General features: G+C 39.1%; 3 protein-coding genes across 4 annotated transcripts; 2 read left to right on the forward strand and 1 right to left on the reverse strand.

Annotated features, from left to right (window-relative positions):
- Positions 1–18,553: 18,553 nt before the first annotated feature.
- LOC131218937 (pyrophosphate--fructose 6-phosphate 1-phosphotransferase subunit alpha-like) lies at positions 18,554–44,738 on the forward strand. Its single transcript, XM_058213829.1, has 19 exons — positions 18,554–18,683; positions 23,047–23,219; positions 28,206–28,318; positions 33,091–33,165; positions 33,564–33,677; positions 33,763–33,830; positions 34,143–34,226; positions 39,422–39,475; positions 40,073–40,153; positions 40,271–40,364; positions 40,441–40,514; positions 40,690–40,800; positions 40,930–40,974; positions 41,370–41,426; positions 41,502–41,606; positions 41,687–41,803; positions 42,272–42,372; positions 43,713–43,878; positions 44,079–44,738. Exons 1-19 carry the CDS (start codon positions 18,594–18,596, stop codon positions 44,208–44,210), a joined length of 1,854 nt encoding a protein of 617 aa, XP_058069812.1. The 5' UTR covers positions 18,554–18,593; the 3' UTR covers positions 44,211–44,738.
- Positions 44,739–47,130: 2,392 nt separating this feature from the next.
- LOC131218946 (uncharacterized protein At2g39795, mitochondrial-like) lies at positions 47,131–50,678 on the forward strand. The gene is made up of 3 exons (XM_058213843.1): positions 47,131–47,495; positions 49,131–49,477; positions 50,238–50,678. The coding sequence occupies exons 1-3, from the start codon at positions 47,208–47,210 to the stop codon at positions 50,395–50,397; spliced, it is 795 nt and encodes a 264-aa protein (XP_058069826.1). The 5' UTR covers positions 47,131–47,207; the 3' UTR covers positions 50,398–50,678.
- Positions 50,679–53,257: 2,579 nt separating this feature from the next.
- Positions 53,258–58,611, reverse strand: LOC131218947 (mediator of RNA polymerase II transcription subunit 18). 2 transcript variants are annotated; one of them, XM_058213868.1, is made up of 7 exons: positions 58,445–58,611; positions 57,405–57,474; positions 57,052–57,120; positions 54,631–54,730; positions 54,494–54,551; positions 54,037–54,393; positions 53,258–53,562 (listed from the first exon to the last, which is right to left on the reverse strand). In XM_058213868.1, exons 3-7 carry the CDS (start codon positions 57,085–57,087, stop codon positions 53,460–53,462), a joined length of 654 nt encoding a protein of 217 aa, XP_058069851.1. In that variant the 5' UTR covers positions 57,088–57,120; positions 57,405–57,474; positions 58,445–58,611; the 3' UTR covers positions 53,258–53,459. The 2 variants fall into 2 exon arrangements, with proteins under 2 accessions (XP_058069851.1, XP_058069842.1); XM_058213859.1 differs by lacking the exon at positions 57,405–57,474 and having other exon boundaries at positions 58,445–58,610.
- Positions 58,612–72,089: the final 13,478 nt, after the last annotated feature.

Genomic DNA, 72,089 nt, shown 5'->3' on the forward strand with positions numbered 1-72,089 from the left:
AGCCCGCTCCACTTGACTCGCTTTGGCTCAAAATTCGATTCAGACAGGTGAAGATGGTTTTTGGAGCTCGAAAAAATCTTGAGCAAGGTTTGAGATTGCTCAAGCTCAACTCAGCTCGGATTAAACCTCAGCTCGAATTAAATCGACCCAGTGAGTCAATTATTTTGATATTAATGATGCTCACCGACTGCATATATTCTCCGTGGGATTGGATAGTGGCAAGGAAAGAACAGATATCATGAAAAAAATCATTTTTAAAAAAAATTACATTATAAGATTGCTTCGCATCTTAATTTTGATGTTGCTTGCTGAATATTTAATGAAATGCCTGTTAAATTTTATTAATGTTTTACATTTCATGAGAAGTTAAATATGCATTTTATATGTTTGAAAAAATATTATATAGGTTTGATCTTGACTTGTGCCAACCTGAGGTGTTAACCAAAACATGCTGAGTTGGCTAGCTAGGCTGAGGACTGAGCCAAGCTAAGTACGCGTTGGAATTAGCTATTGGCCCAGCCAAGCCGATCTTGCCTCGGTTGTACTCGTGTGCAGCTCCGGGAAACGGATTGGCTACTCGCCCTGCCACCAGCCGGCGGCTAGTGGTCGGTGCTCTGTGGGCCCCACCATAATGTATGTGTTTCATCCATTTCATTCATCCATTTTTACGTATCATTTCAGGGGTTGATCTGAAAATGAGAGGGATATAAATTTAAGATGGACAACACCAAAGGAAAACAATAGTGATTGGATGTCCACCATTTAAATCCTCCTAATGCCTACTGTACTGTTTATTTGACATCTAATCTGTTGATTAGGTCATACAGACCTAGATGAAGGGAAAAAACAAAGATCAGATTGATCCAAAACTTTATGGCCCCCAAAAAGTTTTTAATGTTCAACATTCATTCAACACTATTTCTTATAACGTGGTACAGTTAAGATTGGTATATACCTCACTTTTTGTCTTATACCATAAAACGATCTAAAAAAATAGATGGATGACATGGATGAAACACATACATCATGGTGAGGCCCACAGAGCACCGACCACCAGCCATGGGCTGGTGGCAGGGGAGAGTAAGAGCCGTAATCCGTTCTCCTTACGGAGCGCTGCCAGCACCCGAGTCCATCCTGGCAACGGCGGGAAGCAATCCGCATCCCAAAGGGCCTGCCAGCATACAAATGAGATGTGGTCCATTTTTCAGGTGAGGTGAAAGCATGCATGCCATAGCTCGAAATTCAGGCAGGTACCACTCGTCAGGTGGGCCATGCTTGTAGAAGAAAAATGGATGGCTACCAATCTTCTATATTCAACTTACACGTGTGGCGTTATCCCTTGATTAAACCAGCTGCCTTTCTATCCACGGCATGCTCATGGTGGTCCCAACCTGATAAATACAGCGGATCTTGCACATAATACCATGTTGACACGTGTTCTATAGCTACATGGGTGGATGGTATGATTAGGCCGCATGTGCGGAACCTGACATGTGCGTCTTAGGCGGATGATTCCTTGCTCGCATCAGTTACAATTCTAACGGGTGGGCCATGCTTCGTTACTCTAGACCGCTGACCTCTTGTGTCCTGATGGAACATGCCCGAGAAAGTCTCCTCCACAGAGATCATATCATGAGGTTCAATAATCCCATAAGCTTGTGGTAGCCACCCCATCCAAACGTGCGAATATGAAACACATGTGAAAGATCTGAACTTTCCATCAGACAAGATAAGCGCCACTGCCAGTTAGAGACCAATTAAACGGCTAGAAAAAATATTTTAACCGTCCACTTAATGTGTATATCATGGCTCACCTAGGCAACTGAAACTGCCCCATTTGTCTGCCACACACCACCGACCTTGCATGGTGTACTGATCTCACTAAGTTCCGTGGGGACACCATTAATTATATATATATATATATATATATATATATTATATATATATATATATATATATATATATATATATGACAATGATCCAAAATTAAGAAAAACCTAAAGCTCAAGTATCATATTTATTTACCATCCAAAGTATTCATAATGTCACGTCGATATAAACGAAAGGAAAACACAAATATTAGTATGATTTGAAACTTCCGTAGCTTTTATTATTTTTTGTGTTGTGGTCCACTTAAGCTTTCTAGTGGCCTATTTTTGGTCCATGGCCTAAAATGACATATAAACGGTGTGACCCAACACATACATCATGTTGGGCCCACAGAATTTGGTGACGTCAACACACCACGCAAGCTGCTTCCATTTTTTAGGCAAAGATCCACGCATTATTTCCAACCTGATGGAAAGCTCAGATCTCACAGGCAGGTTTCATAAGTGTACGTGCGCCCACGCGTGGATCTGTACAGCTCCACACGCGAGTGGAATTAGCAGCCCTCTAAGATTGTACTGATGACTTGGTCCTCATGACCATTGATGTAATGGACCCAATGGATGAGAGGATCCGCAAAAGTCCCTTGATAGACCGATCCTAACCCTTGGATCGGTAATGTAAATAGACGGCTGTAAAAGTCCCTCTGCGCACGAAGATATGTACCTTGGGCCACCACGTGGACACGTGAATCGTGATTCTGAGCCGTTTATTTTAGGGGCACCTCAGTGCATGTGCAAGATGGCTGAAACTACACCGTTAACTGAACCATGATATTTCTAACCGTCCATGGATCCAACCCGTTCCCTATCTTGTGTGGGGCCACCATACAGACAACACAAATGGCCTCCAGTTTGCTGCGTTGGAGGTGTAAGCGGTACGCATCACCATCGAATAATTCTCAACCATGGATGGGAGATGTTTACCTTTGATGCTCTCGCCACATCAGCTACAGAGATAAGAAGAATCCATACGGTAGGGCTCGGTAGAACCAGAAATGGTAGATCTTTCTCTTGGCAGTACATGTGACAGGGACTTATTAGCTGGAAGTGGTGCAAACTATCATGGATGGCCCTTAATTCGCAAATCATACGCAATAGGATCATTTGATTGATACATTATCCAGGACATTTTCCATCAATGACAGAGCCCACTAGATGGATGTTCCCGATTGATAAATCACATACATCACATATACTAGAGAAAGCACTAACATATTCCATGTTCCAGTTCTAGTAGGGCCATTCTGATCATAGGTGGACCACCTGATCAATGGTTGGAGTAATTTGTACACGTGTGGTTAGATACAATGCATGTTCTGTGCATCGCGCACAACAATCAAGATCCCTACGCCCACCGTGTTTTCTTTCTGAAATCGAGGTTCGCTCCTCAATGCAATGCACCGGGCAAGAATCATCTTAATACACAACTCAAGTGGGCCACACCAACTGTACAGCAGCACTATTGTGTGGAGAGAATTTGTCAAACTAAAAATTTCAAAAGCTAGAAGATTGCATTTTAGGGTTGTTTGTTTAAAGCAAAGAAAAGAAAATGTATAATAATTACAAATTACTTATTTATTAACAACATTTGCATTTGACGGCCGGTTCTTATCTTTGATTTATCGACATAAAATCCTAATGATGATAATTTTATATTAATGTTAAGTCATTACAAAAAATATACTTATATTATTGTTTTAAATGCAAGATTTTTATGGTGATTACATGAAAAATACACTAATTATAAATTTCTTCACTTGTGAATATATACACACTAAGGCCAACACCCACATACCATAATAGGTACTTGAACCTATGACCTCATTGTTGAAATGCTTGTGAGTCTCCCACTCAGCCATGAATAGGAACCCAAACAAGCATGCCGTTGAATACAATCCCATACCAAAATTCACAAATCAATAGCTAAAAGCTTACTTTAGATTCGTGCCATATGATCATACATAGATGTAGGATGTTGATCCTCTAATGCATAAGGTCTCTCCCTAAGTTTTCTTAACAAACTGGGAGCAATTAGACTAACATCCATCTCGAGGTAGGGCTGGATTGTGCAAAACTGAGAGCTGTCCACGCACAAGTGAATATGTGATGGATGAGAAAGATGAGAGAGATTCCTTTCTTCTCCTTTTCTTCTCTCTCTCCATCGATCAGACATCTCTAAGGGAGAGGGCATTCCAGGTTCTCTCTTAACTCTCGTCACCTTGAGATAAGATCAGGATTTCAAAGTGATTTACCAGTTGTAGTGCTTCTCACCATCACAAACTCCATTATTCCCCACTACATAGATGGCATTCTAATTTATATAAAACAAACAGCATGTGACACTATGTACAAAAGCTTACACCAATAAGATATGTCACTATCAAACATGGTATATTTTTGTTATCATCACAGCTGCATTGAGATAACAATATCCAAGCAACACCATCCACATTAAGCTGGGCCACACCAAACAAGTTTGTCAAAGCATCTTTGAGCACTAATTACAATAAAACACAGCATAAATGGACACAAGACCTTCTAAAAGGTGCACTCTTATCCAAACGGTAATTTCTCCAAAACAGAGGAGATGCACTTATATCAACCGACGTCCTAAATAAACTACACCATGGGATTATATAACAAATTTTTATGTGGATTTTCACCATGCACCATGTAGGCAACTATCCATCTTCAAGGGCCCCACATGTATCAAATGTGCTGGTGTGCACATGCACCATCATCAACTTTTTTAAGTACGGCCTAGCATGGTAAATGTTCAAGTACCTTACATGTGCCACATTTGAAAAAATCAATCTAGACCACCTTACACGCTAGCATATGTCAATGCACTAAAAATGGGCCGGGAATACATGAATCGGAACCATATGATCATGGATGTATGGATATGAGAATATGAATATATAGAATACTAGAAAGCGAGGCCAGACAGTAGGAGACCATCTTTTAATTGAATGTGGACCTTTGTTGCATTTCTCCTTTATCATGTGGGTGTCTATTGACAGGCAGAAATTGAAAGATTAGGACCGTTCTATTCAAAAGCTTCTTGTAGCAAGATCCATCCACCACGGTGCCCAATAGATGGTCCATTTTGGATGGGTTTCCATTTCTTCAAACTAGAAGTTCTGAGAACACATGCACCAATCCATAATCAAGTGGTAGACTGAGTGAGAATAACCTCGTTCAACACTAAGGTCTTGGTATATATTGATTTGCAAGTAGGGTGGGGCTAACAGTGAGGTGTATAGTAACATGCTAACCAAAAAAAAAAAACTATTAAGTTCTGAGATTGCAATATTGTTAGATTGCAATATTGTTATATCCTTAGGAGAAAGATCATATAGTTCTTCATGGAAATACTTATTTAATGAAGTTTCTCCATCATATAAATTGACCTGTAGGATTAATGGGCCAAGGAGCACTAACCAAGGGGATGGCACCATGAACGTCCCGGATCAGGTGCGCATGCTATGTTGGCACATATGGACACATGAAGACGTGGTTCTTATTTCACCGTTTTTTTTTTTCCCTTTAATTGCTTATATTGTAGAGGCATCTATCAATTTGAGCTGTCCAACCATTAATTGGGCCCCATTATGGACCAAAAGATATTTTGTAAATTATATTTATCATAAGACCATATCCATCACTTTACTTTCCAACACTTAATGTTGATAATTAACTCTTTTTCTCTTCCTACCATTAATTTGAAGGCCACTCTTTAGACGGCTTGGATCATCCAACCTACTCATATCCATAGTGGGTCGCACTAGATGGGGATTCCCAATTGAAAAGATAAGCTTATTACATGTGATGTGGTAATATTACTCAATATTTCATTTCTTCTACCTATAAGGTGCCATCCAAGTGCAAAAAGGTAAGCCGACAGGGTCTAGTCTAGACTAAGAGGATTTAGATGATATGAGCCTTCAATTAATTTATTGCTCTTTAATTTTCCATTCAATATAGGCTTCCTATTGGGTACCTAGTACATGCTCTCTATGAACTTAACATTTTTAGATGATTATCTCAACTGAAGGATGCTGATATAAACAAAAATCTCTACAGTTCCATTCAAATATAGGCTTCCTATTGAGCACCTTGAACATTCTCTCCTTCTTAAAGGTGCAGTGGGTCATGCCTTCCATGGTTAGGGATCTCCTTTGAGCATGGCATAGAGTCTATAGCGAAAAGGTTGGGAGGGAAAAATGGCTTATGATAATGCCGGCAGTGTGGTGGATCTTATGGGGCAAAAGGAACAGAGATTCTTCCAGGATACTTCTAAGTCTCTCTAGACGATTGTTGATTCCATTTCGTTGTTTGTTTCCAAATAGGCTATTCTTGCTCTAAGTGCTATGTTGGGTGCCTTTTTAGGCAGAGTGTTCTCTCTCTCTCTCTCTCTCTCTCTCTCTCTCTCTCTCTCTCTCTCTCTCTCTCTCTCTCTCTCTCTCTCTCTCTCTCTCTCTCTCTCTCTCTCTCTCTCTCTCTCTCTCTCTCTCTCTGCTTCAGCTGTACGCCTTTGATCATATTCTCCATCAACCTTGAAAAAAAATAAATTTCTAGACTAGCAGCCACTACATTCCTGTAAAGACTCTAAGAGAAAAGGCTAATCAACTCATTACTCTACATGGGGCAAACTAGTTGGAATTAAAAAGCAGTAGAATTGGCTATTACAAAAAGTTGACCTATGATGGATATACCACAAGATTAAAAATAATAAAATCAAGAATGAGGTAATGGGAAACAGCTCGATAAACATCAACTTAAAAGAGAAAAAAGGGGCGGTGATGATTAAGTAGCAAGGGACTGAAAGTGGAGAACACTAACACGGGGAGGAGTGGATTAGGTGAGAACCTGACCTCACCCAAGATGGTGCAGCCCTCATCATGGGGCCCACCTTGATCTATCTACTCTGTATCCACGCCGTCCATCCATTTTTCCATATCACTTTAGGGCATGATTCCAAAAATGACAAAGATCCAAATCTCGAGTGGAGCATTCTCTAGGAATCAATGATGATTGAACACCCCACCATTAAAAGCTTCACCTTAATGTTTCTGATAGTTTATTTTCCATCCAATTGATAAAGTCAGGTAAGCCTAGATTGAGAGGAAAAATTAAAAAAAAACAAATATCCGCTTGATCCAAAAAATTTGTGTCAATCACCACTGTTTTTTATGGTATGGTCCACATGATAATTGGATCTGCTTCATTTTTTGGATCATGCACTGAAATGAACCCGGAAAAAAGAAGAAGAAGAAGAAGAAGAAGAATTGACAGCTTGGATATAGAATAGATACATCAAGGTGGGCGTTAAATGGAGTTGGCGAGAAAGGAAAGGCAAATTCACTTGCGGAGAATAAGGACTTGGATAGAATCCATGGTTAAGATGGGTTTTTAAAGCTAGCCCCCAAATAAATGGACGATTTCAGGAGTTTCCAGACTTGATCCATCTGATAATTGAGGCCGTGTATTTACCAAACATGACCCACAATCCGTATTCAGATATAGACAAGCTTATTGCCAGGTCAGGTCCAACTACCTGTCCAATCAACCCAACCCAATTGCAACCGTACATATGAACTGCACACATCTGTTACGACAGACCATTCATCTATTTGGTCCGTACTACGGATGGACCATAATCCCAAAATCAAGACAGTCGCATTATGCCTTTACTCGGAGAATTATTGGCAACTAAATATGGCTGTTTGTCTGACTTCTCTCCGAATCAATTTATAGTCATTGAATGTCCTCAAATCAGTGGCTAGGATTAGGGCCGACAATGACCATTCACTTACTCAATTACCCAACATATCTGACCCCAAAAGATCGGATACAGATACGAGCTCAGGACTTCTACCAGATTAGCCAAGTATAAGATGACCAGACTCCTAAGCGGGTTGGAGACAGATATTATTATTGCCACGACCATTTGCATGATTAACCAAGGGGCATTTAAATAAAATTACCCCAAAGCAATACATCTAAATAAAATATTAAATACTATAATGTTATCCAACATTGACATGGACATTGATACAATGATCATTGGTGGTCTTTTGTCAAAGTCCGTAAGGTTTTGCTTAATTACTTTTGGGATGTCCAAGTTCGATATCAGATAGAATATTTCAATATCTAACATTTATCTTCATTTAACGGCACTAGCTAGGATTTGTTAGGGTTGAGCCAAAAAGATGGAAAATTAATTTCTTAAAGATAAGCTTAAGGTGTATTACGATATCATTATTGGCATCCTACTAGTGATTAAACCAATTTGCAAGAAGGTTACAACAAATCCGCCTCTAAGATTAAAGAAATGGGAATTTTGGTCTGTAAAATTGAAAAACCGTACTCCTAACACACTTTTACAACATACACTCCAATTTCTGTGACATCACTATTCACAAATGAATGATCACCAACAATCACTAAAAGCTAAAATTCTTTTTCTAAATTTTTTTTTATAAATTAAAAATTCATTTCCTTCTTATTTTGAAAAAACCCAACGGGATCAGTAATGAGCCCATCCAATGACCCAGTAGATGAAAGGTCCAAATCTGCACATACACCCCATATACAAAATAAAGGCTTGCTAGCTAACTAAGAATCCTCCCATTTTGAATTTGTAACGAGCGCTGTCCATGGCTCAGTAATCCCAACAGTTGACCTGATGCACGTCAACAGACACTAAACCATCAACCTCCCCCGTGGAACAAAATCCTAATTCTTGATGGATGGTTAAGAAATACAGTAACCGTTTGGATCACTAGACCATGGGGTATCTTCCACCGCAGGAGATTCCGAAAGCATGATCCATTGTCAGTCTGTCAGGACACTAAAATACACAACCGGCATCACTAGACCATGGGCCTACTTCTACAAAATGAAAATTTGTGGACCTTTGAGTCAAGGATCATATAATTCCTCCCAACCCAATGGCACTAAGAAGATTCTGTCGTCAATTAGAAAGATTGTAGAACCTTCAACCAATTCCCACGTCCCCACTCACCCACCCGCACACGATGCTCCACACACACATGCCGTTTCAAGTCCAACCGGTTGTACTACAATTAATTATCCACAAGTGGGGTAGATGTTTGACACGCATCACGGTGGGCCTTACACAACTCGACCTCATGGGAAGTTCGCATTACCTCGACTGGATGACCATTTCCCATACATGTATATAGAGTCATGCTCACCTGCACACCTATCCACATGTGCACCTTTGCACACGTGTCATGGGTGTCTAATCCGAATGGTCCATGTGATGCGGAATCCCATGAAACTTAGTGAACAAATTTTTATCATAATCTAAAATTCTGGTGGGACATAGTAAAGAGAAATGCAAATCAAGGGAGGACACTGGTTTCATTTTTCATGGCCCATAAGAGATTTGGATCAAAGTACAAATTAGGCTTGGGGGGTTTGATGAGGTGCTTTTTCACGTGGACCGTTCAGATTTTGGAGTCACATCATGTATGATGAGTTCTCAAAAAAGTTTGCATGAGTTCTCACACACGCGCGCACACACACGTAGGAAATCGCGCGCACACACCTAGGAAATGGTAATATGTGGTCGACTTCATGGGAACTTTCCCCGAGGTCGGGTTGTGTGGGCCCCACCGTGATGTGTCTTGAACATCTACCCCATCACTTAGATGTCCCATTCCATGTTAGGCCACGGTCTTAAAATCAAATCAATCTATAAATTGGGTGGGCCACACCACATGCAACAATTGAGAGGGGTTACCCTCCCATTAAAACATTTATCGGATGGGTGTCGGATGGGTGTGTCCCACTTGGATGAGGGGTCGAACCAAGTTTCAGCCTCATCCAAAACTCAGGTGGCCCCATCAAGTGCTTTTATATGTTTTGGGCATGTATTCACACAGGTTTAGATGGTATGGCTCACTTGAGTTTCATATACATGCTGATTTTTGGGATATCCCATGGCCTAGAGGAGACTTGTCAAACGACCTGTGTTGATGTTCTACACACGTCACGGTGGGCCATGCAGCTTGACCTCGTATTAACATTTTTGGGGGAAATGGTTCTATGCCGATCATGCTCATGGGAACTTCCCATGAGGTCGAGCTGTGTGGGCCCCACTGTGATGCGTGTCAAACATCAATACCGTGCATTTGATGGGTTCCCTTTAAATTATGAGACATCCCAAAAATCAGCCAGAACTCAGGTGGGCAATACCATCTAAAAGCATGTAAAGACATGCCTAAAACATATAAAATTATTTTGTAGGGCCCACCTGAAATTTGGATGCATCTGAAACTTGGTCTGACACCTCATCCAAGTAGGACACACATAATGGATGGGTTAGATTTGTAAACCACACCTTAGTGGGTCAAAAAAATGATTATGAATGTTTTAATGGGGAGGGTTACCCCTCTCAACTTTTGTAGGTGGTGTGGCACACGAAAGTCACCGATTGACTTGATTTTTAATCCCAAGGCCCACCATGGAATGATGCATCTGACTGATGGGGGGTAGATGTTCACACGCATCACAGTGGGGCCCACCCAACTCAAACTCATGGGAAGTTTCCATGAGCTCAAGTTGTGTGGGCCCCATCATGATGCGTGTCAAACATCAACACCATGCATTTGATGGTTCCCCTTTAAATCATGGGATATCCCAAAAACATCAACACCTCATGAAACCCTTGGGCCGACTTTTATCCTTATTCAAAATTTTGGTGAGCCACGGTAAAAGAGAGAGACAAATCAAGGGAGGAAACTATTTCCTTTTTCCATGGCCCACTAAAGTTTTGGATCAGATTGAAAATTGGGCCTTGGGGTTTCATGGGGTGTTGCATCACATGAACGGTTCAGATTTTGGGCCCACATCACGTGGGATGAGTTCTAAAAAAGTTCTCACAAGTTCTCATGAGTGTGTTGAACATCTACCCCATCACGCATGGTGGGCCATGGGCTTAAAATTCAAGTCAATCCATGACTTGGGTGAGCCACACCACGTATAACAATTGAGAAGGGTTACTATCCCATTAAAACATTCATAATAATTTATTGGGCCCACTGAGATGTAGTTCACAAATCCAACCCATCCATTGTGTGTGTACCACTTGGATGAGGGGTCAGACCAAGTTTCAGCTGTATTCAAAACTCAGGTGGGCCCCACCAAGTTCTTTTATATGTTTTAGACAAGTCTTCACATGGTTTTAGATGGTATGGCCCACCTAAGTTCTGTATACGATTGTTTTTTTTTTTTTGTGATATCCCATAAACTAAAAGGCACCCATCAAATGCACGGTGTTGATATTCGACACACATCATAGTGGTGAACACACACACACACACACACACATATATATATATATGTATATATATAATGCGAAAAGGTACAATGCGCTCAACCTCACGATAAGCTCTCGTGAGGTCGAGCTGTGTGGGCCCCACTGTGATGCGTGTCAACCACCAACACCGTGCATCTAATGGGTGCCCTCTAAATTATGAGATATCCTAAAAATCAGCCATATAAGGAACTCAGGTGGGCCATACCATCTAAAATCATGTGAAGACACTGTTAAAACATATAAAAGCACTTGGTGGGGCCCACCTGAGTTTTGAATGCTGCTGAAACTTGGTCTGAACCCTAATCCAAGTGGGACACACATAATGGATGGGCTGGATTTGCAAACCACGTCTCGGTGGGCCCAAAAAATGATTATGAATGTTTTAATGGTGTACGGCCCCTCCCCACTTTTGTATGTGGTATGGCCCACACAAGTCATGGATTGACTTGATTTTTGAGACCTAGGCCACGATGGAATGGTGCATCTGACTGATGGGGTAGATGTTCGAAACGCATCACGGTGGGGCCCACACAGCTTGACCTGATGGGACGGACTCGTGCGCATAGTACCTTTTCCCATATATAATGAATTGCTCATGTATGTTTTTTTAAACTCAACCATCTATTTTATCGCCCTCCTATTGAAGGGTTGGGATTTTTTTCACCTTTGAGATTTTTGCTGCATGGACCATCCACAGCATGGCCTATAATAGCGATAGTTTGGATCACTGAACACAACCCCACTTGTAAAAACTGAAAATGCAAACACCGTGTATAAACATTCAGCCCTGGCGTTGTGGAATATCTCAAGTTATGTTGGGAATATCAATGGCGTATTTGATTAGTGGAATAATGTCATAAGTTGTCCATCTCTTTTTTCATCTTTGTAACTTCCCAAGCAATGAACAATTCGTATTACCCAAACCTCTGATACTCGCCATAAAAAGTTCCACCTTAAACACTCCGACTTACCAAGTCCTAAGTTCAAACATCTGAATAGGGACATTATAAATAGAGCAGCATATTTGAGAAGGCTGCCTTAAAAGTCTCCTCTCCAAGCAAAGAAGGCTCTTCTCATTAGCAAGTTTCCTCTCAATTCTTTCAATTACTCGATGATGCAAAGAGGAAGACCTACATAGGAAGAAGGGAAACAACCCGCATCACACCCAAACACATCCACCAACTTCTTAACCCCTTCCTTCCACAAGTGGGCTCCCACCATCTTGCATGTTGTGAGAAATAATTACCTGCAGCCAGCTGCATGCCAACCAATCTTTCCCACCAATGTGTCACTTCTATAAGATATCTGAGCCATGCAAATGGAAGGCCACACCAAGAAGACCACCTCAAATAAAAATCAGGCTGATCCGCTCATCAGGGCAGGTCTGTCACACCATCACCAAGAAAATAAGCTGGCACAAAATCAAGCCGGTCCACTAATTAGGCAGGCCACTGTCACCCTGAAGATCACCTGAAACAAAAATTGGGCCAGTCAACTAATCAAGTAGGTTACGTCATCATCCATTCAGGGAGGCTAATGGAGTGGCTGACTCCTCCTCAAAACTGGGAAGGCGCTCGTCACATTCAACACCTTACCTCACACATTCAACACCTTACCTCAAGTCCCACCCTAAATCCAGAGGGAAATCTTCCTTGATAAGGCGGGACTAGGGAATATCAGGAAATCCTGACTTAAGGGGTTCCTTTTCTCGTTTTGTGTCTCCGCTTTGTCTTCCAGGGGACTTGCTGTGTAGTAGGGGTATATGATAGGCATGGGTAGTTTTTCTTTTTTCCTTCCCCGCCTGAAAATTTCTCATATAAAGCGTTGATCCCATGTTAATAAAATTTAAATGTTCAAAAAAAAAAAGAAAAAAAAGAGGCCACGTCATCAAAATAATGGACTGCGACTCAACACATTGAGTGAATGTGCCTAGTTTTCGACATAGATCATCCTCATGGTTGGGCCCAACTGTTGCAAGGGCCAAATGCCCTACACATATGACACAATGGTTGGAAAAAAAGAGAGAAAAGAGATGCATGCTAAGCTGTAGTAGCCAGCTCTCTATTATAGCACCACAAAGTAGGATCAAACCCACAAGTCAAGACCATGGCATCACATCAAAAACCACTTTAAAAAAAAAAAAAAAAAATTTTAATTTTTTTTTAATTTTTTTCTATTTTTTGCTAGCACAAAGAGAAGCATTACAAATGAAATCAAGAAACTGAAAAGGGTTATGTCTAGCTTCCTACCAATGGAGAAAGCAACAGCATCCATTCTCTGGAAACAGAGATCCATAGGCCGATAGTGCATCTAAATATAAGAAGCAGAAAGCAAGAGCAGGGAAAAAACAACTGCAAATGCATCTTCTCTAGGAAAAGAAGCAGATATTCAAATGTGCGCTTTTCTTTCAGTTCTTACCACATTGGCTTAAAATTTGGCAGACATCAGCTCTGCAGAGCAACAACATGAATGGAGACCATAAATCCAGAGCAAAAAAGCGCATGAAAAACACTGAAGTAAGGCTCACATCGTACATGCAACAAAAGTTTGAAGAACATACCAAGATTGAGGAGATAACCGATCAGTTGATATCAGTTCTTAAGCAAGGTAGCTTAACTTCATCTCTTCCTTCAAATGCTGCAAAAAGAGTGTCTTTTAAAAAAAAATAAAATGAAATGAAACTAGAAAGTATAGAACAAAGATAAAATAGTGTGTCCAAACAAATACATATTAGTAATTGCCAGTCATCATTTCCATGTAACATAAAACTATTAACCAGTGCTTTAAATAGCTTACGCTACATTGCATAGCTTAGCGTTCACACTAAGTAGCTGACGAAAATAGCTTTAAGTCACATATAGCCGATGCTACATACCCTACTTTACACTCCACATAACTTACAATACAATTTGTTTTCATAAACATAAAAAATAATTTGTTTTGAATGATTTGTTACATTTTTCTATTTTCAATAAAAATTAGTTAATGTTTCAATGATTTTGGTAAAATAACATAAATGATGGCATTAAATCAGTTCCATTGCTATTTCTCTCTCTACTTGATCTTTGCCCAAATTTTCTTATTATTATGTAATTGGTTGATCAAATTTCATGATATTTGGTGCAACTAAGTGCAGCCTTAATGAAAAATCTAGCAGCAGTATAGCATAGGTGAAGCCATACACTTCGAAGGAAAGAACGCTACGCTACACACTATTCGCTATTTAAAACACTGGTATTATGCAAACTAAGTTCTCCATATGGACTAAGTTACACAGATGATCACATATAGAAGATCTGCCCAACAACTTCACTCTTCCACTATTATTTAGATGAACTTGAACTTGGGATGGTGAAAGGTCAAGTCAACTAGTAATAGGATTTGATGGAAATAAGCTGATGGGCTCATTTTCCCGGAGTGGAGGAAATGATCGTAGGTGGAAATGATTGACTTCAAAGTTCTAATTCCTTCTTAGTTTATTTTCTAAATCTCCAATCAAAGATAACTAATCAAAGACTGATATCCTGACCTCAATGTTATAACTTGGACCATCATGGCAACACCACTAGGTCAAAGGCTCACCTACTATTCATAGCCTTTCTTCAATCCACTTGTACCTTTCAAATAACCAGTTCTAAAAAGACAAATAAACTCTTAAAATATACATTTGAATATCGTGATGGGGATTCAAATTACATAAAACAATATAATATAAAAGGAGAAAGCATTGCCCCTGAAACCACTGCACTTTTTCTCTAATACTCATGTAGAACATGCAACAAAGGCGAGAAAAGAAGAGTCGCGACGGTACGTCTGTCTTGCACAAACAGGATGAGAAGATTAACATAAACATGACACCAAAAATATAAACCAAATTGCAAATGAACAAAAACAACTTACAAAAAAACTGTAGAATGGATATCCATTCCTTCTAAAGTGTATGGAGACGCTCCGCGAGCTAAACTCAAAGCACGATCAGCCTCAAAATAATCTACCAGTTCAAAATATGCCTTTCCAACCTGTCATTGAACATGTGCAAATGTTTTGATACCAAAAGATAACAAGCATACATAAAATCATTGCTTGTAGAATCAGAAGCACAATATAATGAGATCAAAAGCATGGTGGGAGAAGTTGAAAAAAAAAGAAAGGCCCAAGGTGAGGTATCAAATCAATAAGAACGATTCTACAATTTTAGAGTAAGAACGAGAAGATTCTAAGCTGGAGATTTAATCTTCCGTCGAACTTTCCAAAACACCAAGGAGCTTAGATCAGGGACTCTGGAGCCGAACTGGAAATAACCCTACAAGATAATGGACACTACCCGACCAGGAACCTACCGACTTGAAGAGCAGATACTCAAAGGTCTAGGGAGGGTTAATCAAATTTCTGCATCAACAAAATAGAATGAAGAACCATGCACTGTGAATTTAAAAAAAACTAAATTAAAATTTTTTTTAAAAATCTAAGGACAACTTACAGGAGCTTCAGTAAGCCAAAGTCAAAGATTACAAGCCCAAGTACTGATGATTTCCATGTCTAAAATGATTGCTGTAAGAATTCAACTTACCAATGCAGATACTAGAACAAAACCCATTTTCACAGTCCAATCATGTACTAACACTTTGCTACATGAATTAACATTTTCATACCATATATATCTGTCAGCATTATCTTATTATTGTGCAGACATGACAATGTGCGACACGCATCACACGCCATGCCTGTGAAACCTTTCATCCATGTATGAGTTACACAGGCACCGATCAAATTCGGGAATTTGTTTTACAATGAAAATAAAGATAACTGAAATTTCCATAGAGAAGTGCTCACTAAATAACCTTAATTATCTTATAGGAAAATGCATCCTAAAATTATTATTATTAGTGAAATGAATCAAATCCATAACATTAAAATGGCATTTCCAGCCTTCACCATCCAAAATTGAAATAGTTTGCAGATACTTTTCAGGCTACCTAGTTTTACACTCTCAAAAAAGATTCCCAGAAGCATGATTCAGATTTCCCCCTTTCTCATTCCAAAGTAGTAAAATGACAGATCTTGTATGACCATGTGCCCAAAATTTTCTCCAACTACCTAACTTATTATATACATTGAAATGTATAAAACTTATGAGTCACATTTGACATGATCTGTTAATTCTATACATAAACAATTGAATATTGTATCATCCAACTAGCCTTGATTGAGATAATGTTAAATTAACAACTTGAGCAGGCATCCAAATCATCAAAAAAGCTTACACAATAAGAACCCATCCTGTATTAATATATTATACTGCCGGTGTGAGAGCTTAAGATGAACTTCCAATGATTCCTGCTCCGATCAATCGACATATTGGAGCACAAAATTCATCGAAAGATATAACAGCAGTTTCTTTCCAATGATGACAATCGCATAACTGGCACCTATACATACAAGAAAGCCTGTTGCCCACTCCAAGGGACGCTGTTTGGCTAGTGTCGCTGCACCAGCCAGGTGGCTAGTAGTTGGTGCTTGGAACCACCATGATGCATGTGTTTTATCCACGCAGTCCATCCATTTTGAAAGATAATTTAAGGTCTTGATGCCAAAAATGAGGTAGATCTAAATCTTAGGTGGAATAAACATTGGAAAACAGTTGTGATTGAATTTTCACCATTAAAAACCTCCTGGGGCCCAATGTACTGGTTATTTGACGTCTAACCAGTTGATTAGGTCATATAGACTTGGACGAAGGGAAACAATATATATATGAGCTTGATCCAAAACTTTTGTGGCCCCAAGAAGTTTTTAATGGTGGGCGTTCAATCAACACTGTGCGATCCACTTGAGATTTGGATCAAACTCATTTTTGGGCTCATACCGTATAATGATTCGGAAGAATGGGTGGACGCATGGATGAAACACACATCTTGGTGGGGCCCACAGAGCACCGACCACTAGCCATTGGCTAGTGGCCGAGTGGTTAGCCGATCCGCCCAAGAGTTCGGTGAGAATCACGGTGGGCCCTAGAAAAGTTTCAACGGTTAGAATCATTATCACCTCTTCTTCCTGTGGTGTGGTCCACTTGAGCCTTGGATCTGCCTCGATTTAAGGCGTAGGCTTAAAATGATACGAATAAAATGGATGGACGGTGTGGATAAGACCCACGGTGGCCACTCAAAGCTCCTGCCCGTTCCCAGCTGGAGACGGGCAAACCTCGTCCGAATCCACCAATGCCGGTTCCGTATTTTGGGAGGTAGATCGCTCGGAAACGGATTCGCTACTCCCCCTGCCACCAGCCCAGTGGCTGCTGGTCGGTGATCTGTGGGCCCCACCATGAAGTATTTGTTTTATCCATTCCGTTCATCCATTTTTAAAGATCATTTTAGGCTTGATCAAAAATATTAGAGCATTATAAATATCAGGTGGACCACACCACAGGAAAACAATAGTAATTGGATATCCACCATTAAAATCCTCCTAAGGCCGACTGTACTGTTTATTTGACATCCAATATGTTGATTAGGTCATACAGACCCAGATGAAGGGAAAAAACAAAGATAAACTTGATGCAAAACTTTTATAGCCCCAAAAAGTTTTTAATGGTCAGCGTTCATTCAACAATGTTTCCTGTAATGTGGTCTACTTGAGATTGGGATATATCTCATTTTTGGTATCATAGCATAAAATGATATAGAAAAATAGATGGATGGCATGGATGAAACACATACATCATGGTGGGCCCCACAGAACACCGACCATCAGCCATTGGCCGGTTGCAGGGGGAGTAGCCGATCCGTTTCCAGATCCCTCCAGATGGAAGGTCCTGAATTTACACATGGACGGCAGACGATGGTTCTATCACATTACTACCGCAGATACAGCTTTGTCAGAGGAGTACGGATCACATGCAACTGGAGTACAGTGACTAGTCGTCCAGCCACATATTCCTACCACCGCTCCACTTATATAGAAATCCCTACCATCAAAACAGTAATCCAGGCCACGAAGATCACCTGTCATAAAAATCGATCTGGTAATCCCATCATCCGGGCCACAGAATTTGAATCAATGGACAAACTACGTTCTATGGCCACATCAGATGAGAGAGCAGGCCCAATTTTCGTGTAAAGTGATATTCCTGGTGTGGCGTACCATTTTCATGGAACAGATGTTGTACACGAATGAAATGTTTGCGGGAAAAGACGAGGCTGGACGATAAGTTCTGCGTACTCGCGGTTGTATGGAGTCAATTCTCAATTATATCATTTCCCTCGTATGATTCAGTGATTCAGTGGAGAGGAGAAGCGGAGAGTAGTGAAGAGAGTAGAAGCGGAGCAGAGAGTAGTGAAGAGACTCGAGAAAGCATGATAGCTGATTTCGGCTTCCCCAGAGAGCTCTCGGATCTGCAGAAGCATCGCTCTCTCTACCAGCCCGAGCTTCCTCCCTGCCTTCAGGTCTCTCTCTCTCTCTCTCTCTCTCTCTCTCTCTCTCTCTCTCTCCATTTACCCGTTTCCTTTCGAGATCCTTTCTTGAATTTTCTCTGTGGGTTTTGACTTTTATTTAAAGATGAATGCTTGACTCTGATGTTCAATCTACTGTAAGTAAGAGAAATGTGTTGGATTGTGTTTGTGTTCAAGTTCCGAATGGTTTTTGAGATAGGATTTTGATTGTTGCTGCTGCCGCTGCTGCTTGAAAGTGTTTTTCCGGGGATCTGATTCAGCTTGCTGCAATAAGCTCGCAGTTGAAGCATACATGACTTCAAGTTGGATGTTTTCATTGACTTTGATGACTAAAATTACATTTTTTGTATGCGCCTGGAAGTTCATTTATTCTATGGAATGCAGTTTTGGTGATGTCTGTTTGAGCCGTGCTGTTTGTGTTGGATGGGTGGAAGGTACACTGACAATACACAGGAAGAACAAATGGGACATTTCAATTATTAACAATGCAAATTTCTCTGGCCCAAAAAGGGAAAACGAAGTTTGAACTTTTGTAGTTTTGTTGGGCTTGCAGCACCATCTCAGACCGTGTTTGTTGTTTTGCTGCAAGAAACCCAATATTGTAATGTCTTGATTTCCGGCTTGTGAAATGGAGAAAAAAATGCAAGACATTCTTTTTTGGTCTCTTAATGCAAAACAGCGAGTGGGGCCCGCCTTATTTGGGAATCTTTATATGCCAGAATTTCAGTCCAAACTGGCCCTCAAGGACACATAATTTGCCGTCATCCAAAACCCATCTCTTCAATTCAATAAATAGACAAAAAGAATAAAAAAGAAGAAGATATAAATCGATCCATGTTTGTTATGGTTCTTAATGCATCCTATTAAGAGAATCCATGAATCCTGTACCTTTTGGGCATTGAAGAAGCTTGAATTCTGCACTCTTTTTTCTTTTCTTTTTTTGGTTGTGTATGTGTGAGTGAACATAACTGAATTTTATTAGGAAAAAGCTTGTCAACAAGCAACAACAAATATGAAATCTTGTTCCATCTCTCAATAAAATTCCATCTTGCTATCTACTGCTTCTCGACATGCCATTGATTTTGCAAACTAATTGCTGTCTAATATCTTAAACCACAAGACTACACTGTGGAAACTGTAACTTGTTCACTAACAATGAAGAGAATATATGGAGAGATGGGAGAAGATCTGGGGAAATCTTAACAGATACACATCCTTACAAATAAGGAAATGTCCTAATCTGAGTAAGATTATCCTAATATACTCTAACATCCCCTTTAAATTCAAAGTGCTCTGAAAGGAGCGACTAGAGTTTGAAAGGTGCAGAGAATATTTATTCAAAAACAAAAAGAAAAATTCAACTGTAACGTGGTGAGGAAACAACGAGTAGCCTGAGGCAAATGACGAATAACATGAGGCGACGAGTAGCATAAAGTAAGCAGGCAATTTTGATGACTTCTATAATACGAACCATTGGCACTTCCAACATCTAACGAACGAGTAATGGCACTCTTGGTGGCTCGGATGTCACCAATTGCTCTTTTAGTGGATACACACTTCTGATGGTCTAGAGTTTGACCATTCTCTTTCCGTGGCTCTAGATGTTCCATCAGCAAAGAAAAAACATAGGTCCGATCCAAAATGTTCAGCACAAAAATGAGTCCGGTCCATATGGCCAGCACAAAAATGAGTTCAGTTCATAAGCCCACACACACAAAAAGCACATCTTGTCAGAAGTCTTGTACGAGGAAGATAAATCATCGAATAAGATGTACACAGAAGGTGGTGGCAACAAATTCTGAGGATTCAGCTTCAACTCATGTGTTACACTAGGGATGCAAACTCCGAAGGTGCAACTAATTTGGTGCACTTGTGGAGCACCAACAGGAAAAACTAACAAAATTAAAAGAGGAAAGGTGAAGGGGTTTGAATAAGCCTTCTTCATCTCTCTGTAACAGGTTTGAATATGTGAGTTTGGGTTGGTTTCGGGGCGGCCATTGGAATCAAGCAGTTGACCCAGACAATGGAGGGTTCGGATTTGGATGCTGCTGTCAAGGAACAAATCTGACTGGATTATGGGTTCCGGAAGGCGTAGCTGGTGTAACATCAATGAAAGTGGATTCTGATGGCCAACAGTGGTGGATTTGGAGTTGCTAGTGGGTTTGAATAGCAAACGAATTGATGATCGCGGTGTTGATTCGTCGGATCCGGTGAAGGCGTCGGAGAAGATGGGGATTTTGATGTTTGCTACTGCTGAAAACAGATTCCAGAAAAGGTTGGAAATCGGATAGCATTATGGCGAGCAAATCTCAGACGAGCACAATGGTGGTACCAGCTATGGAGGTTGCGACTTGCGAGATGGGTTTACGACTATTGGAGCATTGATAGCAATGGTGGCATGGGATGAATGCCAAAATAGGTGGGGTTGCAATGCAACAGTGAGGAAGAGGATGTGCATGTTGGGTCGCTGGAAGGCGGTGATGGTAACGGGAAAGGGGGTGCCGGGACAATCAAATGGTGGAGTCCAATTCAGTGACAAACAAAAACGTTTAGATCGTTGGGTGTTGACTGATTCGGTGCGATCGATGCAGATTTTGATTGATGCAGTGGGTGTAGAGAGAGAGAGAGAGAGAGAGAGAGAGAGAGAGAGAGAGAGAGAGAGAGAGAGAGAGAGAGAGAGACCATGTTAAACCATAAAAGGCTACATTGTGGAAACTGACTTGTTTATTTCACTAATAATGAGGAAAATATATAGAAGAAATGGAATCTGTAGATATTTTAATAAATGCGCATCTTAACAAATAAGGATCCTAATCTAAGTAAGATTATCCTAATCAACTTTAACACAATCCACCTCAGAACCCACTCCTCTCAAGAAACCAACCCTTTTCCTTAATGCTGTATTTTTCATTCAGCATCTCCCCAGGTATAGCATATCTCTCCTCATCAAACTGCCACCACCACTTTGAGAAAGGGGTTTTTTTTTTTTTTTTTTGTTGTGAATTTCACCATACCCAGGGCCCACTTCTCTTATCTTTTTGAACATCATCCCTCTTTAGGATATAAGCTGAATCGCCTTTCTGTAAGAAATTCCCTTGAATCCGCTCCATTTTGCCGGCCACAGATGGCATCATTATGAAAAGAGATGGTGAATAGACTAGAAGGTTAGCTACAATAGATTTAATGTGGGTGATCGTGCCCATACCTTCTCTTCTGCAATCCATATAGCTAGCTTCTTTTCCATTCTTTCCATGACTGGTTCCCAAAACAAACTCCTTGGATGACCTCTAGGCAGGGTGCCAATTCTTAAAAGGTCACGATTTTTCTTACATCCCATTCAATCTGTTAAGAGATGATTTTCCTCAGGTCTTGGCGCTTTTATGAATGTTTACTGTGAGCTTTGATATCACTCAAAGCAAAAAAGAATGCCTTTCAATTCTTCACTTGCTCGAGATTTGCCTCACACATAATGAGTGTAGTGTGCACTCAAGGTGAGATATGGTAATTCTGGGATTACCCACATTGAAGCCTTCAACTAGACTGAGATTAGAGGATTGCACAACAGTAAACTTAGATTTTTCAATCACTATAAAAAATAAAACGGGGCAAGAGGGTCTCCTTGGTGCGTACCTCTCAAGCTCAATTACCAATAGGGGAACCATTTACCAAAATAGAGGATGCTGTGGAGATGCATTCCTTTATCCAATCCATAACCGACCCTTTTCCTCCCAAACTCCATTCTACTCAAAGAATACAAGAAGGAATTTCCAGTGACATGGTCGTAAGCATTTTCCATAGAAGCCCGTCAATGCCACCCTTTTTGTTTCAATACCGAAAAATTAAGAAAATGACACTCTTAACTCAAGAGTCAATACATTCAATTGCCAGAAAATCCCACCTAAAATTTGACACTCCTTTACAAAAGGCCTTGAAATGGTGAAATTACATGACGCATGAGTTGCTGGAGCCTGATTGATAAGTTCTTTGCCAATATCTTACAACTTCCACTTAAGGGACTAATCGGATTAAAGTCTATTATCTCCTTTGCCCCAATGATTTTCGGAATGAGTGACAAAGGTAGCATTCAAATGTGTGCTAAGTCTCAACCTGTTCTGGAATTCCTTAATAAAACTCTCCCTATTTATGCCGTCTTTTCTCGCCTTTAATTTCTATCGGTTCACGCTTATGCATTTTGTGTTGTGTATGTAATGCCAGTCAATCCATAATGAATAGACATTCTTTTGTTGCTAGTGAGGCCTTTTTGTTTAAGCACTTTTTGCTAAAATAGCTATCACTGTATGCTGCTGACAATGCATATTTCATCAAGCTCACTATCTTAGAATTTCACAAAAAACAGGGGACAACAGTGACAGTAGAATTCGGTGATGCTACCACTACTTCTGATCTTTCTGGTGTTCACACAATCAGCCGATCCTTCCCCCACACGTACGGCCAGCCTTTGGCTCACTTTCTGAGGACGAATGCCAAAGTCCCTTATGCTCACATCATAACCGAACATCCAGTGGTCAGGTACATATCTGTCCAAGAATGTTCTTACCATTCTTCTTGTGTTTATATTTCTAAGTTTCTTTTCACAGAGTCATCTCCATATTATGAAAAGAAGGCGGAACCTTTTACACTCTTGTGGTTGCTCTAAAACTCACTGCTTACATTTGAAATGCTTTTGCTGCAAATTTGATTTCCATGCTGTATGCATTGTTACCCTTCAAAAAAGAATGTTCCATGCCATGTTATGATGTTTTCTTTAATGTTTTTAGTTGATTCAGTTCAGTCCTTGAATGATTGATCACACCACAGTTATCTAGTTCGCTTGAACGTGTCTCGAACTGTGAACTGGTTTGATTGAACAAATTTGCAGTTTGATTTGCCCCAAATCAACGGACTGAATCAACCCAATTCAGCCAAGTTCGATCTTGATATTCAATTCAATCTCAGTCCCAAATTGATTCCACATTCCATTGAAGAAGGAGATGCAATGGTGCTGGTGGTGGTGGTGGTGGCGAAAACCAAAATGATATAAGCATCAATCATCAACTGTTGTTTAGTGGTTGGAGTTTTCAGTTGGTTCATCTGTTAGGGAGGTGCAGGAAAAAAAAAAACCCAAAGAAACGCTACCTACGATTTCATCTCCCCATAGAGGAATTGGGGAGATACTTGATAGTTGATACTTGAGCAGAATGTGATGGTTTATATGCTGTCACTCACAAATTGTACAGGTGTCATATATTAACTCAAATTAAACCATCTAAATTTTTATACCATCTGTAGATAATTTATCATCCAAATTCAGATTGATTAAGAGAAACTAGGCTTTGATTAAGGGGCATTTGTTTGTTGAATTTGGACTCTTGAATGTTTTTCATTTTAACCATCCATTAAATGTCTATGAATTATCTAGTTAGAAAATATAATATATCTATTTTTTGACAACAACATCAAAGTTGAACCCCATCATTTGGATAGTTTAATTTAATTTATCTATATGTCACGTATGCAATTTCTTATGCCTGCGTATCAGCAATTCCAATGTTCCAGTATCAAAGCTTTTCTGTGCAAAAGAACTTCAACAAAAGGGAGTCATTTGATGCTCAGGCAGCATATGATACATTATATGCAGGCACTAAAAAATTATGTACATCGCAGGCATTAACTCATATTAAACCGACTAGATTGAGGAAATTGCTGTAGTTGAATAATGATCCAAAAATCATATCATTTGAACAATCCTAACCTCTGATTCATGGGCTCCTGTTTGTTGAAATACGACCATTAGATATTTTTCATTTTCAACTGTCCAATATATGTCCGCCCATCTGATTGTCAGATAATCAGATAAGCATAATTTTTGGTACATCATACATCTAATCTGCGATCCGTAATTTGGAAGGTTTAACAAAAAATAATTTTATTCCACCCATGCGATTTCTAAGTGCCATTACAGTCAATCATATTACTAACGATTTTCCTCTACACAACAGAAGACGAATGATGATTCACTGTTTGTGTTTTGTGAAGGTATCATCTGTAATCATGTGTATAACCAGTGTGATTTTGCACACATGACACATGTACACTTATCCTAACCATTCAATTCATCATGTCCATTGCAAATGGGCCATAACCCAAAAATCATATTGAAATGATGACCTTAAATATCTTTAAAATTCAAGTTGCAACCGTCCCATACTCAGGACTGACGCATGCCTCATTCCACCAACTGGTTCATGCTCTGCCTTCCTTGAACTTAGAGCATCGTATGGTTCATCAAACAAAATGATTCCAAACTGCGAATTGGATAAATTGAAAAACGAACTAAATGAGCCTACCCCAACAAAATGGGGAATTTTGAAATGCATCGAACTGTGTACTATGAATTCGAACTTGAATTGGTTGAACCAGTGTTTGAAATATCGATTTTATCAGCCGATATATCGGCCGATATTATCGGTATTGCAGTCCAGCGGTACGAAACCCTCAAGAAGATTCTAAAAAATTGAAAAAATTTACAAAATATTTTGTATCGATCGATATATTGATAAATATAGCATAATATCACCAAATATCGTTCGATATCGTGCGATATCAACGATACTACAACTCGGGGACATTGGGACAACATCATTATCCGAAAAAAATGAAAAAAAAAAAGAAAAGGAAAAAGAAAAACTTTCAACAGGTAGATTTCGGTACCTGTAGAGGAGATCTCCCTGATCGAAAGCTGTATTTGAAGGGCCATTCGAATCGAAGCAACAAAGTCTCTTATTTGGGAGAGACCTGGACGAAATCCGTCGAAATTCAGAGAAATCGCGAAATCCGGAGAAATCCGAAGAAATCCTTGGGCAAATGATAGATCTGGGAGAGATTTCAGGGTTTCAGACCGTCGGAACCCTCTCTCCTACGAAAAAAAAGAGCCTCGAGCCCTTATTACGGGAAGCAGATGGGTTGGTGTGCCACACACCACTGACTTGGATGGTGTGTTGACATCACCAAGTTCTGTGGGTCCCATCATGAGGTACATGTTATATCCAAACCGTTCGTCCATTTGGCGAGCTCATTGTATAGCTTGAGCCAAAACATAAGATAAATCCAAAGATCAAGTGGACCACACTGAAATTCCTCTTCATCCAGGTCTGTGTGACCTCATGAATAGATTGTTTGGAAAATAAACATTATGGTGGGCCCTACGAATGGTTTTATGGTGAGAATCATTATCCTGCTGCTATTTGTGGTGTGGTCCACGTGAGCTTTGGATATGACTCATTTTTGGGCTCATGATCTAAAATGATATCTCCAAATGGATGAACGGTGTGGATATAATAAATACATTATTTTGGAGCCTATGTAACTTTGATATCCTTTGAACTGTTTGTACAACTCGAGCTCGACTAGCGTCACTCATCTTCGCACGACACGTACCCACACTAGCCAGGTCATTGGTGTGTGGTACACTAGCCCATCCATACCGTCCATTCATTTTCATAGGTCATTTTAGGGCATGAGCCCAAAAAGGAGACATGTAAAGCTCAAGTGTACCACACCAGTGACACCACAGAAACCGTGGTGGCAATGATGTCCATCATTGAAGCTTCCTAGGGCCCACCCTTGATGTTTATTTGTCATCCAATCCATTCATAAGGTTTGACAAACCTGGATGGGAAAGCATAAATATTAGCTTGATCTAAAAATTTTGTAGCTCCAAAAAAGTTTAATGGTGGTCATTCAATGACCACTATTTTGTGTGGTGTGGTCCACCTCAGATTTGGATCTGCCTTATTTTTTGGCCCATGCCCTAAAATGATATGTTAAAATGAATCGACATTGTTGATACACCATCTTATGTCGAGGTAGCCCCATGGTCACGGTCCCATTCAAGTTGTTGGTTGCTTGGATTTGACCAAACAAATTGCGTACGTGAGTAAACTTTTAGGGCCCACCTTGATGTATGTATTGCATATCAATGTCGTCCATTTGTTTGGACTGCTTATTTTATGGCATGGTCCCAAAAATGAAACAGATACAAGTTTCAAGTGAATCACACTATAAGAAATAGTGGTCATTGATCCCCCACCATTGAAAACTTTCTAAGGTCCACTGTTACCATCCAGCCTGTTGATAAGTTCACACGGACTTGGATGAAAGGAAAAAACAAATATCAGCTTGATCCAAAAAAAATAAATTGTGGCCCATAAAATATTTAGTGGTCAATTACCACTATTTTGTGTGGAGTGGTCCACATCTACCTAAAATTTATGTCTCATTTTTTAGGCCAATCCCTAAAATCAGGTTACAAAACAAATGGACGATACGGATACGCCGTGCATGCATCGAAGTGGGCCCTATTGTTTTCGACGGTAGCATTAATTGATCAGAGCCTTTTGTGGCTCCAAGAAGTTTTTGACGGTAGCATCAATTCCAACTGTTTTCACTAGCGTAGTCCACATAAGTTTGAATGAAGTGAAAAAACAATTATTAGCTTGATCCAAAACTTTTGTGGCCCGCTAATGGTCAATCACCATTGTTTCTTATGGTATGGTCCCCTTGATTATTGGATCTACTTCATTTTTTGGATAATGTCCTAAAATGATATGGAAAAACGGATGGACAGGGTAGATATTGAATACATACATCATTGATAGGTATGTTTTCTAATTTCTACTATATCTTTTGCTTTTGAATGCATTAGTTATGTTTTCATACATATCTTTATACATTTATAAATGTCATGCATCATATTTGAATATAGTTACCTTAGTTCAATCAGATAATGCATAACTTAGGACCCTATACAAAGGAAATTTATTACGTGCACTTCTTGTTTTAGATTTTATGATTTAAAAGTGTGTATTAAGGTCTTTTAAAATAATCCCTGAAGTTTCATTAAAAATTCAACCATTTTGCCGATGTTTCCCCATGTTTCCCAAAAAGTGCGATAAATTACGCGATACAAACGATATATCTCATGTGATAACTGATACGTATCCGTATCCCAAGGTTGCGATACATTGCGCGATACCGATATTTCGAACACTGGGTTGAACTGCTATTCAGGTAACTATAGAGTAGACCATTAGAACAGAAACATGATTACTTGGAAATCAGTGACTGTCTGAAATCAGTAACTTCTGTCATCTTTAGAGCTTTCTTATGATGTCCATTGGCTATTTAAACCCATATGTTTTTACAACGTGCAAGTACATGTTTTTACATCTCATTTTTGAAGATGATTCTTTGCATGGGGATTTTTCCATCTTAATCCTGGTGACAATCATTATTGATAAATAAAAAGAAATGGCAATCCTCTTAATGAGATATGCTTTCTTTACCGTTATATTTTTAGACGTTTAATTTCCAGTATGCGCACATTCAGCATGTGATATAACACTTCCATTCTAGGATTTATTCAGCATAAAAACACGATAACTTGGACATATGATTTGTTGATATTCTTTGATCGAGAATTGTGGGTAAACTTGCACTATCATATACTGGTTGCAGGGTAGGAGTGGTCTTCTGCGGGAGGCAATCCCCAGGTGGGCATAATGTCATTTGGGGTTTACACAATGCTCTTAAAAGTCACAACCCCAACAGTACTTTGCTTGGATTTGTTGGTAAGAATTTCTTATCAGTTACATTTAGTAGTACTTTTCTTAGCTATTAAATTTAGTTGGGGTTTTTGTAAAAGCCAATGTCAATAATAGGGTATTTCTGGGATTCTATGGGATCGGTTGAAGCTCTATAGCTGTCCATAAAAGTGAATATCATTGAATGGGCTTGTGGCCTAAAAGCTGACTTAGATTTTGTGAAGTCTCTTGTAGGGCTGTAAGTTGTTTTTCGTTTTTCCCTCGTTGTATTCTTTTCCTGCTTGTTTGCAAGCGGGCCTTTAATAAAGTTCCCATTAACCTTTAAAAAAAAGGGTATTTGCATATACCCACATTAAAATTTTCACTTTACAAATAAACTGTAGCATCCCGAATTTTCATGACCAGAGTTTATACTCGTACCTGAGAAAACCGGGTGTTAATAATTGAATAAATTGGATGCTTTAAAAATCGCACCTATTTTATTTTATTTTTCATTTAGATCACATCTAGATGATATTTATAAAGGTAACCATTTACGAGAATAAAATCGACTGTATTTATTATTTCATTAGAGTAAAAAAATTCAACAAATTATCAAATGCCCTCTAAATGGGAGCTTATTACATTATCGAGTTTGCAACGAAAATATAAAACTAAATCATAAAACTATTTTCTTATTCATGCTGTATCATCTTCTATAGGGAGATGGTCCTCTAAGTCTTTAGTCTGTACATCACCTGCATCATTTGTACGGTTGGAGAGGGTCAATGCCCTACTTATAGTGATGGTTACCCTTTAAGATTAACAATAATTCAAGAGATTCATAAAAGTAATGTAAAGGTTCTGTTACGTCTCGTACTCCACCACTACAAGAGGTATGAGTATGCACAGCCAATTTACATGAATGCATGCCTAGCAAAGTATGTGCGGCTTATCATATGTAGTGATCATCATAATGTGGAATATAATTCATAGAAAACCCAACTCACCCCGCATCCCATAACTACGGAGATTCGCCGGCGTGTCCAACGTTAATGTAGATTTATGTGAATATCTTAAGGCGACACAACAACGTAGTTAGGGGATTTACGTAACACGACGTGTTCATGAAGCGACTATTTGCAACGTTCAATCCCGAAAAGTGATGTAACACGTATGACGATTTACTTCCATCGATTGTGCACCACGTCAACCATCTCACAGGATTACGTGCCGACCAAGAGGGTCGCTACTTGTAATGCATTACGTCCATGATAAATATTTGAATCACTAGTTGTAACACCTCTAACACATCACTTGCATTAATAGCGAGATAATTTGAATCTTGAGGGTTTTAGAATTCCAAGACATATGCCCAAGCCATAAAGGTTGATAGCATAAGGCTAACAAAATCAGGAGGAGAGTAGCAACGACTAACTTAACAGAGAGGAGAGTGGCAATGGCCAACTCAATAAAGAGGAGAGTAGTAATGGCCAACTCAACAAAGAGAAGAGTGGCAATGGCCAACCCAATAAAGAGAAGAGTAGTAAGGGCTAACTCAACAAAATTGGTAAAGGCAAGGGCAAGGCTTGTATCCATCGCCTTACATAAAAATAATAAAGATCACTCGTAATTAACATCATATCATAATTCCCAAAGGGCAGACAATTGTTGGCGGTAGATTAAATAATTGCAGGAAAAGAATCATAGTAGCATGATAACGAAGTACATAAAGGCAGGATAATTCATCTTAAATCAAGGTAAGCTTAAAAGAAATCCCTCACATAAATTCAAAAAGGTCATGTATAATTAATGTCACACCTTAATCATTATTCCCAAAGAATAAATAATTGGTGGTGGTAAATTAAATATTTGCAGGGAGGATTCAAAGCATGTGAGGGAACATAATAAATCATACCAATTCAAATTAATATAAGCTTAAAGGAATCCCTCACCTTAGCCTTAGATCTAAATCCTAGGTAGATATCTATGTAGGAAAACTTCTACATGAATCACAACATCGCTTGAGCAAAAGGGAGATACCAGATGTTTGGAGAAGGAAACGGATGATGGACGTCTAGGCTTCTCCTTCTCCTTCTCTTTCTATCTCTTTCTTTCCTTTTCTTTTTTTTTTTTCTCTCTCTTTCTCTCTCTCTCCTTGGACGTTTGAGAGGTAGGTGTGTGAGTGGAGAGGGGAACGCACGCCCCCTTTTTAAAAGGTAGTGGGCGTGTGAGAGGGGGCGTGTTTCACATCTCACTTGGATGGGTTTCTCTAATTTTACATTTTCTGATGATCTTTCTTTAAATCTAATTCGTCCATTGTGTCAGGTTTGTCGAATAGGGCCGGGGTATATGATTTTCTTGGTTATCCAAAATTTAGATTGACCTATCTTGAAAATTCTCATAACAGGTGCCAAAACGAACTTGATATCAATTAATAGGCCACACTTAATGATCAGGGCCTAACTTTGGGGGCAATGTGTAGTCAGGATAGACAAACGGTTGGACAAAATGTGATGGTTGTTCGATGGTGGGAAAAGCCTAAATTTGGATCATAGATCGGGGCTTTAATTTTGTATAACCTCGTAGTCATATGAGACTAAAGTATGGTCCAAATTTGAGTTGCGATGGACGGAAGGAAATGGTTAAATCGGAAGATCCAAATTTATAAGGAGTTGGTAGGCCTTGATATGATAATTTCGCGCCTAAGGAAAAGCCTATCAAAGTTGGGTCTTTATATTTCACACTTTGTCCATTTTATGGACAATCCAAGTCGTTCATATGAAGGAAAATATCCTACTACGACTACCCACGAGGTTTCTTCACTCGATGGACACCAAAATCAACGGTTAAGGGGCTGATTTGTCAATAGAGTCACTTTTATAATGATCTAAGGGCCGAAATTTGACACGTATGGTTAATTTATGTTACATAGGCATGATATAAAATTTTACGTCAAACGGATCGTAGGAACCATGTGATCTAGAATTTAGGGGTCTAGGTTAATGACATTTTCGTAATTATTGCTGATATGAGAGTTTTGAAAAATCTAATGGTTCTACATGGTTATAAGCACGTTTCTAAGTAATTCTTACAAAAGAACTTATATCTAAATCATTATAAATAAAGAATTATTCACCAAATTAATTAAGGGAGTGTATATATATCAACCAACATAATGAATGGTCAGATGACATGTTAAGAATAGAAAAACTTGATGGTTGTTATTTTAATCATGTATCTAGGTGATTGTACGATCAGTTTTGTAAATGGATGAACACAAGTGGGTTTTTGGAGCGGTTAAGGGGTAGAACATGTACACCGTTAGATTCGTATGACTTGTTCATATGTGTAAGACTGTAAGTTCCTTAGAGTGGACGTTCAGATATCTTTACCTAGCGGTGAATTGTTGACTGAACGGTTGGTTATGATGGATAAGTGAGAATACTTGGGTATAAAAATCAACGGTTAGATGGCTTGATTTATGAATGAAGATTACTCTCAACGGTTAGATTCGTGTTGGGGAATGAATGTAAAGTTAGGATAGCTAGATTGGTATCGTACACATGTACATAATAAGTTAAATTTCATGGTAACACTTGAGAACTTTCAATACTCGGGTATTGAAAAGTTTGGGGTGTTACATAAACACTATTAATATGTTATTGTTGCAAACACCCATTTTTCATTAACAACAATTAGCTTTTGGGACGTGTTTCTTTAAAATGATGAAAATGCCCCTTTCTAAAAGGTAGCATTCTCTCTCAGCCTTAAAAAATTAAAAAATAAAAATAGATGCTAGCCCAACTATTCCCATTCTTTCCATCTCCTCTCTCTCATTCTCCTGATTTCCTCTCTCCTGTTCTCCCTCCCTCTCCATACTTCACAATGGAGAATAACAAAGAAGAAGAATAGCAAAAGAGAAGAATAAAGGATGAGGAAAAGAAGAATTGAAGATGTTTTAAGTATTTTTTTTTTCTCCCTCAAGGTTTAGGGGAATTATCTGTGCTCGGCACACCCGTGCAATCCAAATTGTCCATCTGTTGGGCCCGACTGGATGTATACAATATCTTTTATTAATGAGGTTTGTCAATATTTATAAATTAAGAGGGCATTCTTTCATATACAAATATGGGCAATTTCATCATTTTCTAGTTGTTGTTGACAAAAGTAGTGAGAAATTAATGGAAATGTGTGTATTTGTAGTAACATTAAATTAATGATTTGTTTATTTGCAAATAGCAATTTTTTATAAGGGTATTTGCAAATTAGCTATTTTTGATGTAGGAATATGCAAAAACCTGATTTCTTTTTATCCCTAGTATTTGATTTTCGAGCTCAAATTTCTTCCATCCTTTCTTGTTTGTACCACTAAGCAGTTTGAAATTATTTATTTTTGGTTGATCATACCTTTTCCAATTAGTTCATAACCTGTTCTCTTAATGTTGCTGCCCATTTATTATTTTGCTTGCTTTATTACTTGGTCATCACCTCTTTATTAGTTGTTTCTACAGTTTGTGTCTTTTGTGATTGCTATCAGTGGATTTACTTGTGGATGGGGCCAGGTTATGGATTTGCACCACTCCTAACTGTTTCCAAATGGGCTGCACATGATAACAATTTATCGGAAAAAAAAAAAAACCCACAGATATAAAAACTGAGGTTGTCCATCACAAAAATCCTCTTGAGTTGTGAAATTCTCAGTGAGGGTATCTTTTAAATGCTCTCTACTGTTTTGTGACACTCCTTTTGCCTTCTATTAGTTAGATGAAATTATGAAAAGAATTCACTGGAGCTGATGTTTTCCTATCTGTCTACAGGTGGCACGGAAGGTTTATTTGCTCAGAGAACTCTGGAAATTACAGACGATGTTCTTGCTACTTACAAAAATCAGGGTAACTATTAGTTTGACTTTACCTGTACGATGTGTAAATCTTTATGATGCTGGCCTTGAAGTTGTTTCTAGCTTCTCGGAAAGGTGGATGAAAGCCCTAATGTTGCCTGTGCAAAATTCTTATATACTTGTAATGTTAACTTTGTCTAGTGCAAATCAATGATGCATTTACAGTTCCATTGGTTCTTCCGTGATTGATTTTTCTAGAAACAATGCTTAACAAAAATCTTGAGAATTTTTTAATTAGCAATTTACCAGTGGGAATGATTCCCGGAGTCTGCCCTTTAATGCACTGGAATGAGATAAAGATGGATCACTACTTCCTTTACCCACTTCATATCAATATCTTTCATGTTAGCCATTAAAATCTTTATATTAGTATGTTTTATGCATGTGAAGGTGGTTACGATATGCTAGGCCGGACAAAAGATCAAATAAGAACAACCGAGCAAGTCAACGCCGCATCAACTACATGCAAAGCATTGAAGTTAGATGGACTTGTCATTGTTGGAGGTAGTATCATTTGTTTCTTCATGTATTCAATCATATGTGATTGTTATGTCAGAGTTTCTTACCATTTGAATAATTCTTTTTGAAGGTGTCATGTCCAACACAGATGCTGCTCAGCTTGCAGAGACGTTTGCAGTATCAAATTGTCCAACGAAGGTACTTAAACATTTCAATTTCTCAAGCTGATAATTCATTAATGAATTTGCTTTGCAGAGTTAGACTAGTCATGTTCTTGTCAATCTTACACATTTTAAAAAATAAATCAATTATTTAATGCTTAATAGTCTGAAGTGCCCGTTCATTCTTTATATAATGAAATACTAGCCAAGTTTCTGTCAGGAATAAGCATATGTTAGAGTATTTGTCTCGTATTGTTTCACTAAAAGCTTCCTTTAATTGAAAAGGAGAAGTGTACTTAGTGAGACACCATTCTGATATCTAGAGAACCACTTCATTTGTGACTTGCAGGTTGTTGGAGTTCCTGCTACTTTGAATGGAGATCTGAAGAATCAGTTTGTTGAAACTGATGTGGGTTTTGATACTGTATGCAAGGTATTCATCAGAACCCTTGAGCATGTATGTTAGTAAGGATTCAATAAGATGATCAGTATATCAAAACATATGTTGGTAAGGTATTCACTGTATACCATGCTACAGAAGTTATGTTTCTGTTCTCATTGCAAACGTTTTTAAATGTGTAACAAAAAAGCGGACACCTTTAATCTCCACTTCTCTCTTTGTTGCCAATTGTTTGTTCTTTGTTTTTTGACAACCTGGATTATTGATAAAAGATTTTGATGTGTAGGCCAATCTGCTGGGTACTATAGCACAATATTGTACACATGAAAGAAAAGAAAAAGAGGAGAAGAGTAGAAGAGGAAAACCCTTATTTAAGTTGGACCTTCTCCTCTCTCTGTTTTTATAATTAAGCAAATCCAATATGACAATTATATATGTTAAGTAACAAAAGCAATGATACCTAACATATCCTAATTTACATAAACAAAAGATAATAAGAAAATAAGAGCTAGGTGGGCCTAGATGCTGTTAACACTCCCCCTCAAACTGGAGCATAGGTGTTGTCAATGCCAAGCTTGGAGAATTTGCATGTTGACTGGGTATGACCAAGAGCCTTGGTGAATACATCAACAAATTAATCCTGAGACCAGATATACAACATAGAAATTTCACCACCGGAGACCTTCTCATGTATGAATTGACAATAAACTTTAATATGTTTAGTCTTCTCATGATAGATTGGATTGTTTGTTATATGGTATGCTGCCTGATTATCACAAAGCAACCGCATAGGTAGATTCACTGCAAATGCTGTCTCATGTAATAATTTCTTGAGCCACATTAACTCACACGTAGTATGAGCCATTACTCTATATTATGCTTCCGCACTTGATTGGTCTACAAAACTCCGCTTTTTACTCTTCCATGTACTCAGATTTCCCCCTACAAACATTCAGTACCCACTAGTAGATTGCCTATTTGCTAAAGAAATTGCCCAGTCTGCATTAGAGTATCCCATGATCTGAAGATGATTGTTCCGTTTGTATAGAATTCCCTGACCTGGTGCTTTTTTAAGACGGCACAAAATTCGAGTAGCTGCATCCATGTGAGGTACTCTTGGAGAATTCATAAACTGTCTCACCACACTTACAGCATGAGGTATGTTTTTCTGAGTTATGGTTAAATAGATGAATTTACCCACTATTCTTCTATACCTCCTTAGGTTTTCGAATACATCTCCTTGATCACCAACAAGTTTGTGATTCAAATCCATTGGTGTATTAACATGCTTAGTACCAAGAAGGCCCGTCTCCATGAGCAAATCCAGAACGTATTTCCGTTGAGAATTCCTTTGATCTGGCCACTCCTATACCAAGAAGAGATCGAAGTTGATCGAGATCTTTTGTGAGAAAATGTCTCTGAAGATACTTCTTTAAGCTCCTTAATCCCCTTACTGGCACTTTCTATAACAACAAATGATCAACATATACTACTAACACAATAAGATCTATGGTTCCTTTCTGAACAAAGACAAAATGATCTGCATGGCTTCGAACAAATCCACAATTCAACACAAATTTACTGAATTTGTCAAACCATGCACATGGTGATTGCTTCAGCCCATAGATTGCCTCCTTTAGCTTGCACACTTTGTTTGATTGCCCTTGAGCAACAAATCCAGGTGGTTGCTCCAATTAGACCCCCTCTATGAGATCACCATAAAGGTATTTTTGATATCCAATTGGAAGAGGGGGCAATCATGGTTAACTGCCATGAAAAGCATAACACGAATGGAATTCATCTTGGCAACAAAAGAAAAGGTTTCGGTATAATCAACACCATGGGTTTGAGTATATTTCTTAGCAACCATGCAAGCCTTCAAACATTCAATCACTCCGTTAGGATGTAATTTAATAGTGTAAACCTATCGACAACCAACGACACATATTCTGGAAGGTGGGCTGGTGAGCTCCGAAGTGTTACTGATAAATATCAGCCATTTCCTCTTCCATTGCTTGCTTTTACTCCCTATGTAACAATGCTTCATGGTATAACTTGGAATAAAGTTTGAGGAGAAGGATAAAGCCAATCTACGGAAAGTGGGAAACAATCATTGAAAGGAGATATATTTGTCAATATGATGATTAGTATAAGCATGCTTACCTTTTCTCAAGGCAATAGGAACATTAAACATATCTGGATTATTAGGCTCGGAAGAAGATATTGTGAATGGATCGCCATGGTTTTCAATTAGATGTTAATGTGAAAGAACCATAACTATGTAGTCTCATTCCTAATAGATTGACCCCAAAATAGCATAACCAAATTATAAGAAATCCCATGGAAGCCACAATTGCCGAATTCACACCTTGTAAACTCTGATTTGTTCTAGTATGTAAATAAATCGCAAATATGGTCCAAGTAATAAATGCCCAAGTTTCCTTGGGGTCATCTGTACGTTTTCGTTGTGAGTAGACTTCTAGTAAAGACACAATGAGAATGATGGAATCAACAGAGGGAGCAGACTTGATTATATCGTCTTCAACTGCAAGAGATACGGGCACAACTTCCACATCAAGAGATTTACTGTTTTTTAAGAAGAACGGAGTGGACTTGAAACTGTAACATCCGCACACATTGTTTTCGAAGAGGACTATAACAATGATAATCTCTGTGTTCGGGAGTATACAAGAAAAAGACATTTAATGGCTCTAGGATCTAATTTTTCATGGCTTGATTCTAACCAATGAACAATGCATGCACATCCAAAAAGTTTGGAGCGCAAAGAAAACAATGGAGTATTTGGAAGTAAAATTTGATGAGGTGACTGACCCATTAAAACAGTTGATGGCATCTGATATACCAGAAAATATACTGTGAGCAATGCACCACTTTAAAAACTTTTGGAAATAGTCATATCGAGTAATAGAGCACGAGTCACCTCAAGTACGTGACGATTTTTCTATTTTGCAACACCATTTTGTTGTAGACTATGAGCAGACGATGTTTGATAAAGGATTCATATTTTAGAAAAATATTGGCTAAAGGCTTGTGACATATATTTCTTGGCATTATCAGAACGAAACATGGATATTTTTTAATTCAATTGATTTTGTGCTTCCATGCGAAAAGTTTTAAAAATAGATAGTAGTTCGGATTTGTCTTTCATTAAATAAGCCTAACTCATTCACAAGAAATCATCAACAAATGTAACATATACTTGTACCTAGACCTACTAGAGATTTTAACCGGTCCCTAAATATTTGAACGAACTAAATAAAAAGGTATTAAACTATGCTTTTCCACACGTGGTGGAAAAGTAGCATGATGATGTTTATTCAACTCACACACTTCACACTCTAGACTTGACCCATATGACTAGTAGGGAATAACACGTTTAAGAATTTTAAGGATGGATGATCGAGACGGCAATGCTACTGGTAAGGAGAGATGTTCTTCTGTATTACTACACCAATAATGTTACGATCAAGATAATATAACCCATCATGTTTATATCCTCTGCTAATCTTTTTCTTCGTCTTTAGATCTTGAAAACACAAGGTGAGGAATAGAAGGTCACAAAGCAGTTAAGACATTTGGTGAGTTTGTTAACAAATAAGAGATTGAAGGGAAATTTAGGAACGTAAAGGGCATATGATAATGAATAGGAAAAACTAATATGAATAATACCCATTCTACATACTCTAGATTGAGTACCATCTGTCAGAGTGACAGATGAACCCATTAATGATGTATTAATGGAGGAAAACACACTAGATTCATCTGTCATATGGTCAAATGATCCAAAGTCAATGATCCATGGAGTAGGAAACTTGGAACCTAAGCTGGTTATACGCCAATGGGTTTGAATCAGAAACTTGTTGGTGATCAAGTAGATGTATTCGAATACCCAGGGAGGTATAGAAGACTAGTGGGTAAACTTATCTCTTTAACCATTAATCGGCCAGGCATATCTTATGCTGTGAGTGTGGTAAGCCACTTTATGAGCTCTTCGAGGGTACCTCACATGGATTTAGTTATTCGAATTTTGCGGTATCTTAAAACATTATGTTAGAACTAATGAATGATTCCATACTATTCCACAACCATGTCATAATTTGAGTATTCTCCTAGATCCATTGTTTATATGTAATAAAACTATCGTCAGGTTTCTCCGCGGTCAAGTATTTCAATTTTCCCTTTGCAATTATTCCATCTAATTTAATGGAGGTTATTTGGACCTCTAAAGAATCATATGGATTTATGAATCCAGTTCTCAAATCACTTCTCACTTCTATTTGGGACAAGGAACTAGAATATATACCACAAGCTTATACAAACACGGGTCGACCTTTCGTGACCAACGAACAGTGAACTTGTATGCTTCACACGGTATGCACACCACACTTGAAGAGAATAGCCAGCCCACACATTCCAACCGGTCACGGGGGTTGATGATCACGAAGAAGGCAATCAGCCTACACGTTCACACATCGTGCGAGAGGCGATGATCATGAACATTTCATCCCCTTCTCAGGCACAGGCCATTACAGAGACAGGACACAACAAAAAGAAAAGAAAAGCACTGTAGCATATGAAAGAAGAAAAGGAAAAGAGGAGAAGAGAAAAGAGGAGGAAAGCCTTTATTAAGTTGGTCCCTCCTCTCCCTTTTTATAACTAAACATATCTAATATGACAATTATATCTGTTAATTAACAAAAGAAAAATACCTAACATATCCTAATTAACATTTACAAAAGATAATAAGAGAATAAAAGCTAGGTAGGCTGTATCCACTTCCGTTAACAGGGTGAAATTGGAACTTCATTGTTATGTAGATGCCTAAATGTAAAATATGGATGAGAGCTTATCCTCAGATCTTGCATCGGATGGTAGATTGTTTCTTATGAAAGATTCAGTGCTTGCTTACATGTTTCATTGAAGAATGGTTATATGTTCTGTTGTTTCTCAAATATTATCTAGAAGATGAACTATTTTATGCTGATTATTGGCTATGTACTCCTTGGTCCCTCGTTAGTATAGCATTTCTAGTCAACAGTAGGATTATATTTTGGAACCATATGTGTACTAATTCTTGGTAGTTATTCACAAGTCTGGAGGCAGATTTGATTTATCTTTCTTTTAACTGAATTGTTTCAACACCATATACAATTTATTTGTTTATACTCTCAGATATTGAAACTTGTTTTCATGTTTCTTGTCTTTAGGTGAATTCCCAGCTCATTAGCAATGTCTGCACAGATGCGCTCTCTGCAGAGAAGGTAATTGTCTTAATTGATATAATTGACACTCTTTCATATGAGGCTACTGGCTGATTATTTAGTTCTCTATCCATAGTTTTGTCTGCTTATAACTTTAGGTTGAAATAAAATACATGGACAATAGTTGTTAACACACAATGGCATAGTTGTTAACACACAGTGACAAATAGGTAGACTAGGAAGAGAACTTACAAATATCATGGTCATCTTTTTGTATCGTATGCATGCTACTTTATTCTTGAATCAGTGTTAGATCTGGAGGTATATTTTAGGAATGATGAATTTGTCATAGCTCCCAGTTTTGCTGCCTTACAATTTTTGGCCTCCCTGAAGGAAGATTGTGGATGATTCTGATCAAATGATTCTTTTAATGCCAAAAAGTGGAGTTTCATGGTATACGAACCAAGTTCTTCATCTTCTCAATGTCTTGTGAACCAATTAAGATGATTTTGGATGTCTAATTTTCTCTGTAGATAATTAGTATTTTGAATTAGCTGCCTAATGCAACTATCTTGTTAACAACATGTTCAGTGAATGCATTTTCTGGACTTCTATCTCTGTGAAACCTTTTACAGACTAATGATATCTTTTATCCAGTACTATTATTTCATCCGGCTTATGGGTCGGAAGGCATCTCATGTTGCTTTAGAGTGCGCTCTCCAATCACATCCAAATATGGTTGGTTCTTTTTTCTTTTTTCTTTTTTAATATGACATTACCTTTTTTTTTTTTTTTTACATGCATTATTTGATGTGCTTTATAAACCGCACATGACTGATGGTTATTCATTGTCAGGTCATCCTTGGAGAGGAGGTGGCTGCATCAAAGCTTACTCTTTTTGATTTGACAAAGCAAGTTTGCGATGCAGTTCAAGCTAGGGCAGAACAAGGTCAGGAATCGATTTGCTGTTCTGTTCATCAGTGATTACTTTAGTCTTTACTTATGTACAGTATGATCTGGAGTAGACAAGTACCATGGGGTGATCCTTCTGCCTGAGGGGCTTATTGAAAGTATTCCTGAAGTATATGCTCTCTTGCAGGTAGTTCATGCGGTTTAAATAAATTGCATTCTTACATGTTTTTTTCCCTCCTTTCTGATGACCATGTCTTCAGGGGCATTTGATCCTGATAGCTTGTTCTCTTAATTTTGTTTCAATATAATTGAAGGCGGAGCATTCCTATTGTCATTGATGGTTTGGTTTTGTAATGTCCTAGGAAATTCATGGCCTGCATGGCCAAGGTGTTTCTGTTGATAATATTTCTGCACATCTGTCACCTTGGGCGTCAGCCTTGTTTGAATTTTTGCCACCCTTCATCAAGCGACAGGTTATACTAATCTACCATATTAATGTTGATTGAGAGCAACCATGATTACTTTCTTTTTCCTATTTTCTGCTGATTTATTCCTAGCTGCTCAAAGTTGCATGTCTTAAAAGAAAGTTTTTCATGATGCAGTTGCTCCTTCACCCTGAATCAGATGACTCTGCCCAGTTATCGCAGGTAAGAAGACTTGATATTTAGGTACTGGTAAATTGTGAAACTTGTGATGACCCATAAACTTTGATGTGGATGCTTATTTTGGTTTCGGACATGATTTCAAATCACCTGAGATGATATCATGTCTGTACAAACATTTCAAAAGGCATACTCTACCACGTAAAAAGCCCAGATCAAGTAATTGATGGGAAAACTTACCTACAAAAAGCTGTTTCAGGCTGTCAGCATGTCCAACATGAGTGTTGACGTATGTCTGGCATACAGTGTTTTCTTCATTCTTAGATACTTTTCAAAACAGTCCTTGTTAAATTGATGTCGAGTCTCTGACACAGTTAACTTAGTGTTGGATACTTATTGCATACAGTGTTTTCTTCTTTGCTTCATGATCTCTTGACCAGATTGAGACGGAGAAACTTCTAGCGCAGCTTGTAGAGACAGAAATGAACAAGCGAATGGTAGGTCTTTACCACATTTCAGGACTCTTTTTCTGTAAACTACTCGTGTATGCATATGTTTGAGGATCTGTGCAGAAAGAGGGAACATATAAAGGAAAGAAGTTCAATGCTATCTGCCACTTCTTTGGCTATCAGGCTCGTGGTTCTTTACCGTCGAAATTTGACTGTGACTATGCCTATGTATGTGTGCATGAAAAGTAGCTTCTTGTGGTTCAGTTATATTGATGACCTATGTGTAATAAAGAATCACATTCATGCAGGTTCTGGGGCATATCTGCTATCACATTCTGGCAGCCGGTTTGAATGGTTACATGGCAACTGTAACCAACCTGAAAAATCCTCTGAACAAATGGCGTTGCGGTGCTGCTCCTATAACAGTGGGATATCCATTCCTTTTTAAAATTAGAATCTAAACTGTCATTAGTTATCATTGCTGCAGCCAAATTTTATTCATTGTTTCCTGTTCTGAACTAGGCAGCACAATAAACTTCATGTGATATTGAAATCAGTTTCTTCTTGCACTAGAAAAAGACTCGAGCAGGGTCTTCTTGGTTTTTCGTGTTATCAATATTGTTTTTTTTTTTTTTTTTTTTTTTTTTTTAAATTCCTTGAAAAAATTGTTTCCGATCATTACTGGCTCTACACAGATGAAGCAAATTGGGGGTCCTTTTATTGATTTTTTTTTTTTTTGAAAGATAACAATTTTTTTATATATTTAAACAGGAACCAAATCAAGCTACAAAGAAGCGAAGCTGAGCCCCTGAGGCCTGAGATAGCGGTCCTTTTATTGATATTATGTGCAATTGATGACAAAATGACTAACATCTTATGGTGATTGTTATCAGGCAATGATGACTGTAAAGCAATGGTTGCGAGGTCCTGGGACCTTGATTGGAAAACCTGCTATTCATCCTGCTGCTATTGATTTGAAAGGCAAGGCATATGAGTATGTTCCTACTGCCATGACTTTCTGCAGTTTCTTGCTCAAGTCTTTCTCAAAACCAGGATTCTTACAAATGAATAGAAGTGAATCTGTATAGAGGTCCCCTAAATCATTTAAACTTGGAGCAGACCTGTACCAGATTCGCTGAGAAATTGGAAATAGCTCCACCTATAAACTAATATTGGACATTTCTCCCTATCTGTTATATTCCACTTTGATATTTTTTCTTTTCTTTTCTTCTCTTTTTTTTTTTTTTTTTGAAATTTCCTAACAACTCTTTGTCCTTCTCTCTCTCTCTCTCTCTCTTACACACGCACACACACACATGGGCGTGCGCATGCACACAGACAGAGGGGTTTGGGATATTATCTGGTCAGCCATCAGCAGCTGGGACCAATCCTGGTTGTAACTGCTGTTTCCGATTCAATCGTCTCCTTTAAAGTCAGCTGAATTGATTGTTTTTGTCTGGGAAAGGACCATGCAGGCTGCAGAAAGATGAGCAGGTCATTTTTTTCCCTCACTTTCTGTCAACCCAGCTGGATTATTTCTAAGACGCCTAATAGTTATGGAATGAGATGAAAGTTAAAAAGGTGGTAATAGATCTAAGTTTCTAGTTTTTTGAGACCTTGGTTATAGTTTTCATTTTACAGGTCCCCTTCAATTGAATGTTTTTGAGGACTCCTGCCTTTGTTTATAAAAACCCCTGAATAGTACATGCAGGAAGATCACTCCCCCCCTCTCTTTATTTTTTCAATGCCTTGCTAATGTTTTTATTTTGTCGAAAAGAATGAGAGGTGTTTTTGTTATTTGTTTACTTGGATCCATGAACTGGTTGCAAAGGCTATTGATCTTCTCTTAGTTGAGTTTTGAAGTTTGAACTCTGTTATCGTATGACTGGAGCCTACCTTCGAAGGATTATTGGGATAGATTCCCATTGTAAACAGATATGTTCAATTAGAGAGAAATTCTGGCCAGTTTGTAAAATCCTGATATTTGCTGCTGCCTCAATAAAAAATAAAGGAAAAAAATAATAATAACTTGGACTTGGATGGCAGAGATTTCTTTTTTAGGTAACAATGGTCCTTGTTTTGTACACTATACACCATATGGAAATGAAATGATCCCAAGAGACCTCTTTGCTGAAAGATTATAAGAGGTACATGGATGATGGAACTAACAAGTTGTTTTCCTATTGTCTTCTATGCATGAAATGCATCTTTTTGCTTGACTACTTGCTTTTATATATATATATATATATATATATATATATAAAGGGTGGTTGAACTGGGTTACTGCATGTAATCCTTGTGGCTGTTGTGAACCGTTTGGGCTTTTGGTTCCAGGTTACTGAGAGAAAATGCAATGAAGTTTTTGATGGATGACATGTACAGAAACCCTGGGCCTCTTCAATTTGATGGCTCAGGTTCAGATGCCAAGTCTGTCACCCTGTGTGTTGAAGATCAGGACTATATAGGCCGGATAAAGAAGCTGCAGGAGTATCTCGAAGAGGTCCTTCGTTGTTCCTATTGTAAACAGTGAATCCAAAAAGGTTTTTTCTTTATTTTATTTCATCTGGATCAGAAAGGGGGAAACAAAATCGCATAGTGGATGATGAATGGCATGCCTCTCTCTCTCTCTCTCTCTCTCTCTCTCTTGTGTGTGTGTTTGGTTATCTTGTAATACTTCTTTCCTTTTTTTTTTCCCCTCAGGTGAGAAGTATTGTGAAACCCGGCTGCTCACAGGATGTTTTGAAAGTAGCCCTTAGTGCCATGGCTTCTGTTACAGATGTCCTCTCCGTAATTACTACACCTTCAGTTGCTAGACACCCTTCTAATTTATAACTTGGCAGGCCTTTGCTTAGGCCTTGCATCTTCTGGACCTGGTATGTGTGATATATTGAAGTGTTGCATCTTCTGGGCCTGCCATTTAGACAGTTGACCTGCCCCAAAAATCTGCATGTTGAACTCACTAGTGTGGTTCAGGTTCAAAATCTGCCCAGATATATGAGTTGACGGCCAGTTGTTGGGCTAGGCCATCTACATGGTAGGGCGCGAACTCGCACATGCCAAGGGCTTCATGTGGGACTCATCAATCTCTCTTCTTCTGTAGAAGCTGCTTGTCCACCGAGCTGAGATTGTTTGTCCTTTTCCATTTCTTCCATTTCTTTTATTACCCATGCCAATTTTTAGTTCTCATTATTAGGATATTAGGATCCGGCTACATGCTTTTATCATTATATTGTATTTTAATCTGCATTAGGCCTGAAACTTAAAAGAGTATTGTATAATCAAAATGGTTGTTGTGACTGCAATTTATGTGGATCTTTTTGCGGACATTGATCGGCTTCAATCCATGCAACCTTTCATGAATTAGCAACGCAATGAAACGATGGATGCTGAGGCCCCGTGCAGCTAGAAGAGGTATGTATATTAGGATTTACACCATTGACGAAGTCTCACACACTAGTTGGACAATAAAGTTATCTTGTAACTAGTGCATATGTATCAATTTATCAACTATGCACAACATCCAACCCGTTAAAATGGTTGGCTGCATGAAAAGTTCATGGTGCAAAAATCAGATTGATCCACTTATTCTTCGGGCCACACCATACAAAAAATGATAGCTGCTGACTTGATCAAAGTTATATGTGGCCCACCCGGTCAGTGGATCAGCCTGATTTATGCACTAGGTGATACTCATTGTGAGATCTACATATTGGACAGGTACACTAGTTGGATGATAACCTTGTCATCCAACTAGTTGTGAGCTAGGCCTGGTCATTTGCTATTCGCCACCAATTATAAGTCTATCTGCAGAGAGAAGGTGATACATATTCAGTAAGGACGAATGCCAACTCCAGATGCCCAATCTTCAAGTGCCAAACACAGAACACCATGTTTGTCAAAGTGGGACGTGTGTGGGATCCAGGACGCTTGTTAGACCATCCCTAGTGCATGTGTCCAGGCCAGTCCATTCAACAGGTGAGCGGCAGATGCATGTTGAATGTAGATAGCTGGTGATGATCTTTCTGACCTACCATTTCTCTGTACGTGTGTTGCCTGTGTGACAAAATGGAACGGCTGGATTTTTGGGCCAACGAACATACTGTGTGGAATGCCCCATGGACATCTAGTATCCTGCAGAGTCACGTATGATGCATTTGTGTTCCGTGCTTGAGGGTGGGGCATATGGATTTGGCATCCTAGCAGCTGTTGATTCTCATCATGCACAATAGAGAACCTCGACATAATGTTTATACGACGAATCTCACTTTGTATGGTGGAGAATCAACAAATAAAAGCTGTCAAATATTTCAACCCATAGATAAGTCTATTTTGCCTGGGACATGAGTGGTCAAGGTGACCTTTGTATGATCGAAGGGTTGAACTACTCAATTGGAGAGGTTTCTCAGGCAACCTCCATCGAAGGAATCCAATCAAATTAATGGTTTGTGTGATTGAAAAACCCCAAATCCGCCGGCTGTAGTCTGGGTATATCTTATTGCATTTAGTAGGGATGTATTGGAGGTCAGCTCCCTTTGTTAGTCTATGTCACAGTTGCCATTGAAGCCCAGGACTTACATATCCAATGGTTCATATCCACAATAGTACCTATATAATCTGGTGTCCCATGAATGGTGGGCCGTGTGTCCAAAAAATATCCAATATGGACGTCTAAGGCTCTATATTTGAAGCTTTTACCATTGAATGTAGATGGGTGTCTGTATTTTTACTTGATTGCCCAACTGACGCCACGAGTTGGGCAGATTATGGGGTCATCTTCTGAGCATGCATCATCTGTGGTGGGGCTTACTAGATGGATGGTCTAGATCGTCTGAAAAGTGGTGTATGGCCACCGCAAAATGAAGAATAATGCACATTGGAGCATCATGTCAAGATCAATCCCACTATCTTGATTTCGAGTGGCAATGCATCATAGACACCTACACATGCACAACCAATTAGTGTTTGGATTGAAAATTTTTCTGTAATACCATTTCAAGGACTCATTGGAATACTCGATAGTGCCACAAGCTGTTCTATGCTCAAGACATCAGTTAGCATCAGACACCGATGCTCTCTGGTCTCGTTAACAGATGCATGGTTTGGGAATGCCAACTTACACGGAGTTTTTAATTTACATGCGTAAAGGCCAAGTCCATTGATTGGTGACGGGTGGGAAGGGCTCTCTATCTGGTACGCATGCGACTCTTATTTTAGTTTTGCACTGTTTTAAAAAAATTGTGGCCGACTCATCCTCCGTACACGCGGCACTGACTACTGAGCTATCCTAGCCATCCAAGTTGGATCCTACCGGGGTTACTTTTGCAAACTGACTGGCAGTCACAAGGGTGGATTTTCATGATACCCTGGCCTCATTTTAACCCATGAACAAAAAAATATTTAAAAGTGTAGGTGGGCCATGCGACATTCATGAATTTATAAGTTTTTAGATAAAATTTTTTGGGGTGGTCCAACTGAGTGTTGAATCATCCTGATTATTGGGATCAACGCTCAAAAAGAGATGGTTAACTAACCGCTGTAGGTACGTAGTCGCGAGGCAGCACCGAAGTGTTTTTCTAAAAATGTCTTATGACTGCAAGTTTTTCGTTTCTGATCCATTGGCAGTGATTTGGACGATCCGGATTGTCTTACAACTATGCCACGTCGACTTTTGAAGACTCACTGCTATTTTTTAATGTTGCAAAACTAACGGAAGAGACTTGCACCGTTTAGAGAAGGGTAAACTCGTAATTTCAGTTCTTTCTCTTAAACCCTCCTCTGCTCCGCGCCTTAAAAAGCCCTAAAACCCTAGAAAGGAGGAGGAAGAAGAAAATGTCATCCGCTATGTCTTATCTCCTTCGAAAATCCCTTCGATTTTCTCTCCTTCCTTCTCTCGCATCCAAACAGCATCAATCTCTTTCCTTTTCTTCTTCAATCTCCTCCTCCTCTTCTTCTCCTCTTCTGAGAAGAATCCCGCAAAACCCAGTAAAACCCCCACCTCCTTTTCTATCCTCCTTTCGCTTTGCTTCGTCAGGTAAGAAGCCCGGAGCCGACGAAAAACTCAAACTGGTCCTCGATTCGGAAATAAAATGCGCTGAAGAATCCGACGATCTTGATCAGGTGACTACCTCTTCCTTCCCCGAACCAACCTCCTGAGTCGACTCGTCGAGTTTTCAACTTAGGTTTTCGATATGTTGCTTGAGTTTTCCCGGCTTCTTAACCGAACCGAGCCGAGTGGACGCGGTAGCTGGCTTCCAGATATTGCTGTAAGAAATGGACATGTGGGCGTCGACGTGTTTTTGGGGCCGTCCACAGCCAAAGTTGGGCCGATCTACCCCACCTCCAATGTGGATGTGGAAGGGTAGCAGAGGATCGGGACCATCAACGCAGTGGGCCCTACCTTGGATGGCTTATGGTCTAAACTAACACAAACCGGGTGATCTTTCAATTAATGATTGGTCTTCATTTTGAAATAAAATGGTCCCACCAAGATTTAAATCCCCATATCGTTCATCACCGATATGGGCCGCTATATTGGGTTGTTTTGGGCGGCATATCGATCATGGACAATGCCGGTATGCATTGGGCGATGTGTACCAGTTTCAGAAGATGCTTTCAACCTCAGCTAAGCGTCTGAAAGCATCGATAACTTTGAAGACTGGTTGTTTTGCAACCTGGAATTGGATTCCAACAGAAAGGCTAAATTCTTATGTTTGGCACCCTGGATTTTTTATGGATTTGGATTCGGAATCTTAAAAGAGGCATCTTTCAATTTTATTTATATATATTTTCATAATATGGCCTTAAAATCCAGCTTACCAAGCATAGGTTGCCAAACTACCCTTGAATGCTATATCACAGGATGTTTTGAGTAGGGGTTGCATCGGGCAGGTGCGACTTGCCAGGCCTGGAGTTAAGGGGCTGTTTGGATGCCTATAACTTTTTTAAAATGTAAGAAAGTTGCAGGTAACTTTGTTGCAGTGTTTGGGTGAGGAAAGTTGCCTTAACTTTCTTACACCTGAATGTTGTGAAAATCTCACAGGCACCGAAGCTGTTTTTCAAGTTACCCGTAACTTTGATACAGGGCAATGGATTGAAATTTCAAATCCGAAATTGCTTGGGAGAAACACAGCTGGCAGTTAGGACACCACTGATGAGCATCTCTCTCTCAACAGTCTCTCTCTCTGCCTCCAATCCCCCCTATATCCCTCATTAAACTTAAACTGCACCCTATCATTTCTCAGATTAAGGGGTCAACGTATCATTCTTCAACATGCATAACAAGAGATCGGGCTGGCGGCATCTGTTAAAATGACTACCACTGCTTGTGATGTCAGGTTTTCATTTCTGGGTAGCAGTGAATTGATGAGTTGTGGAACGAGAACCAATCACTTATATGTTGTCACTACTCTTGAGATGCTAATAGCTGTTTGGATCCTGCAAAGTAAGCTGACCTGATTTTGGCGGGCCATGTCGGATTCACTGTGCTTAGCAGCACTGGGAAGGAAGTTCTGCTTAAGCGTGGTGAATCTGACCTGGAGGGAAAGGGCCACACCGTTAATCTGATTTTGCAGGAACCCTACCTAAATGCACCCTAAAATTTCAAGGTTGAACTATTGGGATGCTGAGAGCTATGCAACAGGGCCGCCCATTTCTTTTAGAAAAATCGAAAACTCTTGAAAGCTAATGGATAACTCAGTGCAATTTGTTTGAGTCTGAGAGCTTTCCTTGTTGTTCCTATGAATTTCTTGGCAGGGTTTGCCAGATGTTTCTCCATTCGAGATAGTTGATAATCCAGGTGAACAGACAGTTACCTTGAAACGAGAATTCATGGGTGAGAGCATCCAAGTCGAGGTTCACATGTCAGATCTCATGGGAGAAGAGGATGAAGAAGACAAGGATGATGCTGACAGTGGAGATGACAATGAGGAGAATTCGTCCCAGCCAAATGTCTCTCTGATTGTGACAATTTCCAAAGGCGAGGGCCCCTCTTTGGAATTTTGTTGCACTACCTATCCTGATAAATTCACCATTGACAGTATGCTAATGAAGGGACAGCAGGTTTCAGATGATCAGATTGCTTATGAAGGGCCTGAGTTCTCGTACGTATTTCTTTTCTTTCCTTTTATTTGCTTGATTTGTTTGTGACTTTGAGAAGTGGGTTTGGAAACTAGAAGTGAGGGCTTGGTTACTTGGGCATCAACCAAACAAAATAAAGGTGCTCTGATATGGCAATCAGAATGAAGAAAAACGGGGATTTGAGTTAGTTTTTTTATGGTTGAGGAAACACCTTTCTGAGAAAAAAAAAAGTTTTATAAGTAGAAAAGGGGTTTTTTGTCATCAAAATTATTAGGGGTTTATAACATGAGTGCATCATTTTTCAGCATAGGTCAAACAAAACTGGTGCTTCTAGGTTATCAAATCTGTTAGAAGGCATGCAGCAATCAAAACTGGAAGAATTATTTCCACCCCCCCTCCAAATAACAAGCAGGCAAAGGGGGTTTGGGGTATATGACTCTCACATGAAGTGTTCAGTGGGTTGCTGACACTAAAAATGGGGTTATAGGGGGCACCGATTTCACAAAGAAAAATCAGTTTTTGGGAATTGATCAAACATGAGAGGATTTTCAGATACCAATCTTACAATGATGAGATGGATTTTGGGCATCAATTAAACAAACATTGTAATTGGTTATCTAACAGAAGGGAAAATGAGCTTTCAGTCGTCAATCCAAAGGTGAAGTTTGTCATGTCAATCTAACAGAGAAGGTTCCTGGATAACAGGATTAACAGAGAAGGTGTCTGGGTTTTGGGTCGAATGAGAAAGCTTAGATGGTCTTAATTTCCTTTTTGGCTGTGCAGGGATTTGGATGACAATTTGCAGAAAGCCTTTTACAAGTATCTGGAAGCTAGAGGCATCAAAAGCTCTCTCACAAATTCATTGCAAGAATACATGGTGAACAAGGATAACAGAGAATACTTGAGGTGGTTGAAGAACATGAAGGACTTCGTTGAGAATTGAGTCTTCTGCTTGCTTCTGAATTTATGAGGCTGGAAGAGAAATTTGACACCAATCTCTTCAAGTGGTGTGTTTTTCAGGTTTTTACTTTTGGAATTTTACTGGCCATAAAACATTCCGTTAATTGAGAGAGGGTGATTGTTTCACCACAGGTTACGATCCGTCGTACACTTAGAAGAGTACACCATTTAAGTAAGCACATGCCTTTTTTTTTTTTTATAAATGTTTATTGTGACTAGATATTCTTAATCCTTGATTTCTTCTAGTTACCTGTTGATGTGAGACATGGATGTTGTACAATGCTGCTAGGTTTAAGTTCACAACTAAGGGCATTGAGATGAACTTACATGACATGAGGTTACATGTATGTTTAGTTGAGCACCTAAATGCACCTAGATGGAGCGCGTACTTGGAATGCATTATAATCCAAATCACAATTATACTGGAATCAAGCTGATTTTGAATCCTCAGTTGTGTTTGGAGCTTATAATTGAAATGCACTGAAATCCAAACTTCCCTGAGAGCTTGTATTTGGAATGCATTAAAATTCTAAGTATTTTCATCAACTTAAATTTGATTAACTAAATCAGTTTCAATATCCCAAATTAATATACAAATGTGATATTTGATAGAATGGTTGTGATAAGCTCATTGAAATATATACTCTCGTAAAAAAGGAAGAAATATTGAGCCTTGGGTGAGCCACAAATGTAAGGATCACAAATGAGCAGCTCATTGGCATTTTTTAACTGTCCCATCTAGATAGCTAATGTAAGGAGAGGTCAGATCAGCCTATTGATGTGACTTTGGTGTTGCAGCTAGTAATTGAATATTTTTTGTGTAACATGAATGCCTTTATTACAATTAGCTCTCTTACCTTTAAAAGGAGAGCGAAAAAGGTATTTTCACTCTTATTACTATCAAAGCACGACAAAATTCCAAGTTTTCAATACACCAAAAAGCGTGTATTTCAAATACCTCACATTCCATTTACTTGCACATATACAGTGCAAAACAATGGATTTGGGGCAAATTCTCCCAAATCCATTCAAATACGAGGTGCTGGACCAGACTAGACTGAATAAGAAACTTGCACGGTAAGGGTTGTTCTTGATTCTTGTTAGCCAGGAAATAGGCGTTTAAGAAAGAAGGCATGACAACAATTAACATTCCTAATATTTGATGGCTACGATATTTCAATCTGGGTTATCATTTACAACGGTTTGGATCACTGAACCGTTGACCCCATATGTACAAACGGAAAACCCAAAGTATATTTAAACTCAAATGTCTTGATCCATGTGGGACTGATTTAACTTTACTAACACTTCAATTAGCATTTAGGTATATAGCTGGATTGATGGGAATGCGACATGTCTTTGCTCCTAATTCCATAATGCATATGCATTTGTAAACGCATCTATAAATGTGATTTGGTGAGATCGATGGGTTTTTTTTTTTCCCCTCTGTACCTTACTGGTTAAGCTCTCTTTTCCATTGCATAAGGCAGCTTCATGTTGCCTGCAGTTTCTAACCGAAACTTGAAATAACATATTACTTGGGCAGGTTTGGATGCACATGCGCATTAGATTGCAAACATTCGGTTTATAATCAAAAGAGGAAATGACACAAAATAGATGCCCGACTCACAGTGAGTCCCATTTTATGAGTTCTGCCTCTCCAACTGCCCAAGTTGCACAGGTTTGCAAGTTCCAGTCCTCTCATCTGGAGCGTCCCATGCACATGCCAAAAATCAGGCGAATCTGCCCCGAGAATCAAATGTAGACTTGCCTGAGTGATGAGTGTGTCTGGTCTGATTTTTGGACCAGGGCAACCACATGGTGCTTGGGTTAATTGCATGTGTTCATCAGATGTAGCAAGGTCCAGGAAATGCCGCTTGCCGAGAGGAGTCCCAAGTGTTACCTGTTCTCTTATAGAAGCATTCGTTGGGCCTTGATGCGGTGCAAGTACTGCCCATGGTTTGGTCGACCCAACTGTTGGAATGGTTTATGCCCAAGAATTCTGGTGGAACAAGAATCCTGCTGCTTCAAGTAGTGGCCTCCAGATAAGCAGTTAGATAAAACATCGGAAAATGAGGCTCTAGACTGGATACTATCATTTTCTCACGGGGGAATGTTGGAGCCGTTGGGTCAATGGGCTAGACCGCCAGACTATGGAGCCCAACCGTACTTACTCAGGGCCAGAAGATGCAATATTACCCATCTTCTAGTGAGAGGGATTATTTTTAACACGTGATTGAGTGCTGGCCAGCAAATGTTTGATACTGAGCCTTACAACGGGTTAATCACGATCAGACTGTTATAAGGCAAACCCCATTTGCTTTACTAGTTAGGAGTAAGATTGGCAATGTCCAGGTACGCCTGCCGGACCTGGCTTTGAGCCCGGCTTGCGCCTCACGTGGCCTGATCAATTTTGGGTTAGGCTTGGGTTCAAGTCATTTTAGCCAGACTAGATCCAATCCAACCTGGCTGGAACTGACTTCTTATATGCATGCCTCGTATGCTACAAATATGCCATTTTAATCCTTAGGCAACCATCTATTTTGAATGTGTACTGTTGGTTCATTCATATTTTTTTGGTTGTGCATGCTTGGCCCACTTGATAAACAGATAGATTACGTAAATTCAAGGGAGAAATAGGGATTTTATCAATTTTCGGTTCGGGTCAGGCCCAGGCTCAGGCCTTGGGTCTTAATGGTTGGGTCATCTCTGAGTCTAGCCAGGCCCAGCCCAAACCCGGTGCATTGGCACCCCTAGTTAGGAGGCGGTGTGGATCATGTGGAGGTGGTTCTATCATTATCCAATCTTTGTCAGACAGTTGCGTGGGAGAAGGTAGCAAAAAATTCAGCAGAAGGAGAGGACAGTAATTGCTATGGTACTGCGATTGAGGCACTAGTAAACAGAGGTCCAAAGATGCGCCAGCAATTCCTTTGACAGAAGGAAGATGATCAGATAAGTTGTAATCACACAAATATGGCACATGTTCAATGCAGTTCAGGAAGCAACTTATATGGAGAGACCATTCGGACATCCAGTCTTATAAACTTATAATTGCTTACCGCCACCATTTGACATGAGAGAAGCAGCAGCTGCAGCAGCAGTAGGAACAATACCAGTTGAAACTCCTGGTTTTGACAGATGCAATAGTCTGAAAAAGGAAACCCAAATCTCATGAGAATAAACACTACATATAACCAGAGTTTTGCTAAACCACATGCACCTCTACCTGTGGCTGCATCCTGCATCCCCCGGAGCAGCCCGGCTCTTTATGTGAAACATCCAACGCATGCATCGGGGTGGGCTCCTTCATGTAGATGACCAGGCGATAAGATCAGGCTGGTCCACTCACCAGCCAGCCCAAGCATTTACCTTGAATGTGGACCTTTGGTGAACATTTTAAAGCACCTGCTATTTTGTATATTTGTGGCCCATAAGATGCTTTGACTAGCATGGTTTTTGAGCCAGATTATCTACATGGTGGGACCCACCTGATGGTTCAGATGTCTCGTGGTCTGCCAGGAGGTCAGGCATAGAGGCGTGGGCTTAACAAAGCTCCACAGAACCAAGAATTCCGTGTCCAGATTGTCAACAAATAACTGGCAATGCAGGAAATGTCACTCACGGTGCAAGGTATTCACAAAAAGATGAAACAGCAGCAGCAACTTCATTGTAGTTATCAGCAGCTGCAGGGGCTGTCACTTCAACCAATTGAATCCCAGGAGTCACTGGCACAGCTTCCTCGGTTGCATGCAGCTTCAGCATTTTATTAGCCGAAGTCACAGTAATGGTGATCCGAGCACCTCTTTGGAAATAGAAAGAGAAACCCACCCTCAAAAGTTCATGATCCAATTTGTAACCAAGTGCGTAAAAGAAGCGCAACACATTCTTGCTTACTTTACTTTCCACCATAGTGCGCACCAAAACTGATATTTGCTCAGCCCCAGCACCTCTCATGGCACCCCCCACATGTCGAACAGTCCTATAACAAATGGTTTATATGTCCAAAATCATGCATCATACATGTATATAAATGAAGAGTTCAAATGCAAAATGCATGGGCCGAGAGATGAGTGTCTTACCAAGTTGGTACAGGTTGTTCCAAATCACACAAGAGCCGCACTTCTGAGGCTACCGCTCCTGGAACAGGAAAAAGACATCTTCTCACATGAACTAGACAACTAAAATGGATTCACTAGTATGAACGAGAGATAGTCACCAAGGTTGGGTCCACTTTTTAGGCACAACTCGTGAATCCTAAGACGTTCTTTGGAAACACCACAGAGGCCTTGAAGAAGAATCTCTAAGGCTTCAACATGCTGCAAGACAAGCACATGTGTTAACTAGCGGAAAGGTCCTTGTAGGCAGGGTGTCCCATGTCTGTTACGATACGGGGCCGTATCGGTCACCAAACCCCCCCCCCCCCCCCCCGTATCGGTCACCCCCATTCTGTAGCCATAACGGCCGTACCGTTACAGTAAAAAAATGACTTTTTTTTTTTTTTTTCACTTTTTTTGAAATTTCTTTATTTTAAACTCTTCCTAAGTCATTCTATTGCTATTTTTAACCACTCTTAACTTGATATTACAAATAAAAACAACTTATATTAAGGATTTTCTTGATTCGAAGCTCTGTGGGCCATTTTTCAGAAATTCCTCAAATATAGGTATTTGTACTTTTTATTCAATGTTTTACTGTTTGAATGGTAGAATATGATATGTTAATCATAATAGAAGATATTAATGTCAATTTTACAGATTTTTGTTATCATTTTATATTTTTTTATAATTTTTTCTATTTACGCACTATTTTCGGCCCCCTTTTTTTTAAAATTCGAAAAATTATTTTTTATTAAATGTTTTGATGTTTTAATGGTATAATATGATGTGTTAATCATAGTAGAACATGTTAATGTTCATTTTACAGATTGTTATTGTCATTTTATATTTTTTTCTTATGAATTATGAAAAATAATTGCAAACACCTACACATGTAAGATATTTTCATATTACATTCATTCTAATATATCTATCATTGATAGTAGATAGTTAGAAAATTAAATATATGAGTTTTGCAGTCAAATCCAGGTTGTCTGGTTCATAAATTCATCAGATAGTCCGATACAACTTCTCACCAAAGAGTAGACCGTTACACCACCATAAACATGTTCCAATTTATAAATGAATGCATATTTGGAATGCTTAGAATATTCTGGATTTAATCCATATTTTTTTATATTTTTTTGGCTTTTTTTTTTTGGCACAGTTACAGGCCGTTACACCCCCGTATCGTTGTTGCACCCCCGTATCCATATCGGTATCGAAGGGCACCGTTATGCCAACCAATACCGATATAGGATACCTTGCTTGTAGGCGATATGAGAGTGTAACAAATGAACCTGCAAAAATCGCCAGATACAAAATATGGAATTTCATTTGTTTCTAGATGTCAACGTCAAGGATGTGGAATAACGAAATCATCCAAATCGCTGAGATGGTTATGAATCTTATAAAATCAGAACCATTAACTTGTAACCAGCAAGAGCCTTCTGCCATGGCTGGGTGGATCATTGCTGTAGGGAATCTATGAAATCACAGGATATGAGAGGAGTGAAAACTACGCTATTATGGAAAAAAAAAAAACAGGAAGGGTGTGTTTGGTGGCACCAAATATCATGAGATATCATGAATTGATATTTCATGATTAATCAGTCTACTTTGGTAGAAAATATAATGAAATTTCATGATATTTGGCAAAACCAAATGCACCCGTAAGATGAAAAAGCAAGCACAACGCACACGGATGCTTCATATGCATTATTTCAGATGACTAGATTTCGCTGAACAGAAGCTTTTATGATAAATGGGTTAGTACAAGGAATCCATTTACGCCAATCTTCTATGCCATGTACATTGCATGACAGGAAGCCCTCTCAAATGCAGGCACTTTTAAATCCAATGAAATCCATAAAGATTTCCCAATTACTGAAACTACTTTCCTGACCTGAACTTGTGAAATTTCTTGGCTCCTGTGAGATAAGAAGAGATTTTCAACGTAGAAAGTCCAAAATCGATTATTGCAAATTTAGAAGGGAAACTTAGTTACGGAAGCGCGAGAAAGCAAGAAGAAAAAAGACCCTGTGCTGTCATAGTGGGCCAGAAGAATTGGGCTTGCAGACGTGCTTGATGTGAAGGAAGGTGCATGAATCAGGGAATCCTCTCTTCATATGTGACTTATTGATATGGCAGAGTATTGTACTATTGCATCTGGCACATCATATCCACGTCGAAAGCATATCATATAGCTTGAATGAGAATCAAACTGCAGACCTCTTCAAAAGACCTGTTGTGAAGGATTACCATCTTTGCTTTTTATTCCTTATCCAGATTCAGAGAGAAGTTTTAGAGATCATAAGGAAGATACGTTTTAGATATACTTATAGCTCTCTGAATGAGTTGCTTCGGTAAAGATATACCAGATAACATCTGAGAAAGAAAGCAACAACTCTTTCTCTTTTTTAAGAAATAATCAGAATCTTATTGAAAAAAAAAGAAGAGAGAGATCAAGCAGTAATCGTAAGCATCAAACTCATATTAAATACATCTGTTAATTCGGAACTTTTTGTAATTGTAAACCTTACCTGCGTCTCTATAATTCCTTGCACTACACACTCCATCGATCTTAGTCTATCCCTGCTATTCCATTATACCTAGAAAAGGATTCAAAACTCAATGGATTAGTTTATACCCTCATTATTAGAGGCTCCAAGAAATAAAATTTGATACTTTGCATGGGCAGTTGGATTAGAGATATTTGGGAACACAGACGGATCACTGGTCCTTTTTTTACTGGCAATGACCCTCCTTATTAAAGCCAGGTGGACATTTGTTTTGTTTTGTATTTTTTTTTTTAGACATGGAACTTTATTTGTGATGCAAGGAGAATACAAGAAAGAGGAGAGGATTGAATTGCAGAAGACAGATTCGATAATACCAAATACTGGTAGTGCCCAGCCCATACACACCCAAGCTGTCCAACAGGTAGTCCCCACCATGACGATGCCCTGGCCAAAAAATCAGGCCAGCCACGTCGTCAGGTGGGCTACATTACATGAAAGAAATAGACAGCTAAAAGAAGATCCGGATATTATGGTCCACCCATTGAGCAGACATGCTTGATTTCAATGCCAGGCATCGAGATGGTGCAGCCCACCATAGGACATCTCAGGTACTCTCACATACAGGTGTGAGATTGGTGCATGTGGGCTGTACGCGGGTGTGGGATTAGCAAATCTCTAAAGAGGATCTTTACATGCGATGCTTGGATAGTGTGTGGGCAATCTCATTCTCATTTGAATTCAATCAAGGGTGTTTTGAGATTTTATCTTCGTACATAGGATTAAATCCCTCTTGATTATCCCATTGTTCATCATTTTTATTCAATAAAATTTCTTCTAGTAAAAAAAACAAAAAAAAACCCGAGAAAATGAACAAAGAAAGCCCAAAATTACGTGGCAGATGTAAAGATAAAAAGCAAAATCCATTTGCAAAAGTGATAATCGAGACACTGAAACTGGGCCTTAACCCATTGGGGAATTTCATCGAACAATCGGTGGGCGTGAATGAATTCAAATGCCATTACATAATCCGATGATCAATCAGATTGAAGAAAGAACGCACAGAGATCAGTGACAATGAAAATGCTGGAACCAAATTCAAAGACAAAATCCAGCAAGCAATAGAAATCCAACAAGAAATCTACCGGAAATTTTTTAAAAAAAAAAAGAAAAAAAAAAGAAAAAAAAAAAGAGGGTTTTTTTAAAGAGTAATCTTCAGGAAAAACAAATGCAAAGAGAGAGATTACATGAATTTCACTAGAGAAAAAAGAAAAAGAAAAAGAAAAAAGAGTAATTTATTCCATGAATTTCACTAGAACGTGAGGATCTGCAACGCATTTTGAATAAGCGCAGGAATCGATGAGAGATTACATAGCTTTTTATTTTTCCCCAAAAGAAAAGTGGAAATAAAAGGAACCTGAAATGGGAGCAGGTGGAAATAGGAGCGATTGAGACAGTGAGAACTGAGAATACATGAAATTCGCTGGTGAACGTCAAGAAGAGTAGGAGAAATGATTCGGGACTCGGAAATGATCAGAGGATGCGGATTGCCCTGCAACCCTAACCTATGTTGGGTCCACCTTTGATGTCTATGTTACATTACTCATCTCATAACTCATCTCATTTTAAAACGCGGATTGCGTCCTGCTGCGCCGTCTCTAGCCACGAAGGTGCGGATCTCTTGGAGGCCCACCGTGATGTATTTGTTAATCCAAACCGTCCATCCCTTTTCTCAAATCATTTTCAGATATGAGCTTTTAAATGAGGCAGATCCAACGCTCAAGTATACCATACAGATGACTCTTTCATTTAACGCAACCCCAGCTTAATATTTAAGAGTGGTCGACTTAGCGTTGCATGCATTTGCCTCATTTTTAGCTCATACCTTAAAATGATCTTGAGAAAAGTGATGCACCGTATGACGGTGCCTCCCGTATCTGCCCATTCAATTTGAGGTTAGAGACCCAAGGGTAGGACGCAATCACGCAATCTGCATCCCTCGCTTTAACAAATGAGTCCAACCCGAGGCAATCGAAAGCTCAAGTATACCACATCACAGGAAAGAGGGGTCATAAATATGCAGCGGTTGAAACCTTTATAGGGCTACAACAACGATTATTTGGCACAAGATCACGTTGGTAAGCTCAAATATTAGTTTGATCTAAAACCTTTGTGCCCCTTAATAAGTTTTCATTGATAAGCATTCAATTCACACTTTTTTTTTTAATTTTTTTTTTTAATTTTTTTATTTATTTATGGTGTGGTCCACTTGAGCTTTGGATATGAATCAATTTTGGGTTCATGTACTAAATTGAATTGGTTAAACAAATTAAAAGTATGCATAAGGCATGTAATGGTAAAAATAAGACATATCATGGTAGGCCTTAGTGTATTACGGTGCATAGAGTTAGGACAAATTTATCCTCAAACCTTTTAAGTCATGCCCATCTTATCCTCTTCTATTCTATTTACAATTTCTTCAAGATATGCCCACATGATGAGCATCCTATGAATGGTCCACATCAAAGGTGGGCCCATATATGTTCACGATCAAAGGTGAGCCCCATATGATGGATGGCCTGGCTCAAAGTATGGCCCCACATGATGGACGATACACATCAAGCATGTCCTACTTGATAGATGGTCCACATCAAAGGTGGTACCCACATGATGGATGGTGGGCATTGACTGTTGGACCACATGATGGAAGGTTGACATTAAAGGTGGGCCTACATGATGGATGACCCACATTGAAGGTTGGGCCACACATGATGGATGATACACAACAAAGGTAGGACCTACATGATGGATGGTGGACATCAAAGGTAGTTCCCACATGATGGACTATCCACATCAAGTGGGCCTCACATGATAGATGGTCCCCAACAAAGGTGGAACCCACATGATGGTTGGTGGACATCAAATGTGGGCCCCTCATGATGAATGGCTCATATTGAACGTTGGGCCCCACGTCAAGGTGGGCCCATTTAATGAACGGTTGACATCAAAGGTGGGCTCCACATGATAGATGACCGCATCAAAGTTTAGCCTATCTTGACAAAACATGCATATATGTCAAGTGGGTCCCATTTGATGGGTGTAGTCCACATTAAAGGTGGGACCCACATAATGGATGATGCTCATTGAAAGTGGACCCATTGATGGTCGGTTGACACCAAAGGTGGGCCCACATGATGAGCGACCCACATTGAAGGTGGGGCCTCACACAATGAATGGTCCACATTAAGGTGGGCCCTACATAATGGACGGGGTGGGCTTCACATGATGGATGACCCACATCAAAGTGTGGCCCCTCATAATGGATGGTATACATCAAGTGGGCCCCACCTAATATACAATCCACATCCAAGGTCTCGCATGATGGATGGCTCATATCCAAAGTGGGCCACATGATAGATGATCTACATAAAAGGTACGCCCTACATGATAAATGGTGGATATCAAAAGTGGTTCCCACGTGATGAACAATCCACTTCGAAGGTAGGGCTCACACTATGAATACATCCAATGTAGACTACATGTGATGGGTGATGGGTGATAGGTAATGGGTAGTGGACATTGAAGGCCCCCCCATAAAGGACAATTAGCATTGATGGTGGACCCCACATGATAGATGACATACGTTAAGGTGGGCCCCTAATGATGAATGATCCACATTCAAGATGGGCCTTATATGATGCACAACTTACTTTGAAGGTTTGGCTCACACAATGTACGGTCCACATCAACAATGGGCTCCATATAATAGTTGATCCACATCTAATGTATGAAATAATAGATAGCCCGAATGTCTTAAATCATGAAGATTGTATTCATCAATTCTTTTATCTCACTTGAGGTATGATTCATCTGCAATGAAATCCACCAAGACAATAATTTGAATTGTTTTTATAATAGAGTTGTTGTAAACTTTAAAATGATGTTAATTACTAAAAATAAGTTCTTATTTGAAAGTTTTATGAAATGTGTTTATTTTAAATAAGATTTTTCTAGACTTGAAAAAGGAATTTTATCAAAGGAGTTTATTTAAAATAAGATCTAAATAAAAGAATTTGTTGGACTAGCTCTTTTTTTTTGAATTAGAGTAGAGATGCAAAACAGGCCTTAGTGTGAGCAATCTTCTTTTCAATGAAAGATCCTCCTCCACCTGTCTTCTCAAATCCCTTTTAAATATAGGTAAATAAATAATAATTATTTACCTTCATACTTGCAGCATACTTTCCAATGCAATGTTGACCTGGAGACGTTTTTAATATGGTCCATACTTCCCAATGTGATGTTGACTTGGAGACTTTTTAAATATGGTAAATGGTGTGGGGCCTACCGTGATGTATGTGACTTATCCATGCTGTCCATCCCTTCCGCCAGCTCATTTTAGGATATGAGCTGAAAAATGAGGCTGATCCAAAGCTAAGTGGACCACACCACATAAAACAATGAGAATTGATCACCTACCATCAAAAACTTTTAGAGGGCTTAGAAGTTTTAGATCAAGATATATTTATGTATTTCCTTTATTCATGTCTTTGTTACCTTATAAACAGTTCAGATCACGAACAAACATCAATATGAGTTCTAAGAAGGAAACTTTCAATGGTGGACATTTTTAGGGCCACCATCTCCTGTGATGTGGCCCTCTTGACCTTTATACTTGCGTCATTTTTTTACTATGCCCTAAAATGTTTTGATAAAATGGATAGACAGCGTTAATAAGTCACATATCTCCACGTAGACTCACAAATTTAAGTAAACCATTTTGGATTGATTTTCATGAAGATACTCTCGCATTCTCAGCTCTTTGCTCACTTGGAAGTAATAATAATCTGTCTACCATTTACACTGGGATTCAAATAATCAAAACCTGTTTACTTGCAATGGCATGAATTTGATATAATATAAATTCCATTTGATATTTGGAAAAGATGAGAAGGATTGACTTAATCCAGCTATCATATCATCCACGCGGTGGTGATATTTCCTCACCATAGGATGAAAAGCACAACCAGTGGTCCAAAAATAACAATTTGATGGGGGATATCACCACTGGATGAGAATAAATTTTGGGTGTCACCATTTCCATGAGGCCCACCATGTGGACGACTTAGATGGGAGATGTTACGGTGGATCCAATAGAATCGGGGCACAGCTTCGGCAGATCCCTGACTGTGTGCCCCACCATGATATATGTGCCCCACATCCACACACTGTACATCCATTTCGAGAGATCATTTTAATAGTTGAAACCAAAAATGAAGCGGATCCAAATCTTAGGGGGGCCACATCATAGGAAATAGTAGCAGTTGAATACCCACAACTAAAAACTTCTTAGGGGCCATTGAAATATTTATTTGACGTCCAACCTACTGATAAGGTAAAAAAGAAATGGACAAAGGGTCTACAAAAATATCAGCTTGATCTCTCCACCCCTCAATTAATTAGGCAGATTCAAATCTCAAGTGAACCACACCACAGAATGCCCAACATTAAAAAACTCCATGGGGCTCACTGTAATGTTTATTTTCATCACCTGTTGATTTTGGTCACGTATACCTGGATGGAAGCAGATTGGCTGGTGTATCATGGACCTTGCTGATATGTTGAAGTCATCAATTTTTGTGGCCTCACCATGAGATATATGTTATATCAAAACTGTCTATACATTTGTTGCTCCCGTTGTCATGCTTGAGCCCAAAAATAAGTCAGTTCCAAAGATCAAGTGAACCCCACCCTAAAAGACAGTGGAAGATTGAACGTCTACCATTGAAACTTTCCTGGGGTATAGAGGTTTAGGATCAATTCGATATTTTTTTTCCTCTACATTCAGGTCCGTGTGATCTTATGAACAGATTGAATGGAAAATAAATATTACCTGGGCCCTACGTATGTTCAATGGTGGGAATCATTGTCTACGTTGTCCCCCCTGCTATTTATGGTGCAGTACACTTAGCTTTGGACATGAATCATTTCTTGGATGACGTACTAAAATGATCTCAATGGATGAATGGTGTGGATATAATAAATACATCATTGTAGGCCCATGTAACTTTGATCACCTTTCAACCGTTGATACATTCCGAGTTCGAGGAGTGACTCCCTCCTCTTTAAGCGACATGTACACACACCAGCGACTTTGGTGGTGTGTGGTACACTGGCTAATCCGCTTCCAACCTCGATGAAGGGGAAAAACGAATATCAGCTTTATTGAGAATCCCTATAGATCCTCCTCCATTGACTCACGGGATCTTCCTTGATTATATGAGATGTCACATAAATCTATTTTGATTATTTTCCTTTATTGTACATACCATAGCTGTGTAATTAGATTGTACAATTGTACAATATTATAAATAGATATACTCACCTACGTAAAATGGTGTGGTGATTTGCAAACCTTTTCATGCTATCAAGCATTTCACGGGTTCAACCTCCCACTGATTCCCATGGCTGCCGATTCCTCTAACTCTTTCCTATCCTTCGACACCATGATTCATATGGTGACCATTAAACTCTTTTCCTCAAACTATCTTCTCTAGTGCAATTAGCTTATTCCGCTTCTTGATAGCCAGAGACTTCTTGGCTATGTCGATGGGTCCATCATTGCTCCACCCACAAACTCCACCTCTGCTACTGAGTCTTCTACAGAAATCCAGAAATACACGGATTGGAAACTTCAAGATCAGCGCATCCTCAGCTTGATTCTTTCCTCCCTCACTGAAGAAGCTATGGCAGAAGTGCTCGGTCTCACTACTACCAGAGACGTCTAGCTTGCCTTGGAAAACTCTTTCAGCCATCGTTCCAAAACACGTGAACTCCATCTCAAGGATTAGTTGCAACTAATCAAATGAGGAAACCGCAGCGTCTTCGAATACTCTCGCTCATTCAAGGCATTATGTGATCAGCTCTCGGTGATGGGTCGTCCGATTGATGATATAGACAAATCTCATTGGTTTCTTCAGGGGTTAGGTGCTGATTTCTCCACCTTTTCTATTGCCTAGATGTCGCTCACACCCCTTCTCCTCTTCATCGATCTGGTTTCTAAGGCTGAAAGCTTTGCCATTTTTCAGAAATCTTTTGAGCAATCTCCTGTTGTCCTTGCTGCGTTCACTGCCACCCATGGTTCCTCTTCTAACTCTCGCAGTGGTGGTCATTATAAACAGTTTCGTGGCCGTAGAGGACACCAACGAAACAGTGGACCTGGTCGTGGCCGTCATCATTACAATCCCCATTGCTAGATCTACAAAACTGAGGGCCATTCTGCTGATCGTTGTCGAAATCGATATGATCGGGTTGATGCTCAGCTTGCTGAAGCATTCACTACTAATTTCTTTCTTTCAACTAAAGCCGAGTCTGATTAGTACATGGATACGGGCGCCTTAGCACATATGACCTCTCATTTGGGTAAACTAGACATATGAGAACCATATTCTGGTAAGGACCATGTACTAGTAGGCAATGGAGCCTCTCTTCCAATTACCCACACTGGTAGTGTCTACCACTCTCAAAATATTCAACTGTTGGATTTGCTTGTTGTCCCTCGCCTTATCAAAAATCTTTTATCCATTAGAAAATTAACTACTAATTTTTCATTCACTGTTATATATACTAATGATCAGTTTATTATACAGAACCAAATAATAGGAAAGGCGGTGGCAACCAGTAAAGGAGAAGGTGGTCTTTATGTGCTAGAATGCGAAAATTAGGCTTTTATTTTTGTTCTTGCTAAAAAATCTCTACGTGCCTCATTTGATTTATGGCATGCTAGATTTGGACATGTCAATCATTCTGTTATATCTTTATTGAATAAAAAAGGCCATTTATGTCTTACTCTTTGCTTCACACACGCATATATGCTCTATATGTCGGTTAGTAAAAAGTCATCGATTGCCTTTTCTTCTAACGATAGTAGATCTAATTATATGCTTGGCCTAATTCATTGTGATATTTGGGGTCCATCCCCTATTAAATTAAATGTGGGTTTTATCTATTATGTGTTATTTATAGATGACCACTCACGTTTCACATGGCTTTACCCCATGAAGCTTAAGTCTGATTTCTTTGATATTTTCCTTCGCTTCCAACGATTTATGGAAAATTAACTCTCGGCGGCAAAAATAAAAAATTTTCAAAGTAATGGCGGAGCCGAATTCACCAGTATTCGATTTCAATCTCGTCTTCAAGACAATGACATTCATCATCATATGTCATGTCCTTATACTCCTTCCCAGAATGGACGTGCAGAACGCAAACACCGTCACATGACTGAAACCGGTCTTGCTCCTCTTTCATTCCCATGTTTCCCTTCGCCTTTGGGTTGATGCTTTCAGCACTGCCACTTACATTATCAACCGGTTGCTTAGGCCGATCCTTAGTGGTATTTCACCTTTTGAGGTTCTGTATGGTAAGTCTCCTAATTATGAGCATTTTCATCCTTTCGGCTATCGGGTATATCTTTGTTTACGTGATTATGTTTCTACTAAATTTATTCCGCGTAGTTGCCTTGCATCTTTATTGGGTACAATTCATCTCATAAGAGCTTCCGTTGCTTGGATATCGCTACTTCTCGTATTTACATTACTCGGCATGCTCAATTTGATGTGTATTTCTTTCCATTTTTAGACTCTTCACGTGCACATTCCCCTTTGGAGTTGATTATCTCTAATTTTTTAGAGCCATGCACTTCCATTCCTACCCCTCTGACTCCATCCCCTATGCCCCCTATTACACGGCCCCTTGTAGACCCTTGCACAATCTGTGATGATTTTCTTGTTTCTGAGTCCATGCAAGTTTCTAGCACATCCTCCTCTGCTTTGGATCATACTACACGTGAGTCTCGTGATTCCTCAAGCTCTGGAGCTCTCTCCACCGGATCTGGTCCATCGTCCTCAGCGTCTAATCCAGCTCCACCTGCTCGTCACTCTATGGTCACTCGAGCTCGAAATGGGATCTTTAAGGGTAAGCATGCGGCTCTTTTCAGCACCGTGCAACCTCCGACCCTTCTATATGCCTTGTTCAGTACTTCCGAGCCCAAAGGATTTCTCTCTGCGGCTTAGGATCCTGCATGGCTTGCTGCCATGGATGCAGAAATTGCAACGCTGCTCAATAATAATACTTGGGTTCTTATTCCTCGGCCGCACAATACAAATATTGTGGGCTCCAAATGGGTTTTCAGGACCAAATATCATTCTGATGGCTCCATTGATCACTTCAAGGCTCGCCTAGTTGCCAAGGGCTACGCACAGCTTCCTGGACTTGACTACATCGACACCTTTAGTCCCATGGTCAAAGCTTCTACTGTCAGGATTGTTCTCTCTCTAGCCGTGTCTAATCGTTGGCCCTTATGTCAACTTGACGTCAAGAATGCCTTTCTTAATGGTGTTCTTTGTGAAGATGTTTATTTGGAACAACCTCTCGGTTATATTGATCCTCGACATCCTCTTCATGTGTGCAAATTAAAAAAAAGGCCCTTTATGGCTTGAAACAAGCTCCGCAAGCCTGGTTTCAACGTTTCAGTACACTTCTCTCACAACTTGGATTCTCTTACAGCCGTGCTGACTTTGTCTTCTACGGTGAAGATAAGTGTTGAGACTCAAATATTGCATAATTTTCCCCATTTATATCTTGGTTTTATGAACATAAATCATCTTAATATTCTATTTTACTCATGTATGTGTTGCAAGGTGAATTTAAGAGCTTGGATTGAAAAAGGGTGCTAAAAAGTAAGAATTTGATGCTCAAAAATCACCAAGGCAAGGGATGGATCTTAGGAGATCAAGATTGAACAATTCACATGCCAAAGATTCAAAAAAACCAAGCGAGGAATGAAGAGAATCGAAGATTTGAAGTGAAGAATCCTGAAATCGTCCTGAAAAAGTGTATTCTGAAGCTGTGAAGTTTATTTTGGAAAACTGCGCAGCAGGAAGTCTGTTTTAAACGAACTATGCAGCGAGAAGTCTATTTTGAGAAAATACGTATATTTGAGGCGTTTTCTAGGGTTTTCAACTTTGTACGAAAATTGGAGTTCCCTACTTATAAATAGGGCCTCCTAGGGCATTCTAAAACATCATTAGAAGTATTTAAGAGTAATATTTAAGATTTTTTAAGAGTTTTTAGTTTTATTAAAGCTTTATAATTTATTTTTTTTATTTTAGATATTTTCTATTTGCATTTTTTTCTTCTTTTTTTCTTGTTGCTTTTTATTTCTGCAATTTAATTATGTTTTTCTAAGTTCCCTCTAGCCCAAGCTAGAAGGGAAGCACATGGGTTTAATATTTCTTTAAGTTATGATGATTGATTGTTTTAATGATGAGAAGAATGGTGTATGCATGTTATCTATTATTTAGGTTTTATTTTTTTATCCTTTTGTAAGATCCATATGTTTCCATCATATGAGATCCACATTAATGGATAGGCTTACCCTAAATTAATCAGATTTCCTAGATAGGAGATGTTCTCAACCTGTTATATTTCTTTGATATTCATTATCATATAGATATTGAATACTTAAAATCACTGGCGCTTGAGAATATATGTCAATGGTGCAAATCCATTATTTTCTAATCTTTTATATCATTTATTAAAATATTTAAAGTGTTTTATTTTCCGATTAGGCTGACCATAGTGCTCAGATCCTAGTTGTGTTATCCAAGTCATCATGATTTTGGAACATTAACCTATGTGTGGAACTTTGAAGCTTGGGTGTTATTTTAATTCAGTTGAATTACATCTATTCAAAAATCCCAAAATCAAATAATCAATTTAGTTTTTATTACTTAGTTTGTTTTGTATTTGATTTTTTCCTTCTTGTAATTCATCTCCCTGTGGGATTGACCCTGTATTCACAGGATATTACTTATGAACCTCTGCATTTGGAGGCAAGCAATCAACTTTTTGGCGCCATTGCCGGGGAGAGACTGAGATAGATCAGATCTGTGCAAGATAGCTAAGGTAAGTTTTCTTCTAAACCCTACAGATTTTCTGTAGATTTTATTTATTTATTATTTATTCTTTTCTTTTCTTTTTCTTTGAAAATAAATTCAGTTGGGTCTTTCAAGCACTAACTATGACATAAGGTTGCCCTGCTTGGGATTTTATCACCCAAGTGCTATGGTTGTCCTACAGTTGCTGTTTGATCACAAAGATCATCCGCTGAATCTATTTTCCAGATTAGCATAGTTTAATTTCTGCATTAGTTTTACTTTTATTTATTTATTTATTTTATTTTTTTAAATTTTTTTGTGGACTGAACCCTCATGGTCGGCTCTGCCACCTGGGTTGTTGATTTATTTTGCTTTGTGGACTGAACCCTCATGGTCGGCCCTGCCACCTGGGTTGTTGATTTATTTTGCTTTGTGGACTGAACCCTCATGGTTGGCCCTGCCACCTGGGTTGTTGATTTAAGTTTTTATTTTTATTTTAAGTATCATACTTGCGATTTGAATTAGTGGTATTTGTTGTGTGGTGTGGATGGTTTATGTCCCGTTGGAGTAGGGATCAAAACAATCGACTCTTCTCTGAAAGTGGACTAGTTTCAAGCCTTGATCATTTTCACTTAGAAGAGGCACTCAACATCATTTGGATTCCATGGCAGACCCAGTTGATAATCCAAACCCAAATCTGCCAGATCCAACTATAAATCAAAATAATCCTCCTCTTGAGGATGAAAATGAAGTTCATAGGAATGTGTTAAATCAACCACGGACTTTACGTGAACATTTACACCCTAAGAGATCAACTTTACCATCTTGTATAGTGTTCCCTGCTCACACAGGGAACATTGATTTTAAACTAGGTGTGATTCAATTAATTCCTAAATTTCATGGCTTAGATTCTGAAAGCCCCTACTTGCACCTCAAGGACTTTGAGGAAGTAATTGCAACGTTACAAGTAAACAATGGCAATAGGGATGTACTTAAGCTTAGGTTATTCTCATTTTCTCTAAAGGATCAGGCCAAAGCATGGCTCAACTCTCTAAGACCTAATACCATCACTTCATGGCAAGCCTTAAGTAGAGAGTTTTTAAAAAAGTTCTTTCCCGAGCACAAAACAAATGCACTAAAACAAGAAATCATGTCATTCTCCCAAAAGAGGAATGAACTATTTTATCAAGCTTGATCAAGCTTGGAAGCGCTTTAAAGACATTCTAATTACTTGTCCACATCATGGTTATGAACCATGGCACGTGATTGATGCTTTTCGAAAGGGGCTCACCATGGATACTTGTCAATTCATAGAGATGACGTGTGGTGGAACCTTTCTTGACAAAGATCATAATGAGGCTTGGAATTTTTTAGATATGTTAGCAGAAAATATGCAGACATGGGATGTTTCTGCTAAATCAAACCAAACTAGACCCATTCCTAGAGAGAAAGTGGGAATGTATGTCCAAAGAGAAAGACGACCTTAATGCAAAATCCGCTGCATTGGCTAGAAAGGTCGAAACCTTGGAAATTAGGAAGGTTGATCCAAAGCAAACACTTCCTTAGGTAATTTTTGTAGCATTTGTGGTGGTATAGACCATGACACAAAGGATTGTTCGATAATCTCAGTTGTACAAAATATCACGTATGAGCTTGATCAAGCAAATACTATAAATAATTACCAAAGGTCAGTTATGCAAGCAATGGGAAACACGTACAATCCAAATTGGCGTAACCATCCTAATCTTAGTTGGAGGAATGGACCGCAAATTAATGTGCCCAATGCACCTCAAATGGCTCCACAAAATAACTTCTTTGGGGCACCTAATAATGCACTATATGTGCCCCTGCCAAAGCGATCATCTGTGGAGGATGCATTGACCACATTCATGAACTTTCAAGCTTAAATGAATCAGTCCCTAATCCAATCAAATCGGGAATTAAAGACAACTGTGGCTAGGATTGAGACTTAACTAAATGCTAAGGAAAAAGGCACCCTTCCTTCTTAACCTGTGCCAAACCCTAGAAACACACATTTCATTGGAGACTCAAATCCAAGTGAGCTACATCATGAACAAGCTAAGGCCATCATTACCTTGAGAAGTGGAAAAGAGGTCGATAACAAGATAATGCAACCGGTAGAAATACCGAATGATGAGTCACTGTCTTAAGAGAATGATGAACTGGATATGGTTCAAGAGCCGCAACAAGAAAAGGATAAATAGACTAAGTCACATGAGCCTCCAGTTCCGTTCCCATCTAAACTTCGGAACCCGACTGTCCTCATGAAATATCAAGAGGTGTTGGATGTGCTCCAAAAGGTTACTGTCAATATTCCTCTACTTGATGTCATTAGACAAATTCCATCATATGCTAAATATCTCAAGGATTTGTGCACTGTAAAGAGAAAATTAAATGTGCACAAGAAGGCCTTCCTCACTGAGAAAGTGAGCGCTATCATTCAGAAAAGAGTTGTACCCAAATACAAAGACCCGAGAAGTCCCATTATTCCTTGTATTATTGAAAATTTCCAAATTGAGCATGCTTTGGTAGATTTGAGTGCAAGTGTCAACTTAGTGCCTTATTCGGTTTACAAACAAATAGGGTTATGAGAGCTTAAACCAATTACGATTACACTCCAACTTGCTGACCACTCCATTAAGGTACTAAGGAGAATCTTAGAGGACGTGTTAGTCCAAGTGGAACAATTTTACTTCCCCATGGATTTTATTGTAATAGGCACTGAACCATGTGTAAATGTTAGCGCTCAAGTTCCCATCATTTTAGGCCGCCCATTCCTAGCAACTTCAAATGCAATCATAAATTATAAGAATGGAATGATGAACTTGTCTTTTGGTAATATGACTTTAGAGCTAAATATTTTCAATCTATGTAAGCAACCCATTGATAATAATGAGATCCATGAGCTGAATTTCATGGACTGCTTGATAGAAGAAGAGGAATTGGAACCTAATCTGACTGAGGAATTGATTCAAGTCATTGGAGACTTAAAAAATTCTGATTTAAAAAAAGTGCTTGCTGGAATTTCTGATGATAATGAGAGCACTACCACCCAGGACATTGGTATGTACCAATGGAGACCGCGCACTCAAATCCTATCTATCGAGGACTTGCGACCTCTGCCATCACCAACCAATGTTCCAAAGCTTGATTTAAAACCACTACCAAATGAGCTTAAGTATGTATACTTAGGTGAAAATAAAACTTATCCTGTGGTGATCTCTTCATTTTTAGAGAAAGATCAAGAGATTAAATTGTTGAAAGTTCTAAGGGACCACAAAGGAGCCTTGGGCTGGACCATTTCTGACATCAAGGGTATAAGCCCTTCCATATGCACCCATCGGATCCACCTCGATGATGACGCCAAACCAATTAGACAACCTCAAAGGCGTCTCAATCCAAACATGATGGAAGTTGTAAAAAATGAGGTGATCAAATTATTGGATGTGGGAATCATCTACCCAATATCCGATAGTGTTTGGGTGAGTCCAACTCAAGTAGTCCCAAAGAAATCTGGAATAACTATTGTGCAAAATTCTAATAATGAACTCATACCAACACGTGTCACCACTAGTTGGCGTGTTTGCATTGACTATAGAAAATTGAACCAGGTCACAAAGAAGGACCATTTCCCTCTACCATTCATTGATCAAGTTTTAGAGAGGGTAGCAGGTCACTCCTTCTATAGTTTTCTTGATGAATATTCTGGATATAACCAAATAGAGATAGCCCTGGAAGACCAAGAAAAAACCACGTTCACTTATCCATATGGCATGTTTGCTTTCAAACGGATGCCATTTGGATTGTGTAACGCCCCAGTAACTTTCCAATGGTATATGTTAAGTATTTTTTCAAATATGGTTGGAAAGTTTCTTAAGGTTTTCATAGACGACTTCTCTGTATTTGAGAGTAGTTTTGAGGAATGCCTCAACAATTTATCTCTTGTCTTATCTAGGTGTGAAGAGAAACACCTTGTCTTAAATTAGGATAAATGTCATTTCATGGTTCAAAAAGGAATTGTTTTGGGCCATGTTATCTCCAAAAATGGAATCGAGGTAGATTGATCAAAACTCGACATTATTGCTAATCTACTTATCCCTCAAA

Source organism: Magnolia sinica, chromosome 1, assembly GCF_029962835.1.
Source record: "Magnolia sinica isolate HGM2019 chromosome 1, MsV1, whole genome shotgun sequence".
In the NCBI taxonomy this organism is placed as follows: domain Eukaryota; kingdom Viridiplantae; phylum Streptophyta; class Magnoliopsida; order Magnoliales; family Magnoliaceae; genus Magnolia; species Magnolia sinica.

What these genes read in the sequence shown, in the direction of transcription:
- LOC131218937 (XM_058213829.1), top strand. Translation starts at nt 18,594, where the DNA reads ATGATAGCTGATTTCGGCTTCCCCAGAGAGCTCTCGGATCTGCAGAAG. An exon ending in TGCTACTTACAAAAATCAGG is followed by an intron (nt 33,166 to 33,563) that starts GTAACTATTAGT and finishes ATGCATGTGAAG; the next exon opens with GTGGTTACGATATGCTAGGC. An exon ending in TCAAGCTAGGGCAGAACAAG is followed by an intron (nt 40,365 to 40,440) that starts GTCAGGAATCGA and finishes GATCTGGAGTAG; the next exon opens with ACAAGTACCATGGGGTGATC.
- LOC131218946 (XM_058213843.1), top strand. Translation starts at nt 47,208, where the DNA reads ATGTCATCCGCTATGTCTTATCTCCTTCGAAAATCCCTTCGATTTTCT. An exon ending in AATCCGACGATCTTGATCAG is followed by an intron (nt 47,496 to 49,130) that starts GTGACTACCTCT and finishes ATTTCTTGGCAG; the next exon opens with GGTTTGCCAGATGTTTCTCC. An exon ending in TATGAAGGGCCTGAGTTCTC is followed by an intron (nt 49,478 to 50,237) that starts GTACGTATTTCT and finishes TTGGCTGTGCAG; the next exon opens with GGATTTGGATGACAATTTGC.
- LOC131218947 (XM_058213868.1), bottom strand. Translation starts at nt 57,087, where the DNA reads ATGGAGTGTGTAGTGCAAGGAATTATAGAGACGCAG. An exon ending in AAAAAGTGGACCCAACCTTG is followed by an intron (nt 54,552 to 54,630) that starts GTGACTATCTCT and finishes TTCCTGTTCCAG; the next exon opens with GAGCGGTAGCCTCAGAAGTG. An exon ending in TTTTGTGAATACCTTGCACC is followed by an intron (nt 53,563 to 54,036) that starts GTGAGTGACATT and finishes TTCCTTTTTCAG; the next exon opens with ACTATTGCATCTGTCAAAAC.